At 34.2% G+C, this 57,244-nt stretch overlaps 4 protein-coding genes and 1 long non-coding RNA gene across 5 annotated transcripts; all 5 read left to right on the forward strand.

Moving 5' to 3' along the window:
- The first annotated feature begins 9,416 nt into the window (after nucleotides 1–9,416).
- LOC130447208 (uncharacterized) lies at nucleotides 9,417–9,786 on the forward strand. Its single transcript, XR_008910222.1, has 2 exons — nucleotides 9,417–9,501; nucleotides 9,555–9,786. It is a non-coding gene; the product is annotated as an uncharacterized LOC130447208 (long non-coding RNA).
- A 4,992-nt stretch (nucleotides 9,787–14,778) lies between these two features.
- LOC130443400 (polygalacturonase-like) lies at nucleotides 14,779–21,274 on the forward strand. Its single transcript, XM_056777990.1, has 4 exons — nucleotides 14,779–15,167; nucleotides 19,464–19,675; nucleotides 19,739–20,063; nucleotides 20,982–21,274. Exons 1-4 carry the CDS (start codon nucleotides 14,873–14,875, stop codon nucleotides 21,224–21,226), a joined length of 1,077 nt encoding a protein of 358 aa, XP_056633968.1. The 5' UTR covers nucleotides 14,779–14,872; the 3' UTR covers nucleotides 21,227–21,274.
- A 3,685-nt stretch (nucleotides 21,275–24,959) lies between these two features.
- Nucleotides 24,960–31,269, forward strand: LOC130447865 (polygalacturonase-like). Its single transcript, XM_056784906.1, has 4 exons — nucleotides 24,960–25,291; nucleotides 29,321–29,532; nucleotides 29,831–30,155; nucleotides 30,974–31,269. The coding sequence occupies exons 1-4, from the start codon at nucleotides 25,000–25,002 to the stop codon at nucleotides 31,216–31,218; spliced, it is 1,074 nt and encodes a 357-aa protein (XP_056640884.1). The 5' UTR covers nucleotides 24,960–24,999; the 3' UTR covers nucleotides 31,219–31,269.
- Nucleotides 31,270–32,679: 1,410 nt separating this feature from the next.
- On the forward strand, nucleotides 32,680–41,783 carry LOC130442242 (polygalacturonase-like). Its single transcript, XM_056776344.1, has 4 exons — nucleotides 32,680–33,009; nucleotides 34,595–34,806; nucleotides 34,868–35,189; nucleotides 41,488–41,783. Exons 1-4 carry the CDS (start codon nucleotides 32,718–32,720, stop codon nucleotides 41,730–41,732), a joined length of 1,071 nt encoding a protein of 356 aa, XP_056632322.1. The 5' UTR covers nucleotides 32,680–32,717; the 3' UTR covers nucleotides 41,733–41,783.
- A 1,645-nt stretch (nucleotides 41,784–43,428) lies between these two features.
- Nucleotides 43,429–52,854, forward strand: LOC130451743 (cytochrome P450 4C1-like). The gene is made up of 7 exons (XM_056790963.1): nucleotides 43,429–43,468; nucleotides 44,413–44,631; nucleotides 44,699–44,896; nucleotides 45,080–45,201; nucleotides 51,468–51,536; nucleotides 51,626–51,791; nucleotides 52,722–52,854. The coding sequence occupies exons 1-7, from the start codon at nucleotides 43,429–43,431 to the stop codon at nucleotides 52,838–52,840; spliced, it is 933 nt and encodes a 310-aa protein (XP_056646941.1). The 3' UTR covers nucleotides 52,841–52,854.
- Nucleotides 52,855–57,244: the final 4,390 nt, after the last annotated feature.

The raw sequence follows: 57,244 nt of genomic DNA on the forward strand, positions 1-57,244 counted from the left end.
TCCCGCCGAGGGTTCTAAGCAAACAGGGACCGCCGAAGTCACTACCCACAAAGCATCGGTTTCTATCTATGACGAAGCTCTGACAGGTGCTTTTGACAAAGCAACATCAGGACTCCTATGAAAAAAAAGGAGAACGAATGCCAAGGCTGTCGAGACGATTCAAGGTTTAACGTCCCCGGAACCCAAGATTGCCTCGACCAACTCCACCTAGGGCTTCAAAATAAAGCCTGTTTAGAGGCCAAGAACTTCCCTGAACAACGAGTTGGCTTTAAAAAATCCCCCGAAAGTAGTAGTTACACGAAATCGGAAATAAACAGCTTCAGAATTCTACTGACGTGGAGTCTATCTGGCAGTGGAACCAAACCTCCGTAGTTTCTTCGGCGGTTTAGAAATCACATCTTAGTTCGTCAAAAAATAGGAGTCGAAGCATCTGATTGGCTTGTCACGGGAAACGACGGGCCTAATTTTTTAATAAAAAATATAAATTATTTAATAATAGGAGAAAATTTTCAAAAATTCAATTATTATTTTACGATCAGCTGATTTTAAATACCGATTTTTTAATAAAAGGCAGAACGATAACGCTTTCTCTATCCTTCGAGGTTCCAGCTCGGTTCTGAACATTCCCAAGCATGCGCAACTTGAACAACGAGAGAGAAGGAAGTTCAAAACTTGTTACCATTCTTCTCAAATAAAATTTTTGGCCTCGACATTATCGGTTATCAGCCAGATATGAATAAGCACGAACTTTAAAGCTGAAGACGCTGTTGTCATATTTCCTTTCGTATAAATTAAATTGATCGTATTCTTATACGAGTGAATATACAAATGGAACATTTTTGAATTTAGAAAATTAAATAAAATAAAATCAACTTACCATAAAAAGCAACGTAGCACAAATTAGGAAAATGGTAAATCTCGTCATGATTATTTTTCTGTGTTTTACTAGAGACTTTGTGTCGTATTTATATTAGATTCAAACTTAATTAAAACATGTAAGTGTCACGGTATTGTAAATATCCTGTTATTAAATTGTACCTGATCATTATTATTATCACCGAAACTAATTTACGTTATATAACAATGCTTATACACAGGGCGTTTATCTTATTTTCCCTTCTGGGGATTTTTTGAACTATTATTGACAGCTTATACCTTTCAATTTCTTCTTATCTACATCCCTACATATTGTCATAAAATTTTTCTTCTTCTATTTCTTCTCTTTTTGAGTTCCTGTTTATTTAACAGCTCCGAGACCACATGTTTGATAGAAGTAGAGGTAGATATCATATACACCGCGACCAAAACGATTTATTGTGTCCCCCTTTCTTCTACGATAATGGGGAACCCAGTGTTTACAGCTGAACTCTTAATCCCACTCCTTTTAGAATGTTCAGAAGATCGTCGTTGTAGGTTGTCCTAATAGTTAGTTTTGCTCCTATCTATCAGCTTTTTCTATGGTTCTGTAGTTTATAGCACGGAAGGGTTCAGGTCTCATGAAGGATTTGTCTGTCCCCGCTTTAGCGAGCTTATTAGTTATTTCCTTTCGTTTCACTCCGGTGACCCATAAAGGGGCAGTCAAGTTGCATCAATGCCATCGAAATCGACGTAAATGATCATGTTTTATGTCTAGTTTACTGCACAAATGTCAAAATTTAACTGTCATTTAACACGGTTTGAAACGATGACAACTTGCGCCATCTACTGTTTTAAATCTCGATCTAAAGGTGAATTTTCATGGATATCAATAATGAATTGAAAAATAATAAATAAACAACATGAATTTTTAATTATATTACGTTATTTCATATGTAAATTAACATTTCATCCATTTCCGGTTTTTATATCTTATTTTGATGATTCAGTTGTTGGTGGTGGTCCAGGTGGAGGACCGCGTTTTGGAGGATCTGGTCCTGGTGATGGGCCGCGACCGGGAGGTCCTTGTCCACCAGGAGGTCCTCCAGGGAAACCTCCTGTCGAATTTTGCGCTTCGATGAGTCCCTAAAAAATAATTTTTATCAGTTATTTCATATTTCATACAGTATATAATTGTCGCATATATAAATTTATAATTCATCGATGTAACTCCCTTTTGCTTTTATTTTGATTTACATGCATTCTCTGTAGAGTTTCGATAAATCAATCGTCGTCTATTTAGTTCCATTCGTGTTTTTCAGAATATTTCAAAAAAGTGAATTGGAATTCGGACACTGCTTTTCCGATCGATCGATCGTTTTGAGATTGGGGGACTGTGACGGCCAAATCATAATCAAAATCCTTCTATTTTTACCAGGTCTTAAAAGAGGTTCCTTCACTGTCATTCTCCTGAAAAGGTTAGTTTCTGTCAATCTTCTTTTCATTGTAGAAGTACTCAAAGGCGGATCACTAGATTCATCGATCTGAGCTGCTATCTCGGGATTTGCGAGTCGTCGATCACGTTTACTAGTCAATAATTAAGCGTTAATCTGGCCACCCTGAACGTTTTCTATCGCTTTTGCCTAGACCGTGAAGACTTGCGCTTAATGTACAAGTTTCAACTGATAGTGCCTTGGTTTTAACCATTTTAAAACTCACAAGTCGAAATTTCTCGAAAATATGACTCGGTTCAAAAAATATAAACCACAGTATGTCCTCGCGTTTCACAGGACTAAACTACAATCATAAACATCGATGAAACACTTGACAACTAAATAATAATAAACAAATCGTTCGGTACTTACAAGTTTTAACTTGTAGTACACACGAAAAGTGTACATATATGCAGATTCATCAAAATTTGTTTATAAAGTAGTTATTTTTATGCTTTGTACTTACCAAAAGAAGAAACACACTCAATATCACTAATGTCTTCTTCATAATGCTGTAATGTAATTATTTGGATATGATGTTGACTTTTATACCGAAATATCAAACAAATATTTGGGTATTGGGTTGATAATTTAATATCATTTCCTGTAATTACATTAGTTGTGTGAAAATATTAAAAATTTGAACGTAATTTTGTAATAATTTATTTGACTACTATACAGAATGTCCAGTTGAGTGTACCGATCAATTACCGATTAATTTGACATAAATAAATTTAGAAAAAAAGTTTTATTAAAATTCAAATAAAAGTGATAATAATTTACGTAAAAGTCAACATTTAGCTATTAAAGCTTCAATTCTAAGCGGCTTGCTATCAATGCAAGCTTGTACAACTCTTGCATTTGAGTATTGTGATTCTATACATGAATAATTATTTCTTATAGCTAGAATTTGTTGGTAATCAAATCTTTAGCCACTTCTCTTTTCATCAGCTCTCAAAGATTTTCATTTTGGTTCATATTGGGGCTACTAACCGGTCAATCCAATCTATAGAAATATTTTCTTCTACAAAAAAAGCTTCAACACACCGAGCTTTGTGACAATAAGCTCCATCTTGCACGAAACTGAATGCTACCCCATTTGGACATCATTCTTTGAGCTGAGGAGTCGAGTGATTTTGTAATAATTCTTTGTACTCATATTATCAGTGCCCTTTGTCACTGATCACTGACCATTTTCCATTCTATAATTATTTCATTGCTTGCAACAATCTATGGTATGTTTGAAGGTATTTCTTAAGACGACAAAGTTTATATGATTTGAGTTTTTATCAAACCATGGATTTTGTCTGCGAAGCCCTTGGGGGAGTAAGGAATATGGGCTTCCATACTGTTGGATCGACACAGTCGTGATGATCATTGCAACTGTTAACTTGGATCTGACGGGGTGACAAGCCTTAAAATCTAATTCTTCGAGCAGTGCGTTCAAAAGCATTCACTCTAGCATCCCGGAGCTGTGAATTTATCACCTTTGTGATATCAAATCTATTTTCTAAACAAATTTTCTTCAAACATCCCTCGGAAAGTGGAATGAAAATTGGTTTTACACCACACCTTCAGAAATCTTCAATCTTCGTGATATTTACCATACGATGCTACGCTGGTATGATGCATCCTATGGTCGTAGTGCGTATGTCATTAATCGAATGTTTTGCTTCCAACGTTGACCATGGAAAGTTGTGTCAAAAGAGTACCCAACATTGGAACGAAGTTGGAATTTTAGTTGTACAACTACACACGCTTCTTGTCCTCTCGCAACCAGAGTGGCCAGTACCACACAGTACTGGTATCGTGTAGTTGCAGCATTGCATCTAGCCTTCCTTCAAATGTTCAGAACGCGTATGTTGGTGCCAATGTTGGACGCATCGTGTAGTAATAGCTTAAGGGTACGAATAGAACAAGCTGCTCGTGGTGGATGTGTTTTATGCGTTAATCAAAATAAAAAATCCCGTATTTCATGCAATGTTGCTTGATATAAGAGTCCCTCAAGAGATAGAGGAAGGTTATATAATATTCCTACGAGCTTATGAGACTCTAGGAAAATCCAGGTATATATAAAACGACAACTGGTATATCACGAAATTGTATACCGTTATTTTTTTTATTAATAATTTCACACTAATAGTTTAATTGCAGGAAATAGTGAACATTTTATTATTAAATTATCAAATTTTTGTGACATTTGGGTATAAATATCTTTGTGATGATGAATATGGCAACAACATGAAAGCAACATTGGTATTAGTTTGCGTACTCCTAACTCTGGTAAGCTTCCAATATCAAAACTTTATTTTTTTTTTATATAATTCAAAAGTATTTCATTTTCTTTAGCTTATAGATCGTCCACTCCATCATGTTTTAACCATTTTTAACTTATATTCAATCTATTCGTTAGTTCCTGTTTTTGAATTTGAATTTATGGCAGGTTTATTACACCAAACTCGAAATTACACTTTCTGGTCCTTCGAGTCGGGACAACTATCACTATACTACACTAAAAATCATAATCGCTGGGTTTTCTAGCTTGGACAACTTTTACTACATCACACTAACCATTATACCTCTTGGTCCTTCGAGTCTGGACAACTATCATTACACCACAGTCACCATTACACTTGCTGGTCCTTCGAGCCTGGACAATTATCACTACACTTCACTAACAATAACAATTGCTGGGCTTTCGAGCCTGGACAATTATAATTACACTTTCTGGTCCTTCGAGCAGGGACAATTAATGCTACATCAGACTGATTATTACACTTTATGGGTCTTGGAGCCATACATAGGCCGATGGTTTATGCCTATCTCGAAGAACTATACAGTAATTATGCAGGGGTAGAAGTTACTGTTGTTTTCTTAAATACCTGACTATATTTTATATTATTCGATGTGTCTTTATGGGATTCTTTTTAGGGATTGATTCAAGCCCAGAATTCTACTGATAGTGGCAGTGGTTTTCCTGGAGGACCTCCAGGCGGACCTCCCGGACGTGGTCCTTCGCCTGGTGCGGATGGTCCATCGGGACGTGGTCCACCGCCCGGGCCACCTCCAACAGAATCATCAAAATAGATAAAATGACAAAAAATATGTTTGAATAAATAAATTGTACGAAAAAATTTGTTTTATTATAATTTGAAATGACAGGACTGACTGTTGTTAGATAACCAATTTATTCTCTCCAAAACCTTCTCATTTTTTTTATTAGAAAATTTGATAACATTCTAAATATCCGTATTGTGAAATCGAATAAACAAAGGCCGTGTTATAGGGAAAAGAAGAATAAACTAACCTAATTAATCTTGTTGGAATATTAAATCAGTTTTTATTTTGTTTTGAATGAAAAATTATCGGCGATGTTGTAGTTTTTTTGAGGTTTCCCTGTAACCTGGTGAACCGATTCACTAGCCAAATGGCCGACGCTAGGGAATAATGCAGTCTCGGCTGTACCCACCTACCCCCCATTCAGATTAAAAGTAAATAAAAACAAATATTTCCCCAAACCGAGAAGAACTAATTTTGCTTAAACTAAAGCTTTCTTTTCATCTTCTTCTGTCCTTTTAAGTCAGGCCAGCAAAACCTCAATGCAATCACTACAACCCCAGCCCTGCCGAGGAGCAATTCCTATATCAGAGCCAACTCCAACTAAGGTTCTTCGGAGCTGAGCTGATTATAGATGAAGACAAAAACATTTGAAAATATATTAATTTGTGATGTTTTTCACTTCATCTGCATCAGTCACCTGCAGATTGGAAACTATATTGAATCTACTGACATCAATACGGTTTTCGTAAACAAAGATTAACCAAGGATCTCCTTCCAAATGTCATCAACGCACGGACTGAAGCTATAGAGAAATGTGAGGAATCTCGAACAATCGTACTTTTCACAGGATTAGGCAGGACAACTAATCGACACAACTGCAAACCTGTAGATCACCACTATCAATAGCAATCTTGAAAACATTCTGGAGTGAGGTTGAGGCAATATAATTGAGTTAAATGAAGCAAATAACTAAAAGCAAAGGAGGCTTTCACTGCGGCTCGGGTTTTGGTCTTGTCTGGACATAAAATATATTATACAGCGCAAATTTGCTTGTTGGGGGTTGAGATTAGGAGAAATATGTGTTAGCATAGTGTTAGCGTGGTCGAATTAACTAAAACAGCTTCGACCAAAAAGCTATATACTTCGTAACAGCGTCTAAGGCTTAGATTCGTCCATTTTTGGAGTAGGGCTCCAAGCATACTCTGAGGATGCTCGACTTAGTACGACTTATAGGCGATCTAGAGTTAACTACAAACTTGGATAGCTGAAAGCCTGAAAGAAAGGTCGCTGATTTGATTCTATTTTACCGATACTACCACGGAACTGTCCAGCATAATCCCACCTAGACCAATATTTGTAAAACCTATTCGACAAGCAGATCGCCCAGAATGTCAACTCTTTTCTTTGGAAAAGTGCAAACCTGTGAAATCAGCGACCAAGACACGTTTTTCACGAACACCACAACCTACAGAAGTTCAAAATCAATATCCACAAGGGTGTGATTTGTTATTATATAATATTAGTAAAAAAAAAATAGACAAAAGTTTCAAAATTTGTTTATTATGAAGAAACTTCCATTGTTATTAAAATCATTCCTCATAATTTCCTTGGGTATTTCCATTAGGATTGTATCCTACGCTTCCACTAGCAGAAAAACCTGCAGAAACTTGACCAGTTCCAAAGAATGTCCCGTTCGGGAAAAGTTGTAGCGGTACTGCTTCCACACCTTCCTTTGTGAACTACGGAAAAAAATAAACAATTAATTTTAAACCCCCTTTTTCTACTTAGTTAATTTTACAAGGTGTCCCCAAAAGAAAGTTCATTTTTGTATTACTAACTACGTGAACGCAGCTATTCGGAGGTGCTTGGAAGGTATATCAATCGGTAGCCACGCGCTCGATTAATTTGAAATTCGATCGAAAAATTTTTGAAGAGACCTTATCAACATTGGATAAACAAAAATCCTAGCTTCCAAGGACTTCTAGAACGGTCGAAAACGCAGATGTTCGGTCTGTTCGCGGCGAGCGTGACTTGTCTATTCGGAAGCGTGCTGTTATTTTAAACGTGCATAGATCAATATTATTACTTTGCATTTTATACAAAGATTTAGAGCTGCACCTATACAAAATCAAGAATTAAAGATTCACGATGCTGGCCAGAGGCTTTACTTCGTAAATCAGTACTTCCTGAACGTTTACCAGCAGATAGTTTTCGGATGAGGCACAATTTCATCTTAACGGACATCACCACAACAACAGCGAGGTATTATAGGTCCTCATTTTTTGAAAATGAAAGGGGACGCGCAGTTCCAGTCAAATCAGATGTTAGATGACTCCTTCGTGCCTGAACTGCACAAAATTAAAGGTTATAACCAAAAAACATGGTTCCAGTAAGATGGAGTAGATTCAGAATAGATCTTTGTCAAGATTTATTAAAATTTTTCCTGGCAATTTCTAAGAGAAGTGACAGTTATCCTCCATGCAGTCCCGACTTAACACTCATTAACTTTTGTTGTATTTCAAATGTTTTTTTGATAAACCGTGCTTACAAATTTGATATGAATTCTAATCTAATAAACTTATTAAACAACTTGCGATAAAGCTAACTCACCAAAAAAATCATTATTGAAATTATTAAAAACCACAATTTCATTGTTGGAAAAAACGTGTTCTGTATAAGATGAAAATTTATAATGAAAATAATAATTTGAAGTATGAACGTATACGTTTTGTATAGAAAACCACCAGGAAGTTCACGTCACATTTAACTTTTTTTTCTCATAAATAATAATCATAATAAATAAAAATTAGGATCATTTCCGAAACAGTGTTTTTTATTTATTTAAAAAACATGTGGAAAATATTTATATAGCAAATAATTATACGAGGTTTATCGATAAAAAAAAAACAATTTTTCGACTGGAATGTTATTGATTTATTGTATACCAGATGTATACGGGTACACAACCGCACGTCATTTGATAATCATAACTAGAAACTATGAAAAATGATGGGTGACTCCATCTATAAGCACATAAACGTTCAACTATAATACTAGATGTTTCTAGAAGAAGAAATTAGATGTAACTGAATAGAGAAAGCTCTACAATGTTCTAGAACGTAAACTCGTACATTTTTTTGATGCAAATCAGTTTTGAAGCACAACTTAGTTGTATGAACCATAGCTCAATTACTGGAATCTGTTTTACGAGTTGTTTCATATTTTTTTTTTGTAAAATGAAGAATGACATTCATATTAGAGATGTTAGAGTCAATAGGTATTAAGTAACGAGGCTAGAGGTGCCTCTCTTTTGAATGTCCACCGTATCTGTAAACAAACCAGTGTAGCCGTAACACCGTATATTATAGTGAAAATAGAGCAACGGATTGTTAAGAAATTTCTAATGAAACTTGAAAAAACTGTAACTGAAAATTTATCATAATTTATTGAAACAAATGTATGGCATTGAATGTTTGTAATGTCCACGTGTTTTTGAGTTATTTAAGTGTTATCAAGATGGCTAAAAGTCTGTTGGAGCTGTAAAAGAAAGGAATTGAGTGGGGTAACAGGAGGGTTGTGTATTGAGGGTAATAATAAATAAATAAACATATCGAAATAAACTTTAAATCACCAGTCTCGTTATTTAATAGCCGCAACTTCGTATTTTTTTGATGCAGTTATAGAAGACGAATGTTTTCGATTCAAAATTAAATGTTTATCATTTGGATTCCGTTTAACGATCTACCAAACTGTACTGATTGATTTTACTGTGATTTGGATAGGTATTATGGTTTTTCTTTCCCCTTCAGTAAACATATGTTAGAATATAATTAAAAACTCATTAACTTTTATAATTTTATTATTATAATCACTATAATTGACACTAAAATCATTTATCACATCGGATATAAAAGAAATTAAAGTAAATTTGACATAATTATGTAATTTAATTCAACTAATATAACCGGAACTTACTGGTATCAATTTTCATATAAAAAAACGAAATATTTTACACATTAGGCATTGATTTACTTTGAAAATCATATTGAAGATGAAATATATCGTTTTTTTATCTATTTTTTGCATATTAGTGGTAAGTAGAATAACTTAAAGTCTAATTTTTGTTTATTTTAATGATATAATTAGCAATTAAGCGAATTAGTCAGCGGACAAGGGGCAGATATGGGTAATCTAGCTAAAACGGGGATGAACGCAGCATCTGAAATGGCAAAAATTCCAATGGATGCAATGAAAAATGCAATGAAATCGGCCAGCGATATGGCATCAATACCATCACAAGCTATGAGCGGTTTTGGGAAGAAAAAATAACGTTTCGTACGAAATTATATAATATATAATAAAGGCATGTTAAATTGAACTCCCTGTACTTTTTTTTACACTAATCTCTCACTTATTTCGAACGGAAAGACAATTCATCATTCTGCGCGCTCTTTCCATAACCTTCGATCACATACGTTTGTCACGGCAGACTTAAATAGGTAAGTTTGAAATGCAGTCGATAATTAAATATAAGAATAAAATTTTCAACGTTTCATATGTTACCATGATTAGAAAAAATTTTTTCACCCACCCCCCGGATACAATAGATAATAAAGTGTCCCACTTCACCCCAGGGACGGCTAAAACACTTCTGATACCTTGATAAACAATTTAGTGAAATCTACCATTTGAATAAGCCTTTCATTTTTTCAAATCAAGCAGTATTATTAATCTGGGATATACGAACGTGCTCTGCGCGCTCTTTCCATAATCTACGATCACACACGTTTGTCACTGCAGATTTGAATAGAAATTTAACTAGGGAAGTTCGGCGCATTCAATAAAGTGTCCCACTTCACCCTAAAGTCGGCTGAAATCCTCTAAGAAAAGATAATTTTACGATTTCTATTATCCAAATGAAAATTTTCAAAACTTCGCAGTCGCCCTCTGATACCTTGATGAACAATTTAGTGAAATCTACCATTTGAATAAGCCTTTCATTTTTTCAAATCAAGCAGTATTATTAATCTGGGATATACGAACGTGCTCTGCGCGCTCTTTCCATAATCTACGATCACACACGTTTGTCACTGCAGATTTGAATAGAAATTTAACTAGGGAAGTTCGGCGCATTCAATAAAGTGTCCCACTTCACCCTAAAGTCGGCTGAAATCCTCTAAGAAAAGATAATTTTACGATTTCTATTATCCAAATGAAAATTTTCAAAACTTCGCAGTCGCCCTCTGATACCTTGATGAACAATTTAGTGAAATCTACCATTTGAATAAGCCTTTCATTTTTTCAAATCAAGCAGTATTATTAATCTGGGATATACGAACGTGCTCTGCGCGCTCTTTCCATAATCTACGATCACACACGTTTGTCACTGCAGATTTGAATAGAAATTTAACTAGGGAAGTTCGGCGCATTCAATAAAGTGTCCCACTTCACCCTAAAGTCGGCTGAAATCCTCTAAGAAAAGATAATTTTACGATTTCTATTATCCAAATGAAAATTTTCAAAACTTCGCAGTCGCCCTCTGATACCTTGATGAACAATTTAGTGAAATCTACCATTTGAATAAGCCTTTCATTTTTTCAAATCAAGCAGTATTATTAATCTGGGATATACGAACGTGCTCTGCGCGCTCTTTCCATAATCTACGATCACACACGTTTGTCACTGCAGATTTGAATAGAAATTTAACTAGGGAAGTTCGGCGCATTCAATAAAGTGTCCCACTTCACCCTAAAGTCGGCTGAAATCCTCTAAGAAAAGATAATTTTACGATTTCTATTATCCAAATGAAAATTTTCAAAACTTCGCAGTCGCCCTCTGATACCTTGATGAACAATTTAGTGAAATCTACCATTTGAATAAGCCTTTCATTTTTTCAAATCACGCAGTATTATTAATCTGGGATATACGAACGTGCTCTGCGCGCTCTTTCCATAATCTACGATCACACACGTTTGTCACTGCAGATTTGAATAGAAATTTAACTAGGGAAGTTCGGCGCATTCAATAAAGTGTCCCACTTCACCCTAAAGTCGGCTGAAATCCTCTAAGAAAAGATAATTTTACGATTTCTATTATCCAAATGAAAATTTTCAAAACTTCGCAGTCGCCCTCTGATACCTTGATGAACAATTTAGTGAAATCTACCATTTGAATAAGCCTTTCATTTTTTCAAATCACGCAGTATTATTAATCTGGGATATACGAACGTGCTCTGCGCGCTCTTTCCATAATCTACGATCACACACGTTTTTCACTGCAGATTTGAATAGAAATTTAACTAGGGAAGTTCGGCGCATTCAATAAAGTGTCCCACTTCACCCTAGAGTCGGCTGAAATCCTCTAAGAAAAGATAATTTTACGATTTCTATTATCCAAATGAAAATTTTCAAAACTTCGCAGTCACCCTCTGATACCTTGATGAACAATTTAGTGAAATCTACCATTTGAATAAGCCTTTCATTTTTTCAAATCACGCAGTATTATTAATCTGGGATATACGAACGTGCTCTGCGCGCTCTTTCCATAATCTACGATCACACACGTTTTTCACTGCAGATTTGAATAGAAATTTAACTAGGGAAATTCGGCGCATTCAATAAAGTGTCCCACTTCACCCTAGAGTCGGCTGAAATCCTCTAAGAAAAGATAATTTTACGATTTCTATTATCCAAATGAAAATTTTCAAAACTTCGCAGTCGCCCTCTGATACCTTGATGAACAATTTAGTGAAATCTACCATTTGAATAATCCTTTCATTTTTTCAAATCACGCATTATTATTAATCTGGGATATACGAACGTGCTCTGCGCGCTCTTTCCATAATCTACGATCACACACGTTTGTTACTGCAGATTTGAATAGAGATTTAACTAGGGAAGTTCGGCGCATTCAATAAAGTGTCCCACTTCACCCTAGAGTCGGCTGAAATCCTCTAAGAAAAGATAATTTTACGATTTCTATTATCCAAATGAAAATTTTCAAAACTTCGCAGTCACCCTCTGATACCTTGATGAACAATTTAGTGAAATCTACCATTTGAATAATCCACTAATTTTCTAATTCACGTAGTATTATTAATCTGGGATATACGACTGTGCTCTGCGCGCTCTTTCTTCAACAAAATTTGAGTTCGCAAAGTCCTTAAACTTTATCACCACGAGCCGCCACTGTCCTCCTCCTTGTTTACAGGGTGTCCCATCACATTATCGACACTAATTTATTTAAACTTAACCACATTCTTTTACCTGGAAATTTTAAAGATGTTTACCTGGATTTTTCAAAAAATCACACAAAAAATAGCGTCATCTATAGGAGTTAGATATAAAACGAATTAATGGTATGTATTATCTTCCAAAACATATTCTCTAAATACATTGTTGCCAGTAGTTTCGACAAAATCGTAGAAAATACGTCGTGCCAATAAATTGATTATTTTCTTTTCTAATAAATCATATATTTTAGTCTCCTAATAATCACAGTCGATAATTAAATATGAAAATCAAATTTTCAACGGTTCATGTTACCATGACTAAAGGAAAATGGGATGTTTTTCTACCATAGATACTTCCGTGTCATGGTAATTATACATTTTTTAGACTATATAAACAAAATGAAGTCACAGTTTTATAGTCCATAACCAAAAATGAAACATTTTCTGATTTTATTAACCGTTGCTCTGCTTTACGTAAGTGACATTTTTTTTTCTAATAATTTCGTATCCATTATAGATATATAGGGTGTTTCAAAAACACACAACATAAATCAGAATTTTTTATGGGGTTTATGCTTGGAAACTTGGAAACTCTCTACTGTTTGTGTTTATTTTTGTTCATGGTTGCTTCAAGCTAGTTTTCTATTCCTTTCCTTTCTAAATATTCTCTACATGGTTTTATCAATTATTTTCGTATAATACGAGGGGCGCTACTTAAGTTTTGAGATGTGCGAGAGGTCGAATTGTCGTGGTGGAGAATGATTCGTTTTCAGCGATTAGTTTCCGTGATTTCTTCGAACATTTCTGGTAACCAAACGCTAATGTACCAATCAGAATTGACCGTTCTACGTTGCTCTAATGAAACGGCGACGAACTAATACTCAAGTATACCCCAATATCACGATATGTCACAAGACGATCTTGAAATATCAATTTAGGCACAGCATCGATTTTTCATCTGTAAACAACTCAACTATTACTCGTATATCAACACGTTCTGAGTAGGTTTATCATTAAAACTGCCAAAATTTATGATGCCGACGTCAGAATTGACATATTCGCATCAGTGTTGCCATATCTCGAAACTTAGTAGCACCCGTCGCATTATTTCTAATAAACCAACCGTTAACAAAATTCTATTGAACAATTTCCTTTATTTAGGACGATATAGCTGGACAAGTAACGGATGAAATGACAGATACCGACGTAACAGACACCGAAAGTTTGACAGGTGTGACAGATGGGGTACAATCCGTTTGGGACGCAGCTAGACAAGCAGCCAAACGAGGAATCGATGCTGCGAACCAAGCGGCGTCTCAAGGAATGGAAAACGCTTTTAGTGCAATGGAAAATGCGGGAAATAGATTCGCTAATACGCTAGGAGGAATTGGGAGAAGAAAGTGAATGATTTAGTCATAATATCATTGAAAAAATACTGATGTTGTTATTAGTTTATATGAAATAAAAATTCTAATCAGAATTGTCTTTTTATTTGTGGTTTATTGTTAATTCTTAATTAATTCCGATTCGGAAAGGTGCGTGGGTCTTCTTACGAAAACTCGGTCCTTGAGATAGCCCCACAGAATCATTCAACGAATCATCCTCTACCTATTCATTCATCAAAATGAACATTAAGGTACTCCCGAACACATAACGCACTGCAGTTTGGTTCGGCTGCTCAACTAATGCCAGAACGCGGCGCGTCGACAACAGAGCCCGTTCTTAACAATTTCTGGTACGTCTTCCACACTGTTGAACGATTTGGTAGTGGCGAATTCGAAAATTGTTGGAATTCGGTTGGTACGCAGACATTTCTTGAAGCGTGAACTTGTATCGTGTCTACTTGACGAGTACGTGTTATCATGATCTGATATGTTATAATATGTTTAACAATAAATAGATTTTATTTGGAGAGAAAAAGTGTTTTCCAAATGCTTTCGTCCAAATATTGATTTTCCATAGTTTTTTGTACGAAAATGAATTTACTGAATTCAATTTGGACCAAAATTGGCCTTTCAGTTTGATTACAAAAAGGTTTTTGTACCAGACATCATCAAAAAAAATATGCGTTGCGAGATTTAAGCGCCATCTTAAAGTTCGAGAAGGTATTTCGTAAGATTTGGCGATATGATCTTTATCAATCTTGAAAATGAAATGAATTGATTATATTTCCATCATTTCGAGTTTTTACTTATATTATTCAGTATTTGTTACTGAAATTCAATTTATAATAATGAATTTCGTAATTAAATTAGCGTTTTTACCATTAATATTCAAAACTTCGTTTTCTTTTGTTTCTAATAATGATTGTAAAATCACAGATTTTACTCAAGTCTCGAAAGTCATTGAGAGATGCACTGATATCATTATTTCGAACCTACTAGTTCCCGGAAGAGAAACCTTGAATCTGAATTTGACTAAAGGTACAAAGGTAACTTTCGAAGGTGTTACCACTTTCGAAGTGGCTTATTGGAATGGTTTCTTGGTAGAATTTTCTGGAGAAGGTGTATACGTAGAAGGAGCTCCAGGTAAATATCTATTATATGTAAATATAAAATTGAGAAAACCACTTTTTTTTAAATTTATCCACTTTATATACAATAATCGAATTCTTCTACAAATTCTCCTTCCGGTTCTGCTTAGTCGATTTTTGAAAACTTAATGTTGTTTAAAAGATCTTTTGTACATAAATTCCAAGCTATTTAATAAGAAATGTGAATGATAGAGGGCGTTGCTTGATATCGATATAATTCAAATACTTGGGCCGCTACTTAAATTTTGATATATGTCAAAACAAAAACCATCACACAGTTTGACAGATTTAATGGTGAACGTACTCAAAACGTGTGTTGTTCGAAATCAGCTGCATTTCCAAAAATAATCGATGATGAAATTGTAAATTCGTCACGTTGAAATTGAGGTATACTTGGGCATTAGCCCCACTCGCATAAATTCGCACTGGAAACTGCATAAATTGCTCAAAAAAATTGCGTGTCGATTGGTACAAAGAAATGCTGAACAAATCCTATCGCGGTACCTCAAAAGCACTCCGAAATATATGCTCGGACTGTTTCTGGAGTAATTGGACTTAGAGCCTCAATTCTGAATGGTACACCAGCATTTATTTGCCAGAAGTGCCAGACAATTCGATCTCTCATACATAATATGAAATAAAAACAGTTAAAACATCGAATTGATGGGTCATCCACCGTATAATCCGTGTTTAGCACCCAATGATTTCTTCTTATTCCTGCAGGTCAAAAATAAATTACGAGGTTAAAGTTTTTCCACATATGAAGATGCGTTCAAACACATGTTTTGGAGCTACCTCAATCCGAATGGAAATTGGTTCGATGGAGAATATTTTGAAAATCATTAAAGCCATAACCAATTTTAAATATTTGTTTTTGTTTGTCTACCTCGAAACTCAAGTAGCAGCCCTCGTTAGTTGAAAAAGTTGAGTAAATCTTTCAAAAGTAAACCAAACTCCTGAGCTCTTGGATTGAGCTATTTTCTGTTAATGTTCGAAGCTATTTTTCAGCACTTCCACTATATTTTTTATTAAAACGAATTTGAGTATTTTCAATGTATTTCAACTGAATAAATTAATAATTATTCATTCATACATGAAAGAAATATCTTCAGATTTGGCGCATACTTCAGAAGGCATTTGATTGGTGCAATTTCGTATCAGTAACAACATAGTAAACAAAGCTTTTATAACCTCAAAATTCGATGACGTTAATCCAATCATTTGCTAAAAACAACATAGTAAACGAAGCTCTCATAACCTCAAAATACGATGACGTCTAATTCAACCTTTAGTACGTTCAGTTATTGACGTTACGTCAATTATAGCGTTGTCTCTCTTCACGATTACTGCTGTCAATTGAAAGAAATTATTGCGTATGTCTCGTAATTGTTATTGTGAAGAAGACAATCTATCTTTGTTGTTAGATTTGATTTTAATTTAGAAGAAGATACTATTTAGAAAATATGTTCGATAAATCATTCGTTGTGTCATGTAATGGAAGAATTCTATCGTTTCTACTTCATTTTTCTTCTTCTTTTTGTCTAATCCTTTTTTAGAGAATCATTTCAACATTAAGTACGAAGTCAAATATTTTCTAGAATCTCCATATCAACTAGCACCAGAAAAATTTACCCCAAAGCAGATCGAAAAATTAATACAGCATATATATCCAAAAAAAAACTCCCCGATATGAGGTAGCTCAACTTCTAGGTACTAATCCCCAAGCCAGGGAAACCTCCTGAAGAGACTACATCTTACAAACCAATTATCTTATCACCTGTTATGTCAAAACTTATAAAAAAGTTACTTATAGAGGAAATAGATCCTAAAACCAAATACCAAACTACCAATTTGGATTTAGAGAGCGGCATGTCCCCATAGAACAAATCTGAAGATAACGAATACTGTTCGGCTGCCTTTTTAGATATCGGCCAGGCATTCGACAAGGTCTGGCACCACGGACCTCCAGTACTTTCAAGTTAACATCAAATGAAGCGTTCCACAGCGAAACGCAGTTGGCCCCATCCTCTATTTGATACTGCTGCGCTAGCACCACATCGGGAAGCTATTGCCTCTCATATATTGCGGACAAACTTGGACGCCATTTCCCTGTGACTGAAAACTGGGCAGACTGAAAGTAAATGAAAATATATTTGTTTATGTTTCGTATACACAACGGAGAAGGTTCTGTTTAACTGTGATATTAAATTGGCATCTTCTGCGGTAAAAAGAATGTACAAAATACCTTGGAATCCATCTGAACGACGACTAACTAAGCAAGAAAAAGCAATTGGATGTAAATGTACTGGTTAATAGTTTGAATATCACAACTAACAATCAATGAGTTTCTGTCATACTAAAACCCATCTGGAGTTATGGTATTCAAGTATGGAGTACTGCATTCAACTCAAATATAGCAATTATAGAAAGATTCCAGTCAAAAGTACTTAGAATTATTGTAAATGCTATGTGGTATGTACCCAATACCAACAACATCCCAACGGATTGGCTCAATCCCTAATGAGTCCTTCCACCAAGCGAAGGCTTAGAAAACATGTTCCGTGTGATCTGCCTGACAGTTTTAGTGTCATAGTGATGCGCTATGGCACTAAAATCAATCAAACCATATTTGTTTTGCATTGGGCAATCTTGTTTGATCTTGATTGGTAAAAAAAAAGTCTTCTTTGTACGCTCTGTGGTTTAGTGAGCAGTAAACAATTTATTTAAGCAAGTTTCATTTCCTAAACATTTTTATATTATTTCTATATAACAATTATCTAAAAATATATCGATATCGAAATAGAAAAAACGCGTTTATCTAAAATTATGTAAATATTTGAAGGTTAACCTCTTAAAATGTTTTTCATATATATTTTTTTAAGAGTTTTATAGTGGAATAGCATGAATTAGAATATTAGTCAATTATTTATGAGGAGTTTACATATTTATATTAGAATTAATTACATATTTTATTTATAAATAATTCATATCAAACGGTTGCTATCCATATTTCTTTAATTTCGTACTTCTTAGAACTTTTTTTATATTAATACTTCTAAATGTTCTTATTTTTAAATCTCTTAAATCTTGAAATCCTAAAATAATGTAGTCTTGAGTTTTTTGGTGCTTTTCGTAATCTTCGCTTTTTTTGCCCGACTCCTCCTTTCCGATGTCAATCCATTGATTCTTCTTTTGATGTCGAATCATAGTAAACGACAATAGTTTAAACACCTCTTTTTATTGATCTCTCAAAACCCTTCTCAACATTTTACTCGAAGCTGCGTAAAAAAACCTACGCTCAGAACTAGAGGCACCCAAATTGTAATAATTTTGGTCATAATTGTGTTTGAAATGCCGGTCTGTGCTTTGTTTTCAAGTTCCGGTCATTTCTATTTTTGATTTGTATCGGTATCAATCTTTTTAGTCAAAAATTTTACACTCAATTTGAGACAGTTTTCAAAAAAACTTGACTGAAGCAGCAAATTGTGTAGAGCTTGTTGAGAAACCTTGTCATTGATGAGTGCATAAACATATTTACTATATGAGTCCAAATTTACAACATTACTTTGAAGTTGGGTAAGGACTACTCGTTATTGGTTCAAAATATTTGCAACACCCGAAAAAAATTTGATCTATCCAATGTTTGATATAAGTATTCAAAGGTTGTTTCCTTGCCATTGAAATAGCAATCACATATTAAGTGTAATATGTAACATAATTCTGTGTAGCATATCTCGCCTTGTTTGTCCAGATATAGCGTATATTTTATCTTGAGACTCCCTGTATGCTACAGAATTATGAGCCATAAAGAACCAAACGTAAATAAAAGTTTGATTCATATTTTCCTAAACGTTTTAACGTTTTTTTTTTCAAGTATGTTGGGTCAGTATCTCAAATTTATAATCATTAAATTTTTCGGATTCGGAACATACCTCTTTAAAAAAATCTTCTTCTTCCTCTTAGATCCAATAATTTGGTCTCTTTCTTTATAAAAACCAATCTACTGATAAGTCTCACTACGATTCTTCGTAGTCTTTCTATTTTATATGATTATTTCTTACTTTTTATTCAGTCATAATTTTCCATTTTCCAATTTAATTCTAAATCTGTACATAGTTCTGATTCTAAATCATTAAAATATACATTCAGACCTACCAGCAAATAATCCTCATACTTTGGTCCTTGTCTCCTGTATTGTTCAAAGCTTTTCGGTGAGTCGTAAGTCTTTTTAAGGTCAACAAACAAAAGGTACACTCATAAATTTGTTGTAATAGATTTTGCTTAATTTTAGGTAGCATTTTGTACGCTAGAGGTGAAGAATATTGGGACGGGCAAGGTGGATCTGGTGGGGTCAAAAAACCGAAATTCGTTCATATAACAACAACTGGAGGGTCAGTTTTCAAAAATTTATATTTGTTGAATTGCCCTTTTTTCTGTTTAAACGTACACGCTTCTGATTTAACTATTTCCGGATGGGTCATTGATGTAGTGGCAGGAAATACGGTAATTTTTCTCTTTCACTATTTCTAGTAGCTTTGCCTTGATGATTATTTCTTTTAAATCCAGAGAGGAGGTCTAAACACCGACGGTCTTGGTGTTGGATATGGTCAGAACATCCTCATAGAAAATTCCATTGTGTTAAACCAAGACGATTGTATAGTGGTTAATGGTGGTTCCGATATGGTTTTTAGAAATATCCAATGTTATGGTACCCACGGTTTGAGTATGTCAGTTGGAAATCTTGCTAATGAAGATGAAGATGAGGGCGTTTTGAAAAATATCACTTTCACCGATTGCTTAGTAGCCGACGGCCTATACGGGATACATTTGAAGACTAAAAAAGGACATGCGCTTATAACCGATGTTACTTATCAAAATATCGCTTTATCAGGTGAAATTAATCAATTATTATCTTTTTCATCTTCCTCATTTAGCCTTTCCACTTCCTTTTCGATCTACCTCTTCTGTGTCATCTTTAATGTATTCATCTTCTTTATAGACCTTCAATTCTCACTTGTATAAGTTTCTATATAATCGCTCAATAACTCGTGTGACTGACACATAGATGGCGCTGTCATTGTCAAGTCCATATGACGTTTATTAATATTTAACCACGAGTTGGTATCGCGTTTACTTATAATCGATCAAAAACAACAACGTTTTGATGATTCAAAGCAGTTTTTCGCCATGTTTACAAGAAATAAAATAGATTTTTACGTCAATATGTGACAATAGATGAAACTTGGATCCATCACTTCGCTCTAGAATCAAAAAGATCATCATATAAGTGGACTGCAGTCGTTGAACCACGTCCGAAGACACAACAGTCAGCTGGAAAGGTTATGGCTCTAGTATTTTGGGATGCGAATCCCCTAAAGGGAGAAACAATCAATAGCGAATACTACAGAATTGTTGGATCATTTGAATGCAAAAATCAATGAAAAACGATTTTATATGTTGAAGAAAAAACCTCTGTCCCACCAAGACAATGCACCGATTAACAATTCGATGGCAACGATTGTTAAATTGAACGAATTGCTTCCAAATCCACCGTTTAATCCAGATCTGGCCCCCAGTGACTATTCGCTGATCTCAAAAAATACTCGCTGGTGAGAAATTCAGTTGAAATAAAGAAGCAATTGCTGAAACTGAATAATATTTTGAAGCAAAAGTTAAAATAAATAAAATAAAGCGTTGGAAAGGAATGAAATCCATAATTGGCGAAAAAATGTGTTTTTCTTAGTTAGTCACACGACGTATTGAGTGTTAGCATATTTCCATGTACAGGAAAATATTTTTTTTTTAATAGGAATTCAAGAAGATGGAATATACATCAACCAAGATTACGGAGATATTGGAAATTTATCGGCACTGATCGAAATTACCGATTTGAAAATGATAAATATATACGGGTCCGTACAGGGTGAGCTCACCAGACCTGTTCATATTGTTTGTAACGAAAATAAGTGTTCAAATTGGACATGGTCGGACATCAACATTTTAGGAAGCGGAAGTAGCTATTGCAATTTTATACCATCCGGATTTTCTTGTTGAAATAATTCTAATATGAAACTTTAGTTGGAAATAAATGTTTGCATAACACCATTGCATTTCGTAAAACTTTTCCATACTTCCATTTTCAAAACGAAAACATTTATTATTGTGGTTAAAAACTTTGCAGAATATTTCCACTATTCCATTTACAAAATTTTGAAAAAAAACGAGTCCTTATTTACTTTAATCGTCAATTAGGTAAAACCGTGAATTATAAGGTTAAACGCAGTCCATTAGTCGAGCGAAATTTCAAGTCAATGAAACTTGTGGATTTCTAGAACCACAAGTAGTGATTGTGAATAATCATACATGAAATTTTACAGTTAAGTAACAATACTATCACGAAAATTCAATTTGTATATACGAGGAGTGTTCAAAAATGAACCTACACTGTTTTAAATCAAAATTAATTACCAACAATCTAAACAGAACTATCTCATTGTTAATGTTTGTTATTCTTGACTGCTTTATCGTGTCGAATAGAACAAGAGGAACTTTCAAGTTATTTCTACGAATCTTCTAGAATCTGACTACGGTATTACTTAGTTGTCAAATTTTGAAAAGAATGAACGCCACGATGTTATCGTCGAGGGAAATCGTTCCATTCCAGACAAGTTTCTCCTCGTGATTCTGTTTTTTTTACAGAACATATTTTAGTACATATTTCAGTGTATCGAACAAAAGGAGGTCATAGAATGACATCTCATGATGCTCCATGTGAATACACCTAGTGAACTTTACGTAACCGTGGAGATGTTTGGAAGCGCCTTATTATGAAGCAAAAGTGTTTAAATCTAGATAATTTTCTTTACCTCATTTTGCTTTGTCTACAGAATGTCTTAAGATACAAATTTCAGTAAATCAAACAAATGAAACTCATAGAATGACCTCTCCGAGTGGATGCTCCTCGTGAATTCACCTAGTGAACTTTACGTAGCCGTGGAGATGTTTGGAAGCGAGTTATCATGAAGCAAAAGTGTTTAAATCTAGATAATTTTCTTTTCCTCATTTTGCTTTGTCTACAGAATGTCTTAAGATACAAATTTCAGTAAATCAAACAAATGAAACTCATAGAATGACCTCTCCGAGTGGATGCTCATCGTGAACTTTACGTAGCCGTGGAGATGTTTGGAAGCGCGTTATCGCGAAGCAAAACAGTTAATTCTAGATAATTTTCTTTACCTCATTTTGCTTTGTCTACAGAATGTCTTAAGATACAAATTTCAATAAATCAAACAAGGGGAACTCATAGAATGACATCTCCGAGTGGTTGCTCCACGTGAAGTTAATCAGTGAACTTAACGTAGCCGTGGAGATGTTTGGAAGCGCGTTATCATGAAGCAAAATAGTTTAATTCAAGTTAATTTTGTCCTCCTCGTTTTGCTTTGTCTACAGAATGTCTTAAGATACAAATTTCAGAAATCAAACAAGGGGAACTCATAGAATGACATCTCCGAGTGGTTGCTCCACGTGAAGTTAATCAGTGAACTTAACGTAGCCGTGGAGATGTTTGGAAGCGCGTTATCGCGAAGCAAAATAGTTTAATTCAAGTTAATTTTGTCCTCCTCGTTTTGCTTTGTCTACAGAATGTCTTAAGATACAAATTTCAGAAATCAAACAAGGGGAACTCATAGAATGACATCTCCGAGTGGTTGCTCCACGTGAAGTTAATCAGTGAACTTAACGTAGCCGTGGAGATGTTTGGAAGCGCGTTATCGCGAAGCAAAATAGTTTAATTCAAGTTAATTTTGTCCTCCTCGTTTTGCTTTGTCTACAGAATGTCTTAAGATACAAATTTCAGAAATCAAACAAGGGGAACTCATAGAATGACATCTCCGAGTGGTTGCTCCACGTGAAGTTAATCAGTGAACTTAACGTAGCCGTGGAGATGTTTGGAAGCGCGTTATCATGAAGCAAAATAGTTTAATTCAAGTTAATTTTGTCCTCCTCGTTTTGCTTTGTCTACAGAATGTCTTAAGATACAAATTTCAGAAATCAAACAAGGGGAACTCATAGAATGACATCTCCGAGTGGTTGCTCCACGTGAAGTTAATCAGTGAACTTAACGTAGCCGTGGAGATGTTTGGAAGTGCGTTATCATGAAGCAAAATAGTTTAATTCAAGTTAATTTTGTCCTCCTCGTTTTGCTTTGTCTACAGAATGTCTTAAGATACAAATTTCAGAAATCAAACAAGGGGAACTCATAGAATGACATCTCCGAGTGGTTGCTCCACGTGAAGTTAATCAGTGAACTTAACGTAGCCGTGGAGATGTTTGGAAGCGCGTTATCATGAAGCAAAATAGTTTAATTCAAGTTAATTTTGTCCTCCTCGTTTTGCTTTGTCTACAGAATGTCTTAAGATACAAATTTCAGAAATCAAACAAGGGGAACTCATAGAATGACATCTCCGAGTGGTTGCTCCACGTGAAGTTAATCAGTGAACTTAACGTAGCCATGGAGATGTTTGGAAGCGCGTTATCATGAAGCAAAATAGTTTAATTCAAGTTAATTTTGTCCTCCTCGTTTTGCTTTGTCTACAGAATGTCTTAAGATACAAATTTCAGAAATCAAACAAGGGGAACTCATAGAATGACATCTCCGAGTGGTTGCTCCACGTGAAGTTAATCAGTGAACTTAACGTAGCCGTGGAGATGTTTGGAAGCGCGTTATCGCGAAGCAAAATAGTTTAATTCAAGTTAATTTTGTTCTCCTCGTTTTGCTTTGTCTACAGAATGTCTTAAGATACAAATTTCAGAAATCAAACAAGGGGAACTCATAGAATGACATCTCCGAGTGGTTGCTCCACGTGAAGTTAATCAGTGAACTTAACGTAGCCGTGGAGATGTTTGGAAGCGCGTTATCATGAAGCAAAATAGTTTAATTCTAGATAATTTCATTTTTCTCGTTTTACTTTGTCTACAGAATGTCTTAAGATACAAATTTCAATAAATCAAACAAGGGGAACTCATAGAATGACATCTCCGAGTGGATGCTCCACGTGAAGTCAATCAGTGAACTTAACGTAGCCGTGGAGATGTTTGGAAGCGCGTTATCGTGAAGCAAAACAGTTAATTCCAGATAATTTCCATTTCCTCGTTTTACTTTGTCTACAGAATGTCTTAAGATACAAATTTCAGTAAATCAAACAACTGAAACTCATAGAATGACCTCTCCGAGTGGATGCTCCTCGGGAATTCACCTAGTGAACTTTACGTAACCGTGGAGATGTTTGGAAGCGCGTTATCAGCATGTTATCTTGTAGCAGAACCGCTACCTCGCAGGTCATTTCTTTTTTGTTTTGGGGAATTTATTAATAGAACCAGTACCCTTATCGCCGTGCAGTTTTGGCTTTTTCTTTAACTTTTTCTCTAGCACGTGTATTTCAGATTGTTTTCTACACGCTGTCCTCGCCATTCGTGGTCTTCTTTCATAACTTATAAGAGGAAATTTATCACAGCTTTCGTCTTTTCATCTATATAAAACTTTTTCTATACGTTTTACTAGTCCATTGTAATTTTGTAACTGTTTCTTTTTGTCCCATCTCTACTCTATACTGCAATTCTTCTTACACGTCTCGGTCTTATATATTCTCTGCATGATATTTCTTCTAATAAGTAAATTTCCACCAAAACAATTGTGTTATTTTGTAGATATCCCTCGTATCATTGAATGGAATATTTGTAGTATTAGATATTACAAATATGTTATCTCCATAGTCAAGTATCCATATTTTATGTTCTCGAATTGAAATCACATAATAGTCTTATTCGAAATGATCAAGTTACAAACCAAAATACAGTTTTTCTTATTCGTTTTCACCCTTGGAACAAGGGCTGACAACACCTGTAAAGTAACACATTTCAATCAAGTTTCGACAGCCGTAGAAAGATGCACTGATATCATTATATCGAATTTACTGGTTCCCGGTGGAGAAACCTTGAAATTGAATGTCACTAAAGGTACCAAAGTAACTTTCGAAGGTGTTACCACTTTCGAAGTTGCTTACTGGGAAGGACCCTTGCTAGATTTTTCCGGAGAAGGTTTACTGGTAGAAGGAGCCCCAGGTAAATAACATTTTACCAATATTAAATGATTAAATATATTTAAAATTTTGCAAATTTTCTTTGTCAGTATCACTAGCGAAGTTCGAACTCAAATTCTGCTCACTTTAAATGATTAGATAATGCAAATTGTCATACTTGTCAAGGACAATATACTAATTTAATATTAATATTCAATAGTCCTTTAGGAATTATCAGTAACGTACTTAACATTTTCTACCGTGAGCTAGGTATCTTTTATTATGCTGTCGTTAATCTATATTCTTGTTTCTTCTACTGGACATTCTTATGTAGTAGCACTTAGACAGGCAAATCAAGAAGATTTGATGTTATGTTAAGAATAAATCTGAACTATATCGACAAATATATGATACTGAAAGTCTTATAGAATGTAACCAAGACCATTTTTCTAGTTTATACAATCTTTTGAAGACCTTTGCGACCTTTTTTGCTTCTATATGTAGCCATAAAGTACTGTTTCTTCTCTATAAAGCCTCAAAATTTGTTTAACAAGTTCTATCAGCCAAAAAAAAACAAATAAATTGGAATTAACGTCAATTTCCGGCGGAATTGTTTCCTACTGGAATATATTATGTAGTAGCACTTAGCCAGGGCAAATCGAGAAGAATTGATGTTATGTTAAGAATAAATCTGAACTATATCGACCAATATATGCTACTGAAAGTCTTATAGAATGTAACCAAGACCATTTTTCTAGTTTATACAATCTTTTGAAGACCTTTGCGACCTTTTTTGCTTCTATATGTAGCCATAAAGGACTGTTTCTTCTCTATAAAGCCTCAAAATTTGCTTAAGAAGTTCTATCAGCCGAAAAAAAAAACAAATAAATTGGAATTAACGTCAATTTCCGGCGGAATTGTTTCCTACTGGAATATATTATGTAGTAGCACTTAGCCAGGGCAAATCGAGAAGAATTGATGTTATATTAAGAATAAATCTGAACTATATCGACAAATATATGATACTGAAAGTCTTATAGAATGTAACCAAGACCATTTTTCTAGTTTATACAATCTTTTGAAGACCTTTGCGACCTTTTTTGCTTCTATATGTAGCCATAAAGGACTGTTTCTTCTCTATAAAGCCTCAAAATTTGCTTAAGAAGTTCTATCAGCCAAAAAAAAAACAAATAAATTGGAATTAACGTCAATTTCCGGCGGAATTGTTTCCTACTGGAATATATTATGTAGTAGCACTTAGCCAGGGCAAATCGAGAAGAATTGATGTTATGTTAAGAATAAATCTGAAATATATCGACCAATATATGCTACTGAAAGTCTTATAGAATGTAACCAAGACCATTTTTCTAGTTTATACAATCTTTTGAAGACCTTTGCGACCTTTTTTGCTTCTATATGTAGCCATAAAGTACTGTTTCTTCTCTATAAAGCCTCAAAATTTGCTTAAGAAGTTCTATCAGCCAAAAAAAAACAAATAAATTGGAATTAACGTCAATTTCCGGCGGAATTGTTTCCTACTGGAATATATTATGTAGTAGCACTTAGCCAGGGCAAATCGAGAAGAATTGATGTTATGTTAAGAATAAATCTGAAATATATCGACCAATATATGCTACTGAAAGTCTTATAGAATGTAATCAAGACCATTTTTCTAGTTTATACAATCTTTTGAAGACCTTTGCGACCTTTTTTGCTTCTATATGTAGCCATAAAGGACTGTTTCTTCTCTATAAAGCCTCAAAATTTGCTTAAGAAGTTCTATCAGCCAAAAAAAAAACAAATAAATTAAAATTAACGTCAATTTCCGGCGGAATTGTTTCCTACTGGAATATATTATGTAGTAGCACTTAGCCAGGGCAAATCGAGAAGAATTGATGTTATGTTAAGAATAAATCTGAAATATATCGACCAATATATGCTACTGAAAGTCTTATAGAATGTAATCAAGACCATTTTTCTAGTTTATACAATCTTTTGAAGACCTTTGCGACCTTTTTTGCTTCTATATGTAGCCATAAAGTACTGTTTCTTCTCTATAAAGCCTCAAAATTTGCTTAAGAAGTTCTATCAGCCAAAAAAAAACAAATAAATTGGAATTAACGTCAATTTCCGGCGGAATTGTTTCCTACTGGAATATATTATGTAGTAGCACTTAGCCAGGGCAAATCGAGAAGAATTGATGTTATGTTAAGAATAAATCTGAAATATATCGACCAATATATGCTACTGAAAGTCTTATAGAATGTAATCAAGACCATTTTTCTAGTTTATACAATCTTTTGAAGACCTTTGCGACCTTTTTTGCTTCTATATGTAGCCATAAAGTACTGTTTCTTCTCTATAAAGCCTCAAAATTTGCTTAAGAAGTTCTATCAGCCAAAAAAAAACAAATAAATTGGAATTAACGTCAATTTCCGGCGGAATTGTTTCCTACTGGAATATATTATGTAGTAGCACTTAGCCAGGGCAAATCGAGAAGAATTGGTGTTATGTTAAGAATAAATCTGAACTATATCGACCAATATATGCTACTGAAAGTCTTATAGAATGTAACCAAGACCATTTTTCTAGTTTTTACAATCTTTTGAAGACCTTTGCGACCTTTTTTGCTTCTATATGTAGCCATAAAGTACTGTTTCTTCTCTATAAAGCCTCAAAATTTGCTTAAGAAGTTCTATCAGCCAAAAAAAAAACAAATAAATTGGAATTAACGTCAATTTCCGGCGGAATTGTTTCCTACTGGAATATATTATGTAGTAGCACTTAGCCAGGGCAAATCGAGAAGAATTGATGTTATGTTAAGAATAAATCTGAACTATATCGACCAATATATGCTACTGAAAGTCTTATAGAATGTAACCAAGACCATTTTTCTAGTTTATACAATCTTTTGAAGACCTTTGCGACCTTTTTTGCTTCTATATGTAGCCATAAAGGACTGTTTCTTCTCTATAAAGCCTCAAAATTTGCTTAAGAACTTCTATCAGCCAAAAAAGAATAAATGAATTGGAATTAACGTCAATTTCCGGCGGAATTGTTTCCTACTGGAATATATTATGTAGTAGCACTTAGCCAGGGCAAATCGAGAAGAATTGATGTTATGTTAAGAATAAATCTGAAATATATCGACCAATATATGCTACTGAAAGTCTTATAGAATGTAATCAAGACCATTTTTCTAGTTTATACAATCTTTTGAAGACCTTTGCGACCTTTTTTGCTTCTATATGTAGCCATAAAGGACTGTTTCTTCTCTATAAAGCCTCAAAATTTGCTTAAGAAATTCTATCAGCCAAAAAAAAAACAAATAAATTGGAATTAACGTCAATTTCCGGCGGAATTGTTTCCTACTGGAATATATTATGTAGTAGCACTTAGCCAGGGCAAATCGAGAAGAATTGATGTTATGTTAAGAATAAATCTGAACTATATCGACCAATATATGCTACTGAAAGTCTTATAGAATGTAACCAAGACCATTTTGCTGGTTTATACAATCTTTTGAAGACCTTTGCGACCTTTTTTGCTTCTATATGTAGCCATAAAGGACTGTTTCTTCTCTATAAAGCCTCAAAATTTGCTTAAGAACTTCTATCAGCCAAAAAAGAATAAATGAATTGGAATTAACGTCAATTTCCGGCGGAATTGTTTCCTACTGGAATATATTATGTAGTAGCACTTAGCAAGGACGAATTTTCATGATATTCTCGATGTTCCAGGCAGCATTTTATACGCTTTCTTTGTCACTATCACTAGCGAAGTTCATACTCAAATTCTACTCACTTTAAATGATTAGATAATGCAAATTGTCATACTTGTCAAGGGCAATATACTAATTTAATATTAATGTTCAATAGTCCTTTTCAGAATTATCAGTAACGTACTTAACATTTTCTACCATGAGCTAGGTATCAGTATCAGTTCTATCAGCCAAAAAAGAACAAATGAATTGGAATTAACGTCAATTTCGGACGGAATTGTTTGCTACTGGAATATCTTATGTACTAGCACTTAGCAAGGACTAATTTTCATGATATTCTCGATGTTCCAGGCAGCATTTTATACGCTCAAGGTGAAAAATATTGGGACGGACAAGGCGGAGGCGGTGGTGTCAAGAAACCAAAATTTGTCCAGATCTCGACAACTGGGGGATCAATTTTCAAAAATATTTATTTGTTGAATTGTCCGTTCTTTTGTGTGGGTATGCATGCTTCGGATTTAACAATTACCGGATGGGTAATTGATGCAGTGGCAGGAAATACGGTAAGGAAAATGGTTTTCAATTTTTGTTTTCACTTATTTCATCATGTTTTTCTATATTTCCTTCAAAATTCTCTCCATTTCTTTCCATATTTTGTTGGTAGTAGCTTCGCGTGTTGTTTCTTTCCTTTATTGTCAGTAACTTCGTTTATTTAGTCCATCCAGATCTGCCTTAATCTTCCTCTACTTCTGGTTCTTTTTGTATCATTCTTTAGTTAATTCCTTTTGCTTTTTGTTTCATATCTACTTTAATCTTCTCATTCTGGTTCTCACTTTTCACCTTTTTGTTTCTAAATTTCAGCAAGATGGTTTGAACACCGACGGTTTCGGTGTTGGACATGCTGAAAACTTGTTAATCGAAAATTCCGTTGTGTTAAACCAAGACGATTGTGTAGTAGTTAATGGTGGTTCCAATATGGTTTTTAGAAATATCCAATGTTATGGTACCCACGGTTTGAGTATGTCAGTTGGTAGCTTCACCGATGACAATACAGATGGTGGCGTTTTGAAAAATATCACTTTCACCGATTGCTTAGTAGCTGACGGCCTATACGGGATACATTTGAAGACTAAAAAAGGACGTGCGCTTATAAGCGATGTCACTTATAAAAACATTGCGTTTTCAGGTAAAATTAATATCATCGTCATCTTCCTCATTTAGTCATTTCGTTAAGTGTTTTTCCAATTTATCTACATCGTCATCATAAACATATTTGCCTTAAGTGCTTTCCATTCTACGACAACGTGCAGAGGATCAAATCTAGAACGACTTCACATCAGTCATAGCAACTTGCAGATGTTTCTTCAACAGTTACTTCAGTTTTATCTGCTCTATCGAAGTATACGGAACCTAAATCTCCACTCATGCTATTCCTCCGCACATCTCGTAGTAATAGAAGAAAAAATAGAATTAAAAGAAGGTAGCGATGAAAATAATGAAGATCAACGAATTGAATATTTGATTCGAGAAGTTTAGTCCATAAAAGAGGTCTTATCATACATTTACCTTGTCCAAAAGGAGCTGTTGATGATGATAGATCACCTTAAGTTGCTTCCAAGCTTCTTATTGATGATACTATCATGAAAAAGTTTATTATAAGAGCCAACGAAGATTTAGAGTAGCAGTAAAAAGGAAATGATTGCTTATATATAGCTCGTGCACTTGGTTGGGGTGTACAAAGATGAAAAAAAGAATTTGGAAGGTATTTAGGGTTTACCTGATATGGTATTTTAAATTTTACAGCTACTACGTCTTTAGCACGGCTTTTTGAGTAATTCTTTGCGTTTTGATGTTTGATGAGAGATAGAAGATGATCGTTTGGCTGCTATAATTTTCATTGCTCTTTGTCTACATGCTTTAACATGTCGAGTGTCCATTTTTCATTGTGTATCTTCATGTTCATATCTCCATGTTTTGTAGTACGGAAAAATCTTTTTTAAATAGGTATCCAAGAGGATGGAATATACATCAACCAAGATTACGGCGATATTGGAAATTATTCGAGGCAAATCGAAATAACTAATTTGAAAATGATAAACATATATGGGTCCGTACAGGGTGAACTCACCAGACCTGTTCATATTGTATGTAGCGAAAATAAATGTTCAAATTGGACATGGTCGGACATTAACATTTTAGGAACCGGAAGCAGCTATTGCAATTTTATACCATCCGGATTTTCTTGTTAATACTTATAACCAAATCAAGGTTTGAAATAAATTCATAATTGATTCTCGTCATTATTTTTTTGTTCCACCCACATTTTCAGTACATTGTACAAAATCTTTATCAACATTTGATGAGAATTGTTTCAAATTCTATCTTCCTCAATACTTGGTTGTATAGAACCTGAAAGAACCGAAAAATAAAAAGAAAGAATGAATAAAAAGCTTGACTTGGCCTAAAATCCAAAGAAAACAAAGAATTTTCAGTATTTTGTACAAAATCTTTATCAACATTTGATGAGAAATGTTTTAAATTCTAATCTTCCTCAATAATTGGTTGTATAAAACCTAAAGAAACAGAAAAATCAAAAGAAAGAATGAAGAAGCTTGACTTGGCTGAAAATCCAAGAAAAAGCAAAGAATTTTCAGTATTTTGTACAAAAATCTTCATAAACATATGATGAGAATTGTTTCAAATTCAATCTTTCTCAATAATTGGTTGTACAAACCCTAATAGAACCGAAAAATCAAAAGAAAAAATGAGAAACTTGACTTGGGTGAAAATCCAAAGAAAACAAAGAATTTTCAGTATTTTGTACAAAATCTTTGTCAACATTTGATGAGAAATGTTTTAAATTCTAATCTTCCTCAATAATTGGTTGTATAAAACCTAAGGAAACATAAAAATCAAAGAATGAAGAAGAAGCTTGACTTGGGTGAAAATCCAAAATTAAACAAAGAATTTGAAGAAGAAGAATTGAGAAAGATCGAAAAGGAAACCGAAAACCAGTAATGCTAAATAGAACATGATGCAGATAAATCGGAAGTGAGTAGATGACGTGATATAAAAAATTTCCCTCATACGACAGATCGTTTCTGAGTTATAGACCTTTAAAGTTGTTTAAAGCTAGTGGTGGCTCATGTCAATAGCAAAAATTAATTTCTCAATTGATTTATAACAAAAAGGTTCTGTTTGTTTAGCTTAATAAAATTTACGGCTTAGGAGATATGTAGATTTTTAGATCGATGTACTGCCAAAAAAACCGTTCGCCATAAAGAGAAATTCTTAAGAAAATTATCAGAAATGGTAATTAAGGCGATCTGGGCGATGGTCATCTTCAGTGCTCTCTCGGCACGCACTAAAGAGCTTAAGCCACTCAAAATCACGCGCACGAGATAGAGAATTGTCCCTATAGGCCTCTTGCAACAATTTAGATGACGTGTATAGCTGTAGCAGAACGCCGACTGACGCCTGAATGTCAACAATAGCGGAGCGTGTAGTGCGAGACCTTCGCAGTCGCGTACGGCGCATGCCCGTTTTCTTCTGCTCGCGTATCGTCTGCACGGAGCGATCGGGTGTTGAAAAAAAAACGGCCCTCATAAATATGATTAACTGCAACTATCTTCCGCACATCCCTCGTATTATTCCAAGGATTTTTTCATTTTTGTTATCACCAGACTCGGTTAACGATAAGTTTTATCGAGTGTCCAATTATCAAATTGAATGGATATTGTCATCAAAAATGATCGAGTTGAAAATAAAAATTTTGGTTTTCTCAATATTTTTCATGTTAGTCACCAGCGATGAAAATAATTGTAGAATCACAGAATTTCCACAAGTTTCGACAATTGTTGAAAAATGTACTGACATAATTATTTCCAATTTGACAGTTCCCGCAGGTGAAACACTTAGATTAGATTTACAAAAAGGTTCAAAATTAACTTTCGAAGGTATCACAGTTTTCGAAGTTGCCTATTGGCAAGGTTATTTACTACATATTACTGGAGACCAAGTGTTGGTACAAGGCGCACCAGGTAATTATCTTTCATTATTACACGTGTAATTATTATTTTTAGTGGATTTTCATGAACCGAAGTATCATTTAGTATAAAAATAAATCATTTCTGTCTTATAAAAGATGTATTTTAAATATACATATGATTTCGTTAATAATTGAACAAATTCAAAGCCTCGTATTTTCAATACTGTGGAACTCACAGATGTTTAAATATTTTTTTCACATACTTTCATCCTTTATAAAAAATCCTTCAAAATTTCAGCTTCATACTCTGATTATTTTGACATGAGTGAATTTTTGAATATGCATATATTTTTCGTTAATAATTGAACAAATTCAAAGCCTCGTATTTTTAATACTGTGGAACCCACAGACATCTAAATATTTTTTTACATACTATCATTCTTTATAAATAATCCTTCAAAATTTCAGCTTCATGCTGTGATTATTTTGGCGTGAATGAATTTTTGATTATGCATATCTTTTTCGTTAATAATTGAACAAATTCAAAGCCTCGTATTTTTAATACTATGGAACCCACAGACATCTAAATATTTTTTTACATATTTACATACTATCATTCTTCATAAATAATCCTTCAAAATTTCAGCTTCATGCTGTGATTATTTTGGCGTGAATGAATTTTTGATTATGCATATCTTTTTCGTTAATAATTGAACAGCTTCAAAGCCTCGTATTTCTGATACTGTGAAACTCACAAATGTTTAAATTTTTTTCCTTATACTTTCATGCTTGAAAAATAATCTTTCAAAATTTCAGCTTCATGCTTTGATTATTTTGGCGTGAGTGAACTTTTGAATATGCATATATTTTTCGTTAATAATTGAACAACTTCAAAGCCTCGTATTTTAATACTGTGAAACCCACAGACGTTTAAATTTTTTTCCATCTACTTTCATGCTTGAAAAATAATCTTTCAAAATTTCAGCTTCATGCTTTGATTATTTTGGCGTGAGTGAACTTTTGAATATGCATATAGTTTTCGTTAACAATTGAACAACTTCAAAGCCTCGTATTTTTAATACTGTGGAACCCACAGATGTTTAAATATTTTTTTCACATACTTTCATCCTTTATAAAAAATCCTTCAAAATTTCAGCTTCACACTCTGATTATTTTGGCGTGAGTGAACTTTTGAATATGCATATATTTTTCGTTAATAATTGAACAGCTTCAAAGCCTCGTATTTCTGATACTGTGAAACTCACAGACGTTTAAATTTTTTTCCATCTACTTTCATCCTTGAAAAATAATCCCTCAAAATTTCAGCTTTGTGCTTTGACTTTTTTGGAGTGAGTGAATTTTTGAATAACATAGGCATTCAAGGATCACATATTTCGTAATGTAATTATTGGAAGATCATAAAGTCAAAATAAATGATAAATTTAAAGAAAATTCCTCAAAACTATCTACTGTATACATGAATTCAATTTACGCGGACGCAATTTTGAATATTCAAATTTAATTAAAAAAACTTTTTCATCAATATCTCGTTTATATTTCCAGTAACTATTCGACGCCATAATCAAATTAAATCGTAGAAATTTTCACTTTCCTGTTCTAAACGTCAAATTTTTAAGGAAGTATTTTAAACGCCCAAGGAGAAAAATATTGGGACGGTCAAGGTGGAGACGGTGGAGTCACCAAACCAAGATTCCTACACGTAGTAGCTACTGGAGGATCAATTTTCAAAAATCTATATTTATTGAACTGTCCAAGATTTTGTGTAGGAGTAGGAGGTTCAGATTTCACCATCACCGGATGGACCATTGACGTCGTAGCTGGAAATACGGTAAAAAAAATCAAAATTCCCTCCTCTACTCATTTCTATCGGAAGTTGTCTCAATTTATAGAGAGGAGGTCTCAATACCGATGGATTTGGTATTGGAGGTAACAATATCCTCATAGAAAACTCGGTGGTTATGAACCAAGACGATTGTGTTGTGATCCATTCAGGTTCTGGGTTGTTTTTCAAAAATTTACAATGTTATGGTAGCCACGGGTTGAGTTTCTCAGTTGGGAGTAGTACTAACGACAATACCAAGAATAGTGTCATTAGCAACATCACTTTTTCCGATTGTTTAGTAGCTAACGGATTATATGGGATCCATATTAAAACAAAAAAAGGCGTAGGAACCATTGAAGATGTTACTTATCAAAATATCGCATTGATAGGTAAGTTTTTCTAAAAATTATTTGGATGAGATATTTATAGGAGCGTAGATATGATCCCTTTTGAAATCAGCTCAGTTCCAAAGCTTGTAGCTTCAAAACTAGAAAGCGAGCTGATCTTGATGCCCAACATAAATTGATGAGTGATGACTACCAAGCAAGATCTCAAGCTTCAGGATGTACCTCATTCTATTAGATCTGGAAGAAATATGAAACAAATTCTGCTAGGAAGAGTTTGAAACTCTGAATTATCCAGTTACATAAGGCTCTAAGCGTAGAAAATTATTTGGATGAGACATTTATAGGAGCGTAGATATGATCCCTTTTGAAATCAGCTCAGTTCCAAAGCTTGTAGCTTCAAAACTAGAAAGCGAGCTGATCTTGATGCCCAACATAAATTGATGAGTGATGACTACCAAGCAAGATCTCAAGCTTCAGGATGTACCTCATGCTATTAGATCTGGAAGAAATATGAAACAAATTCTGCTAGGAAGAGATTGAAACTCTGAATTATCCAGTTACATAAGGCTCTAAGCGTAGAAAATTATTTGGATGAGACATTTATAGGAGCGTAGATATGATCCCTTTTGAAATCAGCTCAGTTCCAAAGCTTGTAGCTTCAAAACTAGAAAGCGAGCTGATCTTGATGCCCAACATAAATTGATGAGTGATGACTACCAAGCAAGATCTCAAGCTTCAGGATGTACCTCATTCTATTAGATCTGGAAGAAATATGAAACAAATTCTGCTAGGAAGAGATTGAAACTCTGAATTATCCAGTTACTTAATGCTCTAAGCGTAGAAAATTATTTGGATGAGACATTTATAGGAGCGTAGACATGATCCCTTTTGAAATCAGCTCAGTTCCAAAGCTTGTAGCTTCAAAACTAGAAAGCGAGCTGATCCTGATGTCCAACATAAATTGATGAGTAATGACTACCAAGCAAGATCTCAAGCTTCAGGATGTACCTCATTCTATTAGATCTGGAAGAAATATGAAACAAATTCTGCTAGGAAGAGATTGAAACTCTGAATTATCCAGTTACATAAGGCTCTAAGCGTAGAAAATTATTTGGATGAGACATTTATAGGAGCGTAGATATGATCCCTTTTGAAATCAGCTCAGTTCCAAAGCTTGTAGCTTCAAAACTGGAAAGCGAGCTGATCTTGATGTCCAACATAAATTGATGAGTGATGACTACCAAGCAAGATCTCAAGCTTCAGGATGTACCTCATTCTATTAGATCTGGAAGAAATATGAAACAAATTCTGCTAGGAAGAGATTGAAACTCTGAATTATCCAGTTACTTAATGCTCTAAGCGTAGAAAATTATTTGGATGAGACATTTATAGGAGCGTAGACATGATCCCTTTTGAAATCAGCTCAGTTCCAAAGCTTGTAGCTTCAAAACTAGAAAGCGAGCTGATCCTGATGTCCAACATAAATTGATGAGTAATGACTACCAAGCAAGATCTCAAGCTTCAGGATGTACCTCATTCTATTAGATCTGGAAGAAATATGAAACAAATTCTGCTAGGAAGAGATTGAAACTCTGAATTATCCAGTTACATAAGGCTCTAAGCGTAGAAAATTATTTGGATGAGACATTTATAGGAGCGTAGATATGATCCCTTTTGAAATCAGCTCAGTTCCAAAGCTTGTAGCTTCAAAACTGGAAAGCGAGCTGATCTTGATGTCCAACATAAATTGATGAGTGATGACTACCAAGCAAGATCTCAAGCTTCAGGATGTACCTCATTCTATTAGATCTGGAAGAAATATGAAACAAATTCTGCTAGGAAGAGATTGAAACTCTGAATTATCCAGTTACATAAGGCTCTAAGCGTAGAAAATTATTTGGATGAGACATTTATAGGAGCGTAGATATGATCCCTTTTGAAATCAGCTCAGTTCCAAAGCTTGTAGCTTCAAAACTAGAAAGCGAGCTGATCTTGATGCCCAACATAAATTGATGAGTGATGACTACCAAGCAAGATCTCAAGCTTCAGGATGTACCTCATGCTATTAGATCTGGAAGAAATATGAAACAAATTCTGCTAGGAAGAGATTGAAACTCTGAATTATCCAGTTACATAAGGCTCTAAGCGTAGAAAATTATTTGGATGAGACATTTATAGGAGCGTAGATATGATCCCTTTTGAAATCAGCTCAGTTCCAAAGCTTGTAGCTTCAAAACTAGAAAGCGAGCTGATCTTGATGCCCAACATAAATTGATGAGTGATGACTACCAAGCAAGATCTCAAGCTTCAGGATGTACCTCATTCTATTAGATCTGGAAGAAATATGAAACAAATTCTGCTAGGAAGAGATTGAAACTCTGAATTATCCAGTTACATAAGGCTCTAAGCGTAGAAAATTATTTGGATGAGACATTTATAGGAGCGTAGATATGATCCCTTTTGAAATCAGCTCAGTTCCAAAGCTTGTAGCTTCAAAACTAGAAAGCGAGCTGATCTTGATGCCCAACATAAATTGATGAGTGATGACTACCAAGCAAGATCTCAAGCTTCAGGATGTACCTCATGCTATTAGATCTGGAAGAAATATGAAACAAATTCTGCTAGGAAGAGATTGAAACTCTGAATTATCCAGTTACATAAGGCTCTAAGCGTAGAAAATTATTTGGATGAGACATTTATAGGAGCGTAGATATGATCCCTTTTGAAATCAGCTCAGTTCCAAAGCTTGTAGCTTCAAAACTGGAAAGCGAGCTGATCTTGATGTCCAACATAAATTGATGAGTGATGACTACCAAGCAAGATCTCAAGCTTCAGGATGTACCTCATTCTATTAGATCTGGAAGAAATATGAAACAAATTCTGCTAGGAAGAGATTGAAACTCTGAATTATCCAGTTACATAAGGCTCTAAGCGTAGAAAATTATTTGGATGAGACATTTATAGGAGCGTAGATATGATCCCTTTTGAAATCAGCTCAGTTCCAAAGCTTGTAGCTTCAAAACTGGAAAGCGAGCTGATCTTGATGTCCAACATAAATTGATGAGTGATGACTACCAAGCAAGATCTCAAGCTTCAGGATGTACCTCATTCTATTAGATCTGGAAGAAATATGAAACAAATTCTGCTAGGAAGAGATTGAAACTCTGAATTATCCAGTTACATAAGGCTCTAAGCGTAGAAAATTATTTGGATGAGACATTTATAGGAGCGTAGATATGATCCCTTTTGAAATCAGCTCAGTTCCAAAGCTTGTAGCTTCAAAACTGGAAAGCGAGCTGATCTTGATGTCCAACATAAATTGATGAGTGATGACTACCAAGCAAGATCTCAAGCTTCAGGATGTACCTCATTCTATTAGATCTGGAAGAAATATGAAACAAATTCTGCTAGGAAGAGATTGAAACTCTGAATTATCCAGTTACATAAGGCTCTAAGCGTAGAAAATTATTTGGATGAGACATTTATAGGAGCGTAGATATGATCCCTTTTGAAATCAGCTCAGTTCCAAAGCTTGTAGCTTCAAAACTAGAAAGCGAGCTGATCTTGATGCCCAACATAAATTGATGAGTGATGACTACCAAGCAAGATCTCAAGCTTCAGGATGTACCTCATTCTATTAGATCTGGAAGAAATATGAAACAAATTCTGCTAGGAAGAGATTGAAACTCTGAATTATCCAGTTACATAAGGCTCTAAGCGTAGAAAATTATTTGGATGAGACATTTATAGGAGCGTAGATATGATCCCTTTTGAAATCAGCTCAGTTCCAAAGCTTGTAGCTTCAAAACTAGAAAGCGAGCTGATCTTGATGCCCAACATAAATTGATGAGTGATGACTACCAAGCAAGATCTCAAGCTTCAGGATGTACCTCATTCTATTAGATCTGGAAGAAATATGAAACAAATTCTGCTAGGAAGAGATTGAAACTCTGAATTATCCAGTTACATAAGGCTCTAAGCGTAGAAAATTATTTGGATGAGACATTTATAGGAGCGTAGATATGATCCCTTTTGAAATCAGCTCAGTTCCAAAGCTTGTAGCTTCAAAACTGGAAAGCGAGCTGATCTTGATGTCCAACATAAATTGATGAGTGATGACTACCAAGCAAGATCTCAAGCTTCAGGATGTACCTCATTCTATTAGATCTGGAAGAAATATGAAACAAATTCTGCTAGGAAGAGATTGAAACTCTGAATTATCCAGTTACATAAGGCTATAAGCGTAGAAAATTATTTGGATGAGACATTTATAGGAGCGTAGATATGATCCCTTTTGAAATCAGCTCAGTTCCAAAGCTTGTAGCTTCAAAACTAGAAAGCGAGCTGATCTTGATGCCCAACATAAATTGATGAGTGATGACTACCAAGCAAGATCTCAAGCTTCAGGATGTACCTCATTCTATTAGATCTGGAAGAAATATGAAACAAATTCTGCTAGGAAGAGATTGAAACTCTGAATTATCCAGTTACATGCTATAAACGTAGAAAATTATTTGGATGAGACATTTAAAGGAGCGTAGATATGATCCCTTTTTAAATCAGCTCAATTCCAAAACTTGGAGCTTTGATGATGACTACCAAGCAAGATCTCAAGCCTCAGAACTAAAAGAATACGACTGTGACTGATATTAGATTATAATGGTTATATTAATGATTCTTCTTCTTTCTAACATCTATTACCAAATAAAGTATTGTGCTAGGTGAACGTATTGACTTCGATCCACAAGTTTTTAATTAATTTGAGTCATTAAAAACTGCTTGATAATTATTTTAGTTTACAAACTAGTTAGGTGAGTTAGAACATAGGTGTGGTGAAACTAGATTATCAAATAGTGCCACAGAAGCCTGAGTTTGTTTGTATCGTCAATTACAAGGTCAGTCAAAACTAGTTAATAGATACATTACCCCCACCATGAGGCCCCTTTCACACCAAACGAATCCGAATCAATCTGGATCACTCCGAATCAAGTAGAATCTGATGCGTCATCTCCACTCTTTCACACCAGCTGAATCAACTTGAATCTATAAAAATCCTTTCATCTTCTTTTTGTTTTCCTTCTTTTAGTTGCTTTTGAGCTATCATCATAAACGCGGCTGTTTTAAATGCAATAGTGTTTCGTAGGAGGCAACAGCGGAAACAGAAAACAAGAAAAGTGTGGATGCATAACATAAATAGGAAAAGGCCGGATTTTGGTATGTTTCATCATTTACATCCTGACCTACAAAATGATGAGAAGAAATTCTATGACTTGTTCCGAATGAGTGAGGAATTGTTCGTAATACTGCTGGATTTGGTGGGACCTGAAATCTCGAAACTGGATACAAATTATAGAAAGATTTCTGTTGCTGTGATTTTTATCACTGGCGTCATAAATCGCACTATTTTCTTTAACTTTTAAAATTAATAACTCCACGTCCAATTCGTATGGTTGTTGATTCAAGACTGACCGGACGAGAAATCTGACAGGTTGAATCAAGTGCGACCTCGAATCAAACCTGATTGAACCAGATTCGTCCGGTCTGAAGGCGGGAAAAGAGTCCCTTCACATTTAAAAGGAGCGCTCGAAGCCGAATCTTGGTCAATCAGTGTAGCTACTTCTTAAACGGTCACGCCTTAAATGAAGTGAATTCTTATAACGATCTCGGTATTACTACGGATTTGAGTTGGTCCGAACATGTTATAAGTATTGCCAACAAAGCAAAAAGTAAGCTGTATCTCCTCCGCAAGTCTTTCGGAAGGATATCATTACATAATTCAACTCGTTTATATAAAACTTATATTCGTCCAATTATGGAGTATTGTGGAACTGTGTGGTGTCCTCAACTAGTGTAGTATCGGTTCTTTAGACGTCACTAGGCATTTGGTCTTCTTGGTATTGATTAGTTGTTTTTCTTTAAGTGTTAAAGTTTTCTGAATCTCACTGCTTTGGGCATCAAATTTAATATGAAGCGACTAAATGAATCTCTTTGTCTGATTCCTGCGTTTACATTTAGATCTTTTGTTGTTTTACGTTCCACTCGGAATTAATGATTCAATGGGAAAAAAATTTGGTTACAATTCGACGAAATCATAGAAAAATCTTTTATGATCGAACATAACCAATTTTGAAGCTGATATGTCAAAATTATTGACCTTGTTTACTTCTGGATAAATTGGAGTTTACTTTCAGTCGTTTAAGATGTAACTTGGGTATCGAAACGAGCGTCAGACAGTGTAATTGTGAGTCTTGGTTTAGTGGTAGTATGAACAGGGTGTTCAGAATGATTATCACCAACGGTTCCAGAAATTCCAACTTACTAATATTTTAATTTATTGAAGGAATCCAAGAAGACGGAATATACATCAACCAAGATTATGGTGATATTGGAAATGTTTCTCGTCAATTTGAAATTACTAGATTGAATATGTTAAACATATATGGATCTTTACAAGGCCAATTTACTAGACCTGTTCACATTGTTTGTAATGAAAATAAATGTTCAAATTGGAATTGGACAAACATCAATCTAATAGGAAGCGGAAAAAGTTTTTGCAGCTTTATACCAAGTGGATTTTCATGTTAAAACTTGCATTATCTTCAATGAAATATTGCTATTAAAAAGTTTTTGAATATATTATAATTTTTTTAATCTCTATAACTTGCCTATTACAATAAAATAGGGTATTCGAAAAGTTTCAATATCCTATATAAAATAAAACAAATTCGAGAATAAAAATCTGTTGCTATTTGCTAAAAATGTTAAGTACAACATGTACAGGTACGATAATAGCCGTTGTTGGCGACAATAAAACAGATTTGAGAATAAAAATCTGTTGCGGCGAAAACATTAAAAAAATAAAGAAAATACTGAAAACTTGTTTAATTATTATTAATTTAACAAAAAGAAACTATTTACTAAAAATGTTAAGTACAACATGTACAGGTACGATAATAGCCGTTGTTGGCGGCAATAAAACAAATTTGAGAATAAAAATCTGTTGCAGCGAAAACATTAAAAAAATAAAGAAAATTCTGAAAAATTGTTTTAAATTAATTATTATTATTTCAACAAAAAGAAACTATTTGCTAAAAATGTTAAGTACAACTTGTACAGGTACGATAATAGCCGTTGTTGGCGACAGCTCACAACACGTGTTTATTTACATGGGAGTAAAAACTGTCTTTTCAGTTATTAGTAAAAATAAATAGTTAATGATAATTTTAGGATGAGAAATGCACAGAAAAATTAGTCACTGCACGATCGATACACAAATAAAACTGTATAGTGAGTAAAACAGGAAACCGGCTTCGTTCTCACCCCTACTGAGGGATTTTGGGGTTTCATGCCCTTCAAGACTTTGGATTGAGTGGAATCAATTGATCAGTTATCGATTGGCGAGGGTGATATATCAAATTAAATTGAGAAAAAAAAACATATCTTAGATTGAAATTATAAATTCTGACTAAAAATTTATCGTACTAAAATTGCCATCTTACAACCCTATTACAGATCTGTAGATAAAACAAAAAAAAGTTAAGATCGTGATGAAAAAATAGGGGTTGATCGTGAAAGGGTGAAACATTGTTAGTAATGTGATTTTTTTTATTCCAAGACATGACAAAATAAAAATTGATATCTTGCCAAAAAATTAAAGTTTATAATTAACAAATAGAAAATAAGCGTTGATCGTAGAAGGGTAAAAATTTAGTGTTTTAGGTGTATATTCAAATGCTGTATCACAAAAAAATTGAAACTAAAAATTTCATCTGAAAAATAAAAAAGAAATTTGCATAAAAATGTTATAAAAATCTGTCAAGCCGTTTCGTTGGAATATGGAAATTAACACGAGAATTTTCTATATGAGATTTTCCAATTTTTTTCACTGATGCTTCGCTCCAGTTGATCACAACGTGATTTTATGTAGTCAAAAGCCTTTCTCCATGAATGGAATGTCCAATACAAAAAGAATTTTTTAGTTAGAACCAGTAGTTCTTAAGATGAGCGCGTTCAAACAAACATTTTTAATACTATGTAATACTTTCTACAGTTTTTTATGTGTTAGTTTTTTATGTACAATTAAAATTTGATATGCGTTTTCCAATTAGATGGTAATTTGTTTATTTTATTATCTACTAAAGTTTAATTAAACTATCCCACTATTTATTTTTCACTTGGATTTTTTATATTAAATAAACAATCTTCTTATAAAAATTACACAAGATCTAAATACATATTGTGAAAAACTTTTTTCAAAATAGTGTTTTTTCTATCATCAATTATGACTATAACTGATATTTTTTTGAATAATTCAAATGTTGGTGAGTGTATCAGAATATTTTTATTGAAAAACCCCGAAACACCCAACACCGTCAAAACTACCCTTGAAGAGAGGTCTCGGCCAGTGTTCCTGAAACTCCCCTTTCCATAGTACCCTCTGAAAGTTCAGGGTTTGTGGAGGTGTTGGGGTTTCGACTTTAAATCACTTTGCTTTGAACTATCATTGCGCAAATTTTCATTAAAATTGGCCGAAACCAATTCATTTCCTCCCAGGACACTTTCAGACACTTCAGAAGTAATTTTGACGATGTTGAGAAGGGGATTTATATTTTCGTCCCCATAGAGACTTTAAAGCAGCTTGCTTTGAAATATCATTGCGCCATTCTCATAAAAATTGGCCGAAACCAATTCATTTCCTCCCAGGAAACTTTCAGACACTTCAGAAGTAATTTTGACGATGTTGAGAGGGGGATTTATATTTTCGTCCCCATAGAGACTTGAAATCATCTCGTTTTGAACTATCATTGCACCAATTTTCATAAAAATTGGCCGAAACCTATTCCCTTCCTCCCAGGATAGTTTCAGGCATTTCAGGAATAGTTTTGACGACGTCGAGAGGGGGATTCATAGTTTCGTCCCCATAGAGACTTTAAATCAGCTTGCTTTGAACTGGGGATTGGGGGCTTTGGGGTTTCATCCCCTTCGAGACTGTGGATTTAGTGGAATCTGTTGTTAGAAACAAAGATAAGATTTTTAATGATCCAGTATTTATAGCAAATCCAACATCTTCATCAGTTGTTTTATTAAATCTTCTTTTTTTTAGTTGTTTTTTCCCATTTCTCTAGTATTTTCATTCCATACGTTCAATTCTATTCTTTAAAATGGTCTTATAAAAAAAACTTAAGTGATCAAATCAATAATAGTTTTAAAAAAAATGGATACTACTTAGAATCAAGATATGAATAAATTCAGTACTTATTTCCAGACTCGAAATCAAGTTGGAACACATCCAAATATACGGAAAAATCAGATCATTTTATTAGATTATACTTAGTTGTTATTTGCTGTACAGTTTTCTTCACATGGTACGTCAAATGGTTGTGGAATAGAAGGTACCTTTATATTCATTCCAGAAATGTACCAGGACCCTACGGGTTACCATTTATAGGATATGCTTATCTATTTTTCTTATCTGAAAAAAACGGTGAGTAAAAAAAAAGTGATTATCAGCATAAACGACTAGGTTATATGAAAAAATTGATAATTTTTAGATATAATAAAAGTTATTACCGATATACGAAAAATATATCCTGATATATGTGCTTTATGGTTAGGTACTAGTCTTTATTACGCGGTGTCTAAACCAGAACATATTGAAAAGATTTTAACGAGTTCCAAAGCTTTGGACAAAGATTCTCTTCATAAATTTCTTTCATTCGTTATTGGCGAAGGTCTATTGACAGCCAAAGGTCAGTAATATCTCTTTTTTCTGTTTATTCATATAATTTACCTCCAATACTGTCTCATTCTTATCAATTATTCTCAGATCATAAATTTCCGCTTCGATCAACGTATTTTCCTGATTTAGCTACACTTTAAACGAAATACAATATTGGTGTGTGCATTTCTTTTAAATAAATATGATGTTGTAGTACAAAAATGGAGAAAACACAGAAAAATTTTCAGGCAAGCTTTCAATCAAAGAATTCTTAATGCATACCAAGCAGTTTTTTTGGAAGAAGGGGAAATTTTTGTCAAACAATTGCAAAAAAATGTCGGAAAGAAAGACTTGGACTTTTTTGATATTATTTCCAAATGCACCTTGGACACCTTGGAAAGGAAAATTTAACCTCAACTATCATTAACAGCTGATAAAAACCCTTTTCCACCACTTGGTTGTATTTTTGTACATATATCTATGTGGCAACCATCTTTTTCACTCCAATCATTTATCTCTATAACAATTAGGAAGTACTGTACACGTACCAAACAGATTGAGAATCATCTCGTTGACTTTTTTGTCTATAACCAACTTTGGTATGTTTTTTCTGCTGATTATTGATGTACCAACTGCTGCAAAAGGCATTTCATTAATAAGTTTTGTACTTGACGCCAATCTCTGGAATGGTTCCTGCTAACTTTAGAGCAATATCTTCTAATAAGTCGTGTGACTCACACACAGATGGCTCTGCCATTGTCAAATTCATATGACGTACCAACTTTCAAAAGACTGTGTGTAAGAAGATTAGTCAGTAAAAAGTGACAGTCGTTTAAGTGAAACTATCACTTCCTTCCGAAATCAAAACGATTATTATCTGAGTGGACTGCAGCTGGTGAACCATGTCGGGAACGTTCAAATGCTCAATAATCATCTGGAAAGGTTATGGAGTTGTGGAGCAGACACCATTTATAAATCTTGGAAAGTTTTGCTCCAAATAAATAAAGAGTCTTCAGGTGGAGAAAATTTCCAAAAGAAGACTGAATCCCTCAGCACCAGGTCACTTCAGCTACAGTTACAACAAGTACCGAGTTGCGCGGACTCAAGAGAAAAGGAAGTGAATGAGTGGTTGGCCCAAGAATCTCCAGGTGGAGAGAATTTACAGAAAGAGACTGAATCCCTCAACACCAGGTCACTTCAATTGTTACAACAAGTGCCGAGTTGCGAGGGCCCAACAAAATTTTCCGTGAAGGGCTGAGCTTGGTGCGGAAGGTTTAGGATAATTGAGACTCTACTGCTTTTGAATATTACTCATGAGACACTCTTCATAGATCATCCAATGAACTAAATGTTTTTTTTTTAGAAACAGCAATGGGATTAAACATGAATTTACAAACTCAGGATTCAGATAATAATATGTTATAATATAAACAAGTAAGATATTATATTTTAAAATTTCTATTTATAATATCACAAAAAATTACTAAAACCAATGTTTAATGGTATTTTAAGAATGTACTGATAATAGTATATAATTAGCAATTGATATATTTTGTTAAATTTCCTTCTTTATAGCAATCCTTAAGAATCTTGGCATTGCTTCGAATCGTAATTCACCAAATGCCTTTTTCAATAGACTAAATAAATAATAGTCACATGGTGGTAAATCGGAACTATAAGGAGGTTTTTTCAGTGTATCTCAACCCAATTCTTCAACGTTTTCATCGTTAACCGAGCTGTGTGTGGTCTGGCGTTGTTTTGCAGTTATAGCGCGGATACAGATTGAAATATCCTGTCGTTTACAGTTCGATGTTCAGGAATATATGTGAATAGTGGTGTACTCAAGTTTCATCTTTAGTTAGCAAACTTTTCAGCGCGTGCATTCCAGCTCAAAATTCAGAAGTCTTGGCACCGATCTGAATGAAATTTTGCAGTAACCGTAAGGCAGTTCATGAATTTCTGTTCAATTTTCGTATCACCCTTGTAAAATAACATAAATATGACGTTCGTATAATATTTTGTCAATTTTTTTTGTAGATTGTTTGAAATAGTAAATTATAGGATGTTCCACGCATGGTACCATTTAAAATTTATATGGAAATTGTATCCATTAAGCAAACAGTACGACAAAGCTGTAAAAATATTGAAAAATTTCACATCGACAGTAAGAAAAATAAGTTTTCGAAACTAGTTACGTTTTTTTTTTAATTTTTCGGATTTTCAGGTAATTAATACAAAACAGAATTTGAAAGATTCGATACGTATCTCTGGAATTGAAGGTATATTCAAAATTCCATTTATAATTTCATTCCTTTGATATTTCACTGGCTAATTATCAAACTACATTTTATTTTCATGAAATAAGCTAATTTTTTTTAAAACGGGCCAGAAATTAGTACTTTCCGGTTTATTTTTAGGTCAGAAAATCTCATTTTGTCGGACCGAGCCAGAAAATTTTTGTGATAGTCCGGTAAAAGCTTTTACCTACTACCAATATGTAATATCAAACCTCGTTTATTATAATAATTAGACACAACACCTGTACAATTAGTGATGTTTATTCCAGCTGACGTGGAGAAAATTGAAGAATTGTAGTTTTCAATTTCAATTGAATTTTTTGTAGAAACGATTTCCCTCTCATTAGTTTAGTAGCTATATTCTTTTTTGTTTTCTGAGGATGTTTCTACATATCCTTCAGCGACACTACTGGATTTCCATCCACCATGTCTCTTCAAAATGTGCATTTCAACACCAGCATCAGCAAGTAAGGATGTTGATTATCTTCTAAAACAGTGACCTGTATATTGTGATGGATTTGGTAGTTCCAGAAACGTTGCTATTTCTTTTGGAATGCGCCCAAAAGTATTGATACCAATTGGTTGAGGAAAACATTTTCCATTTTTATATAAAATAAAAAACCGGACATTATTCAAGCAGTCAAAAGCCAGCGATGTATCCTCTAGTAATAGCAAATTCTCTTTGAATTTTAGTTTTAGTATTCGGTATTTTGATCGTTATGAACGTAACTTCGTCAACTACATCACCAATTTTCAACTTCATCAATTCTTCTCTTCGGCAGTCGCCAAAACACACCCACGATTAAGGAAGCTTATAAAAATAATATGATACATAGAAATGTCACCATATATATCGGATTTCATCTAATTTTCTCATATCTCAGGTTCTAATATAGCTACAGAGTTCGTTTTGGTTTAAGAACACACGCTGAAACACCTTCTTTCTTTTGAGTTTGAACACTTAAATCGGTTGAGTTGGAGAGGAGCTAGTCGCGGACATTCAATATGGAGTTATGGATTTTTGTACGTTTTTGGCAATTTTTCTACATTCAAAGATCTATATCTCAGGTTCTGATATAGCTACAGAGTTCGTTTTAGTTTAAGAACACTCGCTGAAACACCTTCTTTCTTTTGAGTTTGAACACTTAAATCGGTTGAGTTGGAGAGGAGCTAGGCGCGGACATTCAATATGGAGTTATGGATTTTTGTAGGTTTTTGGCAATTTTTCTACATTCAAAGATCTATATCTCAGGTTCTGATATAGCTACAGAGTTCGTTTTAGTTTAAGAACACTCGCTGAAACACCTTCTTTCTTTTGAGTTGAAACTCTTAAATCGGTTGAGTTGGAGAGGAGCTAGGCGCGGACATTCAATGTGGAGTGAGTTATGGATTTTTGTAGGTTTTTGGCAATTTTTCTACATTCAAAGATCTATATCTCAGGTTCTAAAATAGCTACAGAGTTCGTTTTGGTTTAAGAACACTCGCTGAAACACCCTTCTTTCTTTTGAGTTTGAACACTTAAATCGGTTGAGTTGGAGAGGAGCTAGGCGCGGACATTCAATATGGAGTTATGGATTTTTGTAGGTTTTTGGCAATTTTTCTACATTCAAAGATCTATATCTCAGGTTCTGATATAGCTACAGAGTTCGTTTTAGTTTAAGAACACTCGCTGAAACACCTTCTTTCTTTTGAGTTGAAACTCTTAAATCGGTTGAGTTGGAGAGGAGCTAGGCGCGGACATTCAATGTGGAGTGAGTTATGGATTTTTGTAGGTTTTTGGCAATTTTTCTACATTCAAAGATCTATATCTCAGGTTCTGATATAGCTACAGAGTTCGTTTTGGTTTAAGAACACTCGCTGAAACACCTTCTTTCTTTTGAGTTTGAACACTTAAATCGGTTGAGTTGGAGAGGAGCTAGGCGCGGACATTCAATATGGAGTTATGGATTTTTGTAGGTTTTTGGCAATTTTTCTACATTCAAAGATCTATATCTCAGGTTCTGATATAGCTACAGAGTTCGTTTTAGTTTAAGAACACTCGCTGAAACACCTTCTTTCTTTTGAGTTTGAACTCTTAAATCGGTTGAGTTGGAGAGGAGCTAGGCGCGGACATTCAATATGGAGTTATGGATTTTTGTAGGTTTTTGGCAATTTTTCTACATTCAAAGATCTATATCTCAGGTTCTGATATAGCTACAGAGTTCGTTTTGGTTTAAGAACACTCGCTGAAACACCTTCTTTCTTTTGAGTTTATGAACATTTAAATCGGTTGAGTTGGAGAGGAGCTAGTCGCGGACATTCAATATGGAGTTATGGATTTTTGTAGGTTTTTGGCAATTTTTCTACATTCAAAGATCTATATCTCAGGTTCTGATATAGCTACAGAGTTCGTTTTAGTTTAAGAACACTCGCTGAAACACCTTCTTTCTTTTGAGTTGAAACTCTTAAATCGGTTGAGTTGGAGAGGAGCTAGGCGCGGACATTCAATATGGAGTTATGGATTTTTGTAGGTTTTTGGCAATTTTTTTACTTTCAAAGATCTATATCTCAGGTTCTGATATAGCTACAGAGTTCGTTTTAGTTTAAGAACACTCGCTGAAACACCTTCTTTCTTTTGAGTTTGAACTCTTAAATCGGTTGAGTTGGAGAGGAGCTAGGCGCGGACATTCAATATGGAGTTATGGATTTTTGTAGGTTTTTGGCAATTTTTCTACATTCAAAGATCTATATCTCAGGTTCTGATATAGCTACAGAGTTCGTTTTGGTTTAAGAACACTCGCTGAAACACCTTCTTTCTTTTGAGTTTATGAACATTTAAATCGGTTGAGTTGGAGAGGAGCTAGTCGCGGACATTCAATGTGGAGTTATGGATTTTTGTAGGTTTTTGGCAATTTTTTTACTTTCAAAGATCTATATCTCAGGTTCTGATATAGCTACAGAGTTCGTTTTAGTTTAAGAACACTCGCTGAAACACCTTCTTTCTTTTGAGTTTGAACTCTTAAATCGGTTGAGTTGGAGAGGAGCTAGGCGCGGACATTCAATATGGAGTTATGGATTTTTGTAGGTTTTTGGCAATTTTTCTACATTCAAAGATCTATATCTCAGGTTCTGATATAGCTACAGAGTTCGTTTTGGTTTAAGAACACTCGCTGAAACACCTTCTTTCTTTTGAGTTTATGAACATTTAAATCGGTTGAGTTGGAGAGGAGCTAGTCGCGGACATTCAATATGGAGTTATGGATTTTTGTAGGTTTTTGGCAATTTTTCTACATTCAAAGATCTATATCTCAGGTTCTGATATAGCTACAGAGTTCGTTTTAGTTTAAGAACACTCGCTGAAACACCTTCTTTCTTTTGAGTTGAAACTCTTAAATCGGTTGAGTTGGAGAGGAGCTAGGCGCGGACATTCAATATGGAGTTATGGATTTTTGTAGGTTTTTGGCAATTTTTCTACATTCAAAGATCTATATCTCAGGTTCTGATATAGCTACAGAGTTCGTTTTGGTTTAAGAACACTCGCTGAAACACCCTTCTTTCTTTTGAGTTTGAACACTTAAATCGGTTGAGTTGGAGAGGAGCTAGGCGCGGACATTCAATGTGGAGTTATGGATTTTTGTAGGTTTTTGGCAATTTTTCTACATTCAAAGATCTATATCTCAGGTTCTAATGTAGCTACAGAGTTCGTTTTGGTTTAAGAACACTCGCTGAAACACCTTCTTTCTTTTGAGTTTGAATACTTACATCGGTTGAGTTGGAGAGGAGCTAGGCGCGGACATTCAATGTGGAGTTATGGATTTTTGTAGGTTTTTGGCAAATCCTAATGAGAAAATAGACGCAAGCAAAAAGATATTAGACAAAAAGGAAATGAAGATCCAGGAAAATTTGGCTGCAACAAGTAGCATAGAAAAGGGGAGGAAAGAAGAAAACGATACAGCGAATGAATGAAGAAGGAAAAGATCGGGAAAAAATGGATGAACTGGGAATGAAAACTAAAATCTCGATACTCTGAGATGCTCGAAAGGGGATAAATGATTCTAGAGAAGAAAAAAAAATTGTAGCTCTCTGCTTTCAGAGCTCTCGCTAATCGAAGTATGATTTCTCGTAATTTATGGTCTTAAGAACATTCATCCCTTGTCTTATTATGTTTAATACTCTCCTGATGATTGTTGTTTGTTTTTTTTCACCAAAGTTTTTTTCAAATAACGCAGTTCTTCTTGGTCTACTTGATGGTCTGATCGGTTCGTGATTATTCTCGTAAAATAAACGCAATCTATATTGTAGTTTTATTGGAGGTTTTATTTTCAGGGAGCAGACACAACTGCAACAGCGCTTAATTGTATTTTCACGTTATTGGGCATGTTCCGAGATGTACAGGTAATTAAAAATAATTAACCTGGTTGAGTTTCGAAGGTTATAGCCTCAACTCGATCGTAATTATCGAAATTTTTATATTCGTTCTTTAGCAAAACGTTTTGGAAGAAATCTTGGCGATTCTAGGACCCGATAGACCAGTATCTCCATCAGATTTACCTGAATTGAAATACACTGAAAGAGTTATCAAGGAAAGTTCGCGATTATTTCCGGTAGCAGCTTTGTTTGCTAGAAATATAACCGAGGATATTGATGCAGGTGAGTATGTAGTGATTGATTACAAAAAAATTCACTTGGTACTCTCGATATTGCTACAAACTCGTACATTGATATAGACCGTGAAGCCGGTTCTATCCTATTATGTTAATCGATGCTCCTTTGGCGAATACGCTTATTTTTTACTTGTTATGTTTGTTTTGAGGTGACTATTTCTTGATATTGGTTTTGTAACCTGTTTACATTATATTGCGACAAGTTTCTTCACTCTCAGACCTGTTAACGAGCAAAATAGGAGTTGTTATATTGGTAAAAAATTTATAATCTCTTCGATATATGTAAACAAAACGTTTCAGGACATGCACTTCATCTGTCGTGTTCAAAATACTTACAGAACCTTATTTTGGAATATTTTTGTTTGATTTTTGGATTTGACCTAACCAAATAGGCTTTATATACTAGTATTATATTTTGTAATGACAGATGCGATTGTAATTATGCAGTTTAATCCCCACAACTCCTATTACCTTGAAATTTCAATATGTTGTACAGTTTTTCATTTTCATTTCCATAGATTTAAAATTCGAATAAAATCAAAATAGAAAATGTTCTAATAAGAATATAAAATAGGTTAATTTAGGTTAGGTTAGGCTAGGTTAGGTTAGGTTAGGTTAAGTTAGGTAAGGTTATGTTAGGTTAGGAACACACCTCCCCGCCCCTACTTACAACTTCCTTTTGCATCAGACATTCATGAAGTATAAGTACCACACTATTGCTTCCACTTATTGAATATGTGTGTTTTCTAAGTTAGTATATTGAGATTTTAATTGGTTTTTATTTCACCTATCTTCAGCCACGTTTTAATTAACCGCCCCTTGAAATCTGCCGCCCCCTAGGCTACATCCTACTAGTAATTTATTGGTTTTAAATTAAAAGAGACAGTAATAATTTTATGTGTTATGAATATTTTAGGTGATATAGTTTTCCCTGCGGGTAGTTCTGTTGTTTTTTGTAAGTTACATATACAAAGGAATCCAAAATATTGGCCGGAACCACTCAAATTCGATCCTGATTTCTACCTGAAAATGTAGCTAATAGTAGAGGATCCGTAATAAGATCGTCCTTCACTAGTGTACCAACCAGATAAGAATAATATTTTATCAAATAAAATAAGTTTGTGAATAAAATTTAATAAGGCAACCCTTTAAAAAATTTTCATGGTTATAATTAATTAAAATTATAAAAAATTAATATTTTTCAAAATTTCGCCGGCGTGCCTGCCAAATAAAACAAATTCCAGTAAAAAGTTTATAATATACACAACACCACAGTAGCATACTTTTCTCTGGTCCCTAATACCTGGCAACTTCGTTCAAAGACGTAAATTGATATAAGTAACTGCACTTTTCTGTCAACCAATCGCAATTAATTTTAAAATGAAAATAATTTAATTACAAACAGCGGAGTATAAGGTTGCGTGTGAAAATTTATTCATAGATACAAGTTGTAAGACTTTGAAACTGAAAAAATGGAGCGGGCAGAACTATTAGACAGAGAGACATTGCGCGTAGAATTCCCTGTTATAGAGAAGGACAAAGTACTACAGAAGAGACTGCGCAGTTTTTAGACTCATAGTAATGACAAGGATGAATGAATTTACTAGAGAGTAAAGGAGATAAGATGATTTTTTTGTAATTTTAGTAAAAAAGCTTTTGAAAACCTCAGTATGTGTCAAAACGAAAAATGTATTTAAAACAAACAAAAGAAAAAACAGACAATATTTTTCAAAAAATTTTTTAATTCATGTTTAGCAGGAAAATAAAAAATTTTTTATTCGATAATAAATACATTACAATAAGTAACATTACTAAACAGTAATAAATAATTTTTATTCAGGATCAAAGTCACCGGAAGTTGTATCGTTTTCTAAATCAGGGGAAGCTTCGTCGTTGTCTTTTTCTGTCATTTCAATAATATCATTTATTTTCAAAGGTGTTTGGTCTCCAGCAAATCCTTTTGGTTTAAAATATCCATTCACACAATTTGGGTCAGTTGCATGTAGCCACATCGAATTTACATAACTGGATTTACTTGAGTTGCTGGAGTTACTTGAGTTGCTGGAGATACTTGAGTTGCTGGAGTTACTTGAGTGACTTGAGTTGCTGGAGTTACTTGAGTTGCTGGAGTTACTTGAGTTACTTGAGTTGCTGTAGTTACTTGAGTTGCTGGAGTTACTTGAGTGACTTGAGTTACTTGAGTGACTTGAGTTGCTGGAGATACTTGAGTTGCTGGAGTTACTTGAGTTGCTGGAGTTACTTGAGTTGCTGGATTTACTTGAGTTGCTGGAGTTACTTGAGTTGCTGGAGATACTTGAGTTGCTGGAGTTACTTGAGTGACTTGAGTTGCTGGAGTTACTTGAGTTGCTGGAGTTACTTGAGTGACTAGAGTTAGTTGAGTTGCTGGAGTTACTTGAGTTGCTGGAGTTTTAGATGTGTAGTTACTTTAATTTTGTTGTGTTGTTAATACTGTGTCCGTAGACCGTACCTGAAAATAATCAATTTCTTAAGAATAAATATAATTAAAATAAAATATAATATAGTTAATATTGATTAAAAAAATAACTAAAATACCTTATTAATCTTATCAGGAGAAGGAGTTACCACATCACCATTATTTTCTTTATCCTCAGTATCCCCAGAAGTTGTTGTCAACGATTTTGGATGTAGATTATCTTTAAATAACTAAAATAATTCGTTGAAGCAAATTTCGGAAAAAAATTTTTATGATAAAAATATTTTTTAATAATATACTTACTTCAAGATTTTTTACAAATAAATCAAATTCATCATTGTAAATATTTTTTAAAACTGTTACTTTTTTATAGCAAGAAGAGTGATAACCTACAACATCAATTGAGTCTTTGGTTAAATTGACGTCAGCATATTTAAAACCTTTTAAACGCCGGAATGATAATTTTATAGAACAATTTTCGAATGACTTGTCGTTAAAAAGAATAACTGAGTCAGTTTTTTGGCATAAAAAACACTTTTTTTTTGTCATTTTTAATTTATTTTCACAATACACGACGTGTTTACCAACAGATAACCCAAAACATTGCTCTATAGTAAAGCTGCGCACTCTCTTATGGCTTACGGCGCCTGTGCTCACAGCTGTAGTACTTTGTCCTTCTCTATAGCAGGGAATTCTACGCGCAATGTCTCTCTGTCTAATAGTTCTGCCCGCTCCATTTTTTCAGTTTCAAAGTCTTACAACTTGTATCTATGAATAAATTTTCACACGCAACCTTATACTCCGCTGTTTGTAATTAAATTATTTTCATTTTAAAATTAATTGCGATTGGTTGACAGAAAAGTGCAGTTACTTATATCAATTTACGTCTTTGAACGAAGTTGCCAGGTATTAGGGACCAGAGAAAAGTATGCTACTGTGGTGTTGTGTATATTATAAACTTTTTACTGGAATTTGTTTTATTTGGCAGGCACGCCGGCGAAATTTTGAAAAATACTAATTTTTTATAATTTTAATTAATTATAACCATGAAAATTTTTTAAAGGGTTGCCTTATTAAATTTTATTCACAAACTTATTTTATTTGATAAAATATTATTCTTATCTGGTTGGCACACTAGTGAAGGACGATCTTATTACGGATCCTCTACTATAAACGACATCCTTGCACATATATACCTTTCTCTTATCGTCCTAGAAACTGTATAGGTAAGAAAAAAATACGATGATGATCTAACTGGAATTGAAAATCAATTTATTACTAAGAATGAAGGAAGGATCTAAAGTTTGGGTGGAAGCACGTTAAAACTGACATATCTTGATGTAAACTCCGTGGAAATTATATGAAAATAAATCATTCAACTCAATTATAGCGTTTAATTCATATCAAAATAAATTCGGTCTTCATGTCATCGCTGTCATTTCGTGCGCAGGTAAGTAGGAGCAGAAATATCCGCCATTTTGCTCGTTCGTTGAATTAGTACTAAATAAAACATCGCAAGTTTAAAACATTTTTTGTGGTTTGGTTTTTTGAGTTAAAATTAAAAGGAATACTTTCAAAAATGTAAGTTATTATTAAATAATCCAATGTTTCGTCAATTGATGATTAATTTTTTATTTTTGGGCTCTCATATTATTCACAAATAACATCATCACAGACAGATACCCTCCCAAAAAGATGTAAAATCTTTAAAATAGCAACATTTGGGCCATTAATAATAATCTTGTGCTAGTCAATAGATGGTGCAGCAAGCACAACCAGTTTGATAAATGGTATGATGATGGTACCGTTTTTGGCCACTTCAGATGTTTCGGAAAGGTCAAGGGCAGATCTTTCGACCATAAAGGTTCAGCGGCAGAAGGCACATGGTCTAACGATTGCACACTAACGTCCATCAAAGAATAATCATCACCTATTGTGTTTCACAAGGATTTTTGTATGGCCAGTTTAGACCGAGCATATGAAGATGAAGGCCAAATTGGTGAAGATGGTTGAAATAGACAAATGTAAAATCGGACGAAGCTAATACAATAAAGGGCGCATGGTCGAGGGTCAATGGATATTAGGAATGATCGAGCGTGGCGATTGGAAATATGTCCTGATCACTGTAGAAGGGCCGAAACATTGATGGAGCTGATAAAGAAACATGTCAAAATCGGAACTATCACTTATACTGACTCCTGGAAAGGATATTTGGCGCTAGAAAATGAAGGCTACCAACACTTTACAGTCAACCATCAATAGCACTTTGTTGACCCTGAAACAGGGGCCTACACCCATAATATGGAATCCAGCTGGAGGCAAATGAGAAGAAGAATATCGAGGAGGAGAATAAGGACTAACTTGGACCTGCATCTTGGTGAATTTCTCTCGGCGAAAAAAATGTGGATCCTTTCGATGCAATATAAAATTTTTGTATCCTGGAAAGGATGATCGACCTCCAATTGAACAGGATGATTGAACGGGAGAAATAAAATTGCTTTTCATTTATTTCTATTGTTTTTATTGCTCTTTTGAGATCGGGAAATTCGTCGATGCTATCGATTCGGTGAGGTTAGGTTAGGTCCGGTTACTATCGTATTTCTATTTTTTTTCCTTTTCATTAATTTTTAATTCACGTTTTCCACGCACGCGCACGATCCTAGGTATAGTTATTTTTACCTTACAATTCCTCTTGGGGTTTTTCGGAAGTTTATCCAAAAATAATAACTAAACTAATTATGACAAGTATAATTAGACAACTATGATTATGGTTCCAGAAGTACCTGGTCCTAAATATATTTATCTTCTTTCAGTTCCATACACTTTTCCCAGCGATGTTCATCGACTTTCATTATTTCAAACCTGCCATAATTCGAACCTCTCTATAATTCAAAATTATTTGCAAAATCTCTTTATATTTCGAATTAAGTCAAGAAATTTTTATACACTTGTTGATTCGAATGAAAAAATGATTGCAATATAAC

This window comes from Diorhabda sublineata, chromosome 1, assembly GCF_026230105.1.
Source record: "Diorhabda sublineata isolate icDioSubl1.1 chromosome 1, icDioSubl1.1, whole genome shotgun sequence".
NCBI lineage: Eukaryota > Metazoa > Arthropoda > Insecta > Coleoptera > Chrysomelidae > Diorhabda > Diorhabda sublineata.

What these genes read in the sequence shown, in the direction of transcription:
- LOC130443400 (XM_056777990.1), top strand. Translation starts at nt 14,873, where the DNA reads ATGAATTTCGTAATTAAATTAGCGTTTTTACCATTAATATTCAAAACT. An exon ending in ATGTAGTGGCAGGAAATACG is followed by an intron (nt 19,676 to 19,738) that starts GTAATTTTTCTC and finishes TTTTAAATCCAG; the next exon opens with AGAGGAGGTCTAAACACCGA. An exon ending in TCAAAATATCGCTTTATCAG is followed by an intron (nt 20,064 to 20,981) that starts GTGAAATTAATC and finishes TTTTTTTAATAG; the next exon opens with GAATTCAAGAAGATGGAATA.
- LOC130447865 (XM_056784906.1), top strand. Translation starts at nt 25,000, where the DNA reads ATGATCAAGTTACAAACCAAAATACAGTTTTTCTTATTCGTTTTCACC. An exon ending in ATGCAGTGGCAGGAAATACG is followed by an intron (nt 29,533 to 29,830) that starts GTAAGGAAAATG and finishes TCTAAATTTCAG; the next exon opens with CAAGATGGTTTGAACACCGA. An exon ending in TAAAAACATTGCGTTTTCAG is followed by an intron (nt 30,156 to 30,973) that starts GTAAAATTAATA and finishes TTTTTTAAATAG; the next exon opens with GTATCCAAGAGGATGGAATA.
- LOC130442242 (XM_056776344.1), top strand. Translation starts at nt 32,718, where the DNA reads ATGATCGAGTTGAAAATAAAAATTTTGGTTTTCTCAATATTTTTCATG. An exon ending in ACGTCGTAGCTGGAAATACG is followed by an intron (nt 34,807 to 34,867) that starts GTAAAAAAAATC and finishes CTCAATTTATAG; the next exon opens with AGAGGAGGTCTCAATACCGA. An exon ending in TCAAAATATCGCATTGATAG is followed by an intron (nt 35,190 to 41,487) that starts GTAAGTTTTTCT and finishes AATTTATTGAAG; the next exon opens with GAATCCAAGAAGACGGAATA.
- LOC130451743 (XM_056790963.1), top strand. Translation starts at nt 43,429, where the DNA reads ATGACTATAACTGATATTTTTTTGAATAATTCAAATGTTG. An exon ending in TTTGAATAATTCAAATGTTG is followed by an intron (nt 43,469 to 44,412) that starts GTGAGTGTATCA and finishes ACTTATTTCCAG; the next exon opens with ACTCGAAATCAAGTTGGAAC. An exon ending in GCATGTTCCGAGATGTACAG is followed by an intron (nt 51,537 to 51,625) that starts GTAATTAAAAAT and finishes TTCGTTCTTTAG; the next exon opens with CAAAACGTTTTGGAAGAAAT.